The sequence below is a fragment of the Misgurnus anguillicaudatus genome, unplaced genomic scaffold, assembly GCF_027580225.2.
Source record: "Misgurnus anguillicaudatus unplaced genomic scaffold, ASM2758022v2 HiC_scaffold_33, whole genome shotgun sequence".
In the NCBI taxonomy this organism is placed as follows: domain Eukaryota; kingdom Metazoa; phylum Chordata; class Actinopteri; order Cypriniformes; family Cobitidae; genus Misgurnus; species Misgurnus anguillicaudatus.
The window spans coordinates 8241315-8313403 of NW_027395283.1; the positions used below are offsets into that span (position 1 = coordinate 8241315).

The following is a 72089-nucleotide window of genomic DNA, read 5'->3' on the forward strand; positions in this document are numbered from 1 at the left end:
CAATACAAACATTATTCACAGTTTCTTTATTTTCTCCACTGAAATCTAAAGTGTGTGTTGAATGTGCAGATGAATGAAATGTATAAGATAACTGATGGTGCTGTTCTCAGATCAGATGCAGGGACACTGAGAAACATCATCAGCAGCACATCCGGCCTGTATCAGTGCACTGCGTCAAACATCATAGGAAAGAGCACCTGTGTCCTTAACCTGCAGGTTGTAGCACGTAAGTGTGTAAGGAGAGACATTACAGACACAAAGACTGTCACATGATCAGATATGAGGTCTGATCACAGCTCTGTCTCGTATCACAGCTCAGACACAGAGTGTGGGTCTGATCACCGGCCGGCACCATCGACACGAGCGTTCTGGCTGTGATCATCTGATGTCTGCTGGTCCACATGTGGATTATACAGGACCCTTGAGAAAGATTTTGGTAGATTCTCATTCCAAATGGTTGGAAATTTATCCTGTAACAACTTCACAAACTACCATCATGAAAATGAAAATTCATTCAGTCACTGATTAGGTCACATGACATACACTCTGCAATGTGATTGGCTGGCTCACAAAAATAAAAGTTAAACAAATCAAATATAAATGAGAGAACAAAACTTATAAATCTTAACACCCACATTTCTATTTTATCATTTCAACAGAAGAAAATTCATACAGCAAACATAAATGAGTTAAATGTCATGATGTTTGTTGCTGGTTTTGTTAGTATATCTTCAATCATATCATCAGTTGGACAGTATCTCAGACTAATTCTGTCCTCCTTTATCACAGACCTCACAAAATGACATTTAATGTCCACATGTTTACAGGATTTTTTGCTGACGCTATGACACCCTGATTGTCTTCATAAACTCTAGATTGATATTTCAGTCCATCAATGTTTTCTAACACTCGTGTACAGTCACAGTTAATGTCATAAACTCAGCTTCACATGTGGACAGTGTAACAGTAGACTGTCTTTTAGTCTTCATGAGATTAATGGATCATCTTTGTTCATGTTAATGCAGTAACTTGTAGTACTTCTTCTATCAATTATATATTAAAACACGTCTGCAAGTCATAACATTTTTACATTGATCATCACATTCATTGTCTATTGTGTGCAAATAGTACAGTTTGTTATACACAGATTTTACCTCAAGATTGTACAAATTATAATAATGATCTAATGTACTGTTCACAGAGTATGAATTTACTGTTTTGTTTTTACATTTATTTTGAATTAGGCATAGAACGTGTTGTGTTTTATTGTAAATTTATTATAAAGTTTGTGTTTGTCCACTAGATGGCGCAGTTTGACTCTGCCGTTCAGAAAGCGTCTGACAGATAATCAACAGCGATTGAACAAAGCTGAAATGTCAAGTTTATCATTTTATTAAACTTTCTGATTTTATTTACATTTCATTCAGTGTCTGAACTTTCTTGTAATTGATCACATAATCATCAAAAAGTCCTGCAGTCAGATCCTGAAGAACACAAAAGCAAAGACGTCCAATATTTGGATTTAGAGATAAATGAGCTGCAAGTCTTCAATGTTGTGCTGAACTTGAACACATTTCAGTTTAAGATGAAGTTAAAAACCCCAACAGTGTAGAAGAAGAGGAATCTTGTCAGTTCAGTTTATGATCCTATGAGATTTCTTGCTCCTCTTACACTGACTGATAAATCGCTCTTATAGGAAATGTGTAGACAGAAGCTGAGTTAGGATGAAGATTTACCTCCAACACTTCAAAGTCAGATTTAAATAAAGTCACAGATCAGATCCTGTACTGAATAATCAACTCATAAGGTTAAGAGGAAGTGATGTCACTATTGTGTCTTCTTATTCACCATCAGATCATACTGAAGATCAGACGTCTTTACATCTTTAACGTCTCTGATGATCAGTCCTGAATAAAAATGAAAGAGAAAGTCAATCAGATATGAGATCATCATCAGTGTCAGATGAAGAGATAAAAAACAAACTATTAGTGCTGTCAGTCAGTGATAGAAATGAAATCTTCAACATAATAAACATGTCAACAATCTGTTTATCACATACACATGAGCTACAACAATACAAAAACACATTTCATCTATTTCCTCTGAATATTTGATGTCAATGTAAGAGATGAATGTATTGATATGTATGTAGTATAATATAATGACACACTGACAGTTTTATGAGTTCACACACAAACAGTAAGAAAATGAAGGTGATGCTTTATTTTAAAAGTCCTGGAGGTTGACAGTCGTGTAAATAAAGAGAAACAGCATCAATGTCAAAGCTCGACAGAGAGTTGTGTGAAGTGTCCATCAGATTTTAAGAGTTGACTTTCTCTTCTTTTTTCTAATCTTCATCTCTATCATTTATCATCTGTACTTTGTGTTCATCTGTTGTGTATATATTGTGTTTGTGTTGTTATTTCTGTCTGTATTCTGATGATTTGATAAATAATGTTTAAAAACATGAAATAAAAACCAAGTTGTTATCTAGTCAAGTGTTCATAACTATAGAGGTGTCGGCCTATCAAACAAACCCCATTAACAAACATCATATATAATGTGTAAGAAGAGTAGGATCACAGTATAAAATCCTGGAGTGAACAAACTCAAACTTACATTTAAAATCACAGTTAGTAAACAGACTCAGACATTGGATTGAATTCTTATTGTGTTGATCTGACAAAGCATCAAGTGTTGTTCATGTACACTTCATATTTTCTGTTTGTTGGGTTTAAAGGATACACAGCCTATAACAGCAGCAGATCAATTTAAATTTATTTCTAATATTTATATTCTAGGATTTAAATGACACTGCATGAGTTTACTTTAAACATTTATTTAAATGAGCTCTACTCACCATACTGTCTGTAGTTTATAATGTGGATCATCTTTTAGATCAGAGATCAGCTTCACTCCTGAATCTGTGAGTTTATTAACAGCCAGATTTAGTTCTCTCAGGTGTGATGGGTTTGATCTCAGAGCTGAAGTCAGAGCAACACAACCTTCATCTGTGATATCACAACTAAACAACCTGTAGAGAACAGAGACTTTATGTGAATTATGCAAAACTACAAAGTTTGTTCATGTCACGCCCACGGGGCTGGCGGCTAATAGGCTAAGCCACGCCCCTTTTTAACTTCCACCTCAAGGAGGTCCCCAAAGCCAACCCAATGACCAGACAACAACGAGAGCAGGTAAATATTAAAACAATCTTTATTTATTAAATATTTAAAAGGGTGGGGAAAGGGTAATTAAAACTAAATAGTCTCTGACTCCTCCCTCCAGGGAGACTGCTGCCACGGGCAGGCCGGGACAAGGGGCAACAGGGGTGCAGACCACCGTACACCGGGGGGAAAGGAACGTCAGGCTCCAACACCTGGTCCCTGCTATCCGTGGCGCCCTCCTTCTTCCTTCCTGGAGGCAGAGTAAATATCAATAGGACTGTTGAATGGACTTTTCGCTGTTTGCATACCTTTCTCTGTTCAGCTGGGGGTCTTCGCCCCACGTGCCTTCACGCTTCTCTGTCGTATGTTCACTCTCTTTCTCTCTCTCTCCACAGACAGCAGCTGGGACACAAGACACAATTAATTCACTTGGCTTTCTCACCTCTTCGCTGGTTACAGCCTACGGTAAGTATGAGGTTCGCACTGTTCGTCTCTCTGGTATTCACTCTCTTTCTCTATCTCTCCACAGACAGCAGCTGGGTGCGGTGCACTCCTGTTTCGGTAAATCATCAACTTGGGGGTTATTTAAGTTGGATAAGGTAAGTACAGCGGACTTACTAATCGTGGTTTCCTCTCAATAGGTCAGATCAACAGGTAGGTTTCTGGCGACGTCGGGGACAAACCCTCACGACGAGCTCGTTGGTCACAGGGGGGTGGACACGTCACGTCGTCTCACCAGGCCGAGCGCTGCCCTTCTCTGTCTGCCGTCTCGGCGATCGTATCCCGAGCAGGGGCGCCCCTTTGTAGAGACCCGGGACGGCGGAGTGCCTACACCTCACTCTCTGCAACAGTAAGTATTGGGTAGATCAACACATCAACAATAATGACCTTTAATTGTACTCACACATCCACCGATCATTCAGTCCTTCACCACCGTTTCTCCAGAAATACCCCAACGTCCGGACGGGAAATCGTTTCCGTAGCACCACTTCGCTATGTAGACCTAAAGCGTGTTTACAGCATAAATTCTGATATTCTCTGCTAAGACCGGCAACCTCTTCGTCTCCCTTTGACAAAGTGTACGAAGGCGGGGGTTTGTCTGACAAGACACAGCAATACACAGCAGTACACAGCACCACGTCAAAAGTGTAAGTTTCCACGACACAAAGACTCACCCACCACGCTCAAGTGTACATAAAGGACGCCCGTCTCTTTACACTTTGCCCAGGTCCGATGGTTGATGGGAATATTCGGTCTAGCTGATGGTCGTGTCGCTGTGTTTAGCTTCCGTCGGATGTTTCCTCGGCTCACCCACCACGCTATCTCAGGGGTAGGGCCGCCCTCCTTCTCCTGGAGGTATCCACTGAAAATACAGGTTAGTGTGCAAAGCGTCTTCACCAAATGTTATACTCACAGGCACCGTAAACGATAAATGTCACTGTCCTTTACTTCCGATCCACACAACAGGCAAACATCAATCCTGCAAAGCAGGGCGTCTCTCCAGCGTTTACACAAACCACTTGCAGGTCTGTACTCACATATACTCCGTTTTCTTCTTACGTTATGGCTGTGCTTATGACTTCATCCGTTCGTTTTCCAACCTTTAAGGTTCACAACATCTCTCCAACTACACTGCTTCAGTCTGGGAAAGAGAGCCGGACCGCTACCAGCAACGCATCCGATGAGTACACACAACACTGCAGTACAACGTCAACAACCAGCCCCCGGGGTGCTCCTTTAAAAGATCCACAGCTTGCCTTTCTTTCGCCTCCTGTGGCTCTGTCCTCTTTCCGCTTGCTTCCAGCGATCCCCGGATCAACAGAGCCTTCGGGCTCTTCAAAAGGCGCGTGTCTTCACTCTGCCCTTGGCAAAGGAGCTTTCCCCGTGTCAGTCGCTTGCTTACTTGTGTTCCTGTAGAGCTATTTATGTGTCTCATCAACCCCCAGCCTCCAATCATAATTTGCTTCATTTGTGCTTCGCACCTGTGGCTCGTAAAGCCCCGATTGTGTTGCCCTTGGGAACCAGGAAGAATTTGGCCCGTGTTAAAATTTGGTCCGGGCGGAAACCATCTTCGGGCGGAACCAAGTTTCGCCATTTTCGGTTCCGCCCTATAAAAGTCACCCTGTGACATCCACAAATCTCTAACCTCCATCTCTTCATGTAATGTTCCTCTTTCAATCCCTCAGTAACTGAGACACTGTGTGTTTAAATGTCAAATAAATCCATCACACAGCTGACTATTAGTGTTAGATGTCCTAAACCACATGAACATTTCTTCATAAATCTGTATTGAGTTCATGACTCACACTTGTAATTCTCATCAGGTATTTGATGTAAAAATCTTCCTCTATTACAGGAGGAATATCAGCTGGAGATAACATAACTCTGATCTTACATTTAAAGATGTTACAGTGTTTAAAGATCAATTTCACTCAATCTATAAAAACATTATTAATGTGTGTGTCAGTGTCAATGATGGATCAATGTTTTTAATCATCTTTATATAAACAACACAACGAGGAGAAAAACTCTTCATACACAATAATATCAGCAAAGATTTCATCAAAGAAACACCAAACTACATTTTCTGACATTTTAACAGAGGAGTTTTGTTGCACATTGTGAAGGAAATTGAAATGAATCATAACTAATTATAACTAACATGTCTTTTCCTTACAGGTTTGAACATTTGTACTGTATGCTTTTGACAATAAAATGTGTTGAAATAGATGAAGTATATGTGGTTAAATGATTTCAATTTGACTTGTTAAAGCTGAGGTCATCAAGAAAGTTAAATTTGGTTTTGTCTGCATGTTAACAGAGAGGAGTTTCTGAATTGCAGATATGAAGAATAAATCATATAAGAGATAAATGATGTGACTTTGTCATGTATCTATCCTATATAAACTCTTGTATTCTTTCTGATGAGGAGGATTCGTTCGTGATCAAATCATATTCAAAGACATTGACTGGAGTCTGTCAGCTTGAACACATGATCTTATTTCCTCAAGTGTTTGAGGAAGTTGAGTTCTGCCTTTTGGTTCTGATAACGTCACATTATTATTTTGTAAAATAACTTTTAAAAATAAATTCTTGACATTTGTGAATTGATTCAGAATCGTCCACATCATGATGCATCAAAGAATAAACATTTTTTCATAGTTTTTAATTTTTTGCATTTTTTATATAATGGACAAAATGTTGTGTGACTCTTCGGTGTTTGTCTTCTGTAGACACCCGCTGAGGATAAATGTCTTGTGTGTGTTGTCTACACGGTTATGTAACTTAAATCAGTCAGGTGTGTAGGGGAAATCTAACAACACAACATCATAATTATTCATGAGACTGCTGATGTATCTGCTTACTGATCAGGGCCCAGTTCCCCAAAGCATTCTTATCGCTAAGTAGTTCTTAAACTATTTCTTAACCTCTCTCTTAACTCTATGGCACAATTCCCAAAACGTTCGTACGCTAAGTATATCTTCTGTAAGTCACACTTTCGTAAGGTTGGTCTGGACCATTCGTAAGCTCTCTCTTAGCGTTGTTTGAGCACAAAACGCTATCGCCGCCACTGTGCAGCAGTCTTTAGAAATCAGCACAGCGCAGTACAAGTCAAACTATGATATGTTATCAATGATTTTATGTTATGGACATTTTAAGACTTAATAAAATATGTTTGCAATGAATACAGGGCTATTTATGCAGTTGACTTTATTTGGTATCAGAACTAATGAATCAAAGACGGCGCCGGTGTTTGTTCCTCATTGAAGTCCGTTCGATTAAAGATTTCAATTGGTTATACTAAAAAGCAATAATATCATGTATTCTATTATACAATTTTTTAAATATTTCATATATGACAGTTTTATGCCTTTTAACATATAGCTCTTTTTTCTCTACTGTTATGTTTCCATACATAATAAATATATATTATACATATAATATGATTCATACTGTAAAAATAATTGACTTACAATCAAGAACAGTCAAGATCCATTACATAAATGCACACATATACATCTCAGTAGCCATTAAAACTTTCAATGTATATAAAGAATAAACGTATAATGTGATAAAAACGCTATAAAAACACTACACTAAAGGGAAACATAGGGAACAGACTTCCACACAACACCGGTAACTCCGAATTTTTTTTTTATTCGGCAACCCTTAAACCTTTTGACATTTTGCCTGACGTGGCTAAATTAAAAAAAAAAAATTGCCTCCCAAGACAACTCATTATGGAGCTGCTGGATCTTCTCAGACCATATTCTCTATCTAACTAGGTTGCTTTTTATTGAAAACATTAATGGTAAGCAATACCGCATTAAACAGAAGTAACTGCAGCTGCTTGCCAATCAATTCTGATTGTTAAGTACCTTACCATTAGTATAAAAGTGTATATCATCATTTTTAAAAGTCGCTAAACCCATGTCAAGAAGCGGCACAAGTGGCACAACGGGATAATGAGGATGGATGATTAGCGAGGGATACCCGCTTCGTCTATATTACTGACAATTTGACAACTTAATTATTAGTCTATTTTACGGATAACTTAAACCATGTTAAAAAAAATATTACTGGAATAGTTTGAGTTATGTTCCATTTGTATATAACGTTTTGTCTTTCTTAACATTGTAATGCACCTTCACGTGAAATGGAAAATCGATCCCTGAGAGATCGATCGCAAATAATTCAGCACCTTCACTTGGGACAGCGACATTGTTATGCCGAACTTAGAGGCAGCGTGTTAAGAAGCTTCCTAAGAGACACTTCGGGGAACACACTTAGGAACACAAACAACTTTGGTAAGATATATCTTTTTGAGTCTTCTTAGCCCGCTAAGAGTGAACGTTATCGGGGGAACCGGGCTCAGATACTTTACAGTTTAGTGTGTTTTTTTCATACAGTTTATGTTTAACTAAACCTCAGTACATGTGTGACTATCAGAGAGATGATCTTACCACAGTATCTTCAGTTTACAGTCAGGATTCTTCAGTACATCAGAGATCAGCTTTACTCCTGAATCTCTTAGTTTATTATAAGACAGATCCAGATGTGTCAGGTGTGATGGGTTTGATCTCAGAGCTGAAGTCAGAGCAGCACAACCTTCATCTGTGATATCACAACACATCAACCTGTAGAGAACAGAGACACACAGTTTGTTCACACACAGATGAAATCTACAGTGAGTTGAATTTGTTTCTCTTCTGTCATCATTTAGTGTTTATGGACATTTTCATCTTAGTTTCATTCATGTGTGTTTGTATTTTACTGAAACACATCAGTGAGATTTACAAGGAAATTAACTTCATCAGTTTATGTTGTTTATATTAACTGTGTGATTTAGTTTTTTATACAGTAATAAAATCAGATTTCTCTCATCAGACATCACTAAATTTTCTCTTATGTTTTTATTTCTGAATGATTTTAGTTTTTTACTTTTGTTCATAATTCAATTTTAATGTTTTATGTTTGTGACTTTCAGTAAGAGTTAAAGTGTTGTGATGAATGTTGAATAAAATCAGCTTCAGTTATCAAATACATTACTGAGATTAAATAAACTATTCAACATTTAAAGTGGACCAAAACTTTTTATAAATGCTGTCTTTGGATTTTGAACAATACTTGTCTGAGGACATCTTAGGGTGTTTTCAGACCTGAGTCTGTTTCAGAACCTGCTGCTTTTTCTTCTTGGTTCAGTTTGTTTAGTCATATGTGAACACGGCAGGGACGGACGGCTTTAGTCTATGATCACAGCAGACACAACTACCAGATGAAGATCAATAAAACACTCGCAGGAGGTTCACAACAAGATTACAATTATTTATGTTGTGCTGTTGGCAGCAGGGGTGCCGCTAGCAATTTTGGGCCCTATGAAAGAATATGAGGTTGGGCCCCCACCATACCCATTTTGCACCAAACATACAATCCAACCTACTGTAGCTATTCAAAATCTTTGTCTGCAATTTAATAATACAGAACTATTTCTTTTGCTATTGTTTTGACCACAATTAACAGTATTTATAGATACTTACAATGTCTGCAGCTAAGATAATTTATTGTGCAATGTAAGTGTAATTGAAAAATACAGTACAGTAATCAAATAATCAGAGAAAATGCAACATTATTAAACATAGATTAAAGGTAAATGTGACCATGCCTGTGAAAATTCAGCTGAAGTATTTCTTTGTGATTTACTGTTTTCCACATAAAATCATCCTACATAATGTAAAGAACATTTTGTGAAAATATGAACTTGATATATTTAATGTTGACTGAGTAATGTCATGTCAGTGATTGAAATCATAGTGAAATTAATGCTTGAAATTAAACTGTGATGCTTTTATCTCACAATAAGATTTGAGGCTTTAGTCTGATTTTCAGAGACCGTCTCAGTGACATACTGTATACTTGAGCTGTTACACACACCAATAACATTATAACATTTAAAAATGGCGAACAACAACAATGCATCTTTTCTATACAGTTACCTTATGCCTCAAATAAGACTGGGTCAAAAATACTTGACCAAAGCCTGTTTTATAATTATTAGCATTATTTATAAGGTGAAGAACAGGTTTCACACACCAGCAGCTACACTAAAGCAAAAATAACGACAGATCATTAACGTGAACTCGAGAAAACAGCTATACTCTTAACGTAAATGATTCTTCAGACTGTTTATTAATCAACAGGACTCTAAAATGAAATGAAGGACAACTGTAGATAAACGTCTCCATCTCTCTAACAAACTACAACAACTATAACAGATTACGACAGATTGATTTCTTAAAGCTGTTGCAAGGTGAGAAGCTTTAATATACATAACTGGACTAGTTTAGCCTTTGTTGCATTTCTGTTTTATCACAATCAACTCGATTCTCAACTGCCTAAAAATCCTTCCTTGGCATATTGCGTTACAAAACATTGGAGTGTGTAACCGATCGCATTTCTAGTTTATGTTAATTAGGTTATACGGGCTCCGTTAATTAAAACAGCTTATAAGGGCTGACTTCGTGTTAGAATCATAACATAAAACAGGGAACGTAAATCACTTTGTGTTTTTTTAAAGTGAGGTGAACAGAGTGAAGACTTTACAGTGGAAAGAAAACTGCATTGTATTGCTCCAGCGGCACATTGTGTAAACTGCATTTATAGTAAGGAAGTGCACATATGCAGATATCATAGAAATTAGCATCAAATACACACACCTTGTTCTCTTGTGAAGTTCACTCCGCACTGTGAGACCGTGGATTAAAGAAGGTGCTAAAACACAGAGTTAAGACGGGGCAGAGCTAAGAGGGCTCAGCTTAAGGGGATTTTATGTGCGGCACAGTCCTTGGTTGAGGCCCCAAAAATTTCATGGGCCCTTAGAATCATCCCAACACCCCCCCCCCCCCTTATGGCGCCCCTGGTTGCCGGTAACAACAGTCGTTAGAGGAACCCCGAACTACACTTGTATTCAATTCCAAAGGAGTTAAATCAGCAGAATAAAGGATTGCCTTCAATCAGAAGTGACCACTAAGATAACATAAATGCTTGCCTAATATTAATGAATAGCAGAGGTGGAAAGTATCGAATTACATTTACTCACGTTACTGTAATTGAGTAATTTTTTTTGTGTATTTTTACTTTTTTGAGTAGTTATTAAAATCTGTACTTTTACTTTTACTTAAGTATGTTTTATTTAAAGTATTGTACTTCGCTACATTTTAAATCATATCCGTTACTGAGTAAAAAAATATTTTAAAAAGCAAGGTGATAAAGATGCACAACGGATGTAAATGGGCGGGGCCCGTGGGGGAACGCGCAAAAAGAACCATGGAGACGGACAAGACAGGCGCGCGCTAATGCAGACCCGCCTCAGTTCAAATCTTATGAAAGAAACCCCTGGTCATATTTAAGCGACCACTTTCCACTGACGTGAAGCGATTGTTTCATTCCTATGAAAGGTAGGATTCATGCTCTTAAGTACGAAATTGCACGACGCGTTTTTAATACCATGCGCATTATCTTCCAAGGTTTAGCAGCTTCGCGTCAAGTCAAACACAACTTCAAAACGTCATCGAGAATGCGCAGGTCATAAGACATTGCAGAGAGAGAGAGAGAGAGAGAGAGAGAGAGAGAGAGAGAGAGAGAGAGAGAGAGAGAGAGAGAGAGAGAGAGAGAGAGAGAGAGAGAGAGAGAGGAATAAAGGTCTGACATCAGGTCCCCAGGTCAGGGAAGTAAGAAGATAATAAACGTGTCAAATGTATATAGACATGGCACTCATCTCATTACATGCTCATTTAAACTATATATAGTTTAATAAAATAATGTATGTTACCAGCAATACATCAATTACAACCTTACTATAGTGATTTTATTTACTAGCTGCTGACCACCTTAAAAAGTGCATAACTCACATGTAAAAATCATTAAACAATTCCATAAATGTTTCTTAGTTTAAAAAAGCTTTTTATTTTATTAACTTTTTGTTATTGCACTTTAATTGTAAATATGTTCCTACATTTAAAAATAACTAGTTTGAGATTTATATTCCCTTGTCGTTTTGAACTATACTAGAATCCTCCACCTCTTCCCGCTGTAAAAAAGTAACTTTTACTCTGAGTACAGTTAAAATTACTTACTTTTTACTTTAGTAGATTTTTAGACCAGTAACTTTACTCTTACTTAAAATATTATAAAAGTAACTTTACTTTTACTTGAGTACAATATTTTAGTACTTTTTCCACCTCTGATGAATAGTAAAAAGTTCTCAAGTAATTAAATAATCAAGTAAACAGTAAGTGATCAAATAAGAACAGAGAAACAAATGAAAAAAAACAGACAAATAAATATAACATTAAGTAGCAGATTGTTTTTTGATTAACATATAAGTTACAGCTGTCACTTATACTTACAAGCCTATAGTAATGAATTCATACGTCCTAAAACACTTTTTTCCAAAACTTTTGACTTTACACAATCTTTTTATACACATTTATATACACCAATGGACATTTTGACTTAATTATGAGCGTATGTGACCGTCAAAGCCTGAAAGATCACAGTTCTGCATGTGCATGTTTGTTCCCGCTGAGATGTTATTGACAGCAGACTTTCTTTTGTGTCCCAGCAACTTATTTTCAGGAGCAGATTAACCATATGGGCAAACTGGGCGAGTACTCAGGGGCACCAAAGTCTTAGAGGCACCAACTGAAACCAGCATTATAAAAATTATTTTATAAAATTACAAAAGTACTTGCTCTTTAAGACGCAAGTTGCTCATCTAGTAAGCGTGACGTGCACAACAGCTTTTTGGAAAATGATTGGCAGCAGCTAAGTGGCATTAAGGCACTTAAATCCCAAAAATATGCATTTTTTCACGCTGGTGCCGAGCAGTCTGTTAGCAGCACTAAAGTTGATGTAAATTTATGCTCTGTTAAGCAATCAATTACTGACGGAGACACCACTGATCAAATAAACAGAAGTGCACCTGATGAGTCAAAGCCTCCAGAAACAATCAACCAACAACTGGACTGAAGCTCCTACACCCAGACTGAGATGGATGATGAAACGGACAATTGACGGTTTGCTGTTCCTGGTGATCTGGCCTTGTGGGGGTTCATCACAGAAAAAGTGAGAGAAGAGTATACAACGTGGAGCTGCAGTCTATCAGAATCAGGCTGCCAAATATCCAACATCTGTACGAGATTGTGGAATGGGGGAAGAACACGTTCTCTTACAAATTAATTATTACAGTCTCATTTCCAAAACAACAACATTGTTCCTAAGGAATGGCTACTGTACTCCCCGTCAACTGGATTGGTTTATTGTTATTCATGTAAACTTTTCTCCTCACAAAATCATACATTTATTACAGGCTTCTGTGACTGGAAACATCTTGAGAGGATATCTGACCATGAAAAGAGGGCAGATCACTGACGTAACATGCTTCCTTTAATAAACAGAGCAAAACAAATATAGAGGCCAAGACCAGACCTCTCCCATGTTGATCAGTTGACATTTATCTTTAGATTTGTTAATGTTGAGGGAAGAGTAGTTAAAAAGATTTGTTTGATTTGAGCCCATCCATAGCCACACAGGTGCAAGCCTTGCTGAGTGTGTACTAAAAATGGTGCAAGACTTGGGGTTGGACTTGTCAAATTGTCAACTACAATGCTATTAGAAAAACGCTTGCAAAAATTGCTGCAGATTGTAATGAAACAGCAGACACAAGACGTGATGCTGCTGCACTCGCTGGTAAGATAAATAATCTGGAAACGATGATAATGACTACACTGTGGAACCGGGTGCTAAGCAGATTTAAGGCAACAAGCGTTCATCTGCAAAAAGGCGACATGGACTTATCCACTGCTGTTGAACTATTGCAGTCATTACACTTTTATGTTGGCACTACGAGAGCAGGTTGTTGAGGTAGATGAATCTGATCGTGCTCTCTGTGTTACTCAGACTTATTAATATGATGTTTGCAGCAAACGAAAGAGAAAGCGGTTTGTGGACGAGTCATCTGATGAAGATGAAGTATTATTTACTGATGTAAGTCAGAGATTTAAGGTCGAGGCATATTATGTAATTTTGGACAGACTAAAATCATGCCTGGCCAAACGTATTGATGCTTACAAAGAGGTCTATGATCTTTTTGGTGTTCTCTTTTGCAAGGACTGTACAGAAAGTGAATTGCGTATAAGGGCTGATAAACTGTCTTCACTTATCCAGTGGACCTAAATAAAACTTTGACTGATGAACTGATTCAGTTCAGACATTTTATCAAAGACAAGACCTCACCTGCAGAGCTGCTGTAAATTGATGATCAGAATAGACTAAAGACAACATTTCCTAATGTTTTTGTTGCACTTATACTGTATTTAACTTTGGACTTAGGACAACAATGACACAGAAACGTCTTTCTGCACTTTCCCTGCTTGTCATTGAATCTGAACTGGTTAGGGACATAGATTAAGAAGACATCATATGCCAGTTTGCTTGATCAAAATCCAGAAAAGTGCAATTGTAAATTGTTTTGAGAATTTGTGCATAATATCACTGCAATTGTTTTGTTTGTGTTGTTCAGTACATCAATGTAGCATTACACCACTGAGTAGTTGCACATTAACTACAGATGTTGTTATATGTCAGATTAAAGAGTTGTTTTTTGTGTTCAATTTTACAAAAGTGACATGTTCATATTGATAGTTTCCTTGTGAAATGTAATAATTGCTAATTCTTACAAAATCTTGTAAATTATTAAATGGATTCTTGCATGATCATTTGTGAGGTGGGTCGAGGGCACCACAAGGTCTTAATACGCCAATGCTTATTTTAAGAACTACAAAACAATACATTGTAATACATTTTGATATTGCTTCACCAGATCCTTGCATATGAGACAGCAGGTGTGCCAAGCAGGTTTTACGAGGACTTTCATGTGTGTATCGTAATGAAAATAATGCATTATATCTTACCATTATACTTCATAAATATAGTAGAGATAATGGTTTTATGTGTACTCAGAAGATGTGATTCACTGTTAACTGTGGGGTGCAGGGCTGTTATGGTAACAGGATACAGCGTGCTATGAGAGGGATTGATTATTCACGTTAGTAAATTAAAGACAGAAATATTCACCAAGTTGTTTACTCTATTTATAATGACAAATATTATATTTTATTTATTTTTATCAGACATTTTTAATTTCTGGAAATATTTAATACAGAATATGACAAATAATGCAGAATCACAAAAATTCAACATTTTATTGATTTTGTGCTCTTCTGGAATTGCGAACAACTGTAGGGACTGACTGGCAGCCGACATCTAACTCCAGATTGTAAAATCATTATTTTGTTTCTAGTAAGTCCTCAATTAAACTAATAAATGTGACCATTTAGAGCATTAGATATGTGTTCACTGCCAAGACGGACACAAATATGGTGGCGGGCATGGCAGAAGTGACGTCTTTGGTACCCATGAATTGCTTAATTAACCATGAACATACCTGATAGCTTTTTGTAGATGAATTCTGGTGAGCACGTCAACACCATTTAACACAAAAGTGCACCTGTTCCTATTAAAAACAGCTTTTAATTGCTCTTCTCCACATAGATTCATGTTAAGAATGTTGTCCCATCTAAGTTTTGATTCCTACTTAAACAAATGAAGTAATATAACCACACTTACAAAAAAGCCACACAATAATCCCGTAAAGCTGCTCTCTGTCCATCCTGACTAGACCCCGAAGCCGCCGCCAGGTGCCGCCATTTACACAATTTAGAAGTTCAGCTGCCGCCAGCCAATAATTTCTTAAGCCAAATTGAGCTGATAAAGTTTGGCTGAGCCGGCTTGAATTATTTGCATCAAATAATAATTCTATCACATAGAGACATACACACACAAAATATATAAACCAATACACGAGATCTATTTTCCGACTGGTTTCATACCAGCACAGTCTTGTGCTCACTTGTTGCTATGATACACAGAAACCGTTTCTCAATCCAAAGGTTGCAGTCTGCGGAGGTCGCATATGCAGGCTGTATACGTCATTAAGTCTGGTTTATTTAAGTTAACTGAGCATTACATTCGCAAGCCATACGCATATTACAACAATTTACGATTAATTTAATTATATTTTGAAATAAGACAGTCTTGATGACGTATGCAGCGTAAAAATGTGACCTCCGGAGGCTGCAGTCTTCGGATTGGGAAAACGGCCAGAGACTCACACACTGTAAAATGTAATTAGTTGACCTTACTTAAAAAAAGTATGCAAACTCGTTGCCTCAAAAAAAGTAAGCAAAGTTAGATTAAGATTAGTGATTTAGAAAAGCTTGTTTATTTTAAGTGTGCAGTACTAATCTAGTAGTACCACTAACACACTTTTTTTAAGTTCATGTAACTTTTTTCATTTAAACCCCACTTAGAATTACTGAATACCTACAACTTAATATTTTTAGTTCTGCTTACTCAAAGAAACCAATTTCCTTTAATTCGTCCTTGTTTTGTTGTTACGATCTAGTAAACACATCACAAACATGTAATTTAAAAGAACACTCACTTGATTCAGCTACATTACATCATTTATTCAATGCACATTCACATACATAACAGCAGCTAAACAAAGTTGTGGTTTATTTAAATGTAGACAGTTAAAATTTAACTTTTTTACATTAAAAAAATGTATTCAGTTAAAAATTGCATTTTAAACTGAAAGTACAACAAATGCTTTTGTGTCCCAAAGTGAGCAGTGAAAGGATTAAAGCAACACAAACAAAAACATCACTCCTTGGGGTTTGTATTTGTACTACATTACAACTATAAAAAGCTTTCCTAAAACACAAATGTTAACAGGACAACCGTGGTAGGTTATTTTCTGACATTATTATCTAATACTAACATTTAATAAACAACTCTTAATAAAACACGGTGGCTCTGTTTCCAATATAAGCATACCTGCATAACATTACAGACTTTAATAGAATTTCTTTTTTTATTAAGATCAGAAGCAAATACAGTTGCATGACAGCATCAAACTGTCTCTAATAACAGGAGAACATTAATAGCTGCAAAGCTTACAAAGTGCTATCTGACAGCTCTTTATTGTTCTAACCCAGAAGACTGTTCTTCAGAGTTAACCGTTTTGGTGGGAGGTTTTTCTTTCCCAGTCCAAGCATCACAGTCTGAATGAAGTTGAGTGTATTTGCCATGCATTTTGGGTAATCCAAATGCAATGCATATGTAAGCCCAAACAAAAGACTTGAGGCAAGTTCTTAACATTATCCATAACAATACCTCCCTCCAGAATGATGGCAGTGGAGATGGGCTGGAGGACCACTAAGCTTCGTGAGGACTATCTTCACTGACAACCGTCAGGACACCAACAGTGATGCGTTCTAGAGCCTTGTCTCTCGCTGCATCCTACAAAGACACAAATTCTTTAGCATTGCAATTTATGCTAGTCTAAAAGATTCATTTTTATTTTTGTAATGTTATCAGAGAATATGGCTTTAAATACATTTTCACATTGGATTGTAACAATAAAGCAAACAAAATATATTTGATTTGGTTAAACTACAGCTATGAAGATCCAATAAGGTCTATACATTCTTGAACAGTAACACTGACTGTTCAACCTAGACTCCTAATCCTTAAATTTGAAATGAATGAATATGTATAACGTTTATTTGGAACATTTTATTTCTACTTACATCTCTCAAATTAGTTGTGTAGGTATTAGGGGTGTAACAATAAGCGTATTCATATTGAACCGTTCATTGGACCATTTTCCCTGCAACCAATATTTTGTTATTTGAAATATAGGCGCATCGCGAGTAGGGATGGACGATATGGCCAAAAATCCATATGGCAATATGCATTGTGGCCTCTTGCGGTATGTATTGCGATATGTTAATTTTAATAGACTCGTTTCAGAACAGGTTATATAGACCCTTAGGAAAGCCAAACTGCTAAATGTATTTTTTTATACAAGTAAATCGTTTATTTGGCTCTGGTAATTTCTACCTACCGCGGGCTCTTCTACTAGAAAATGACAACAGCATCAGAAGCATACAAATCAGCACTACGCTGCCCCTCTCTCTCTCGTTTGCTTACGCATGCACGCACACACACATACACACACACCGTGGATCAGCTCCTGCGTGAAGGCAAGAATGCACATCCTGTTGAATTTTGGAAGTTAGACGACTGAGCTGCAGTGGCCTGGCATAAGATTTATAAAAACACATTTGAGAAGAAAGGCACAACAACTCAAAAGACTTGCGTGTTTCACAATTAAAGACGATAATGCCAATTTCGCGCGTGGAGCAGCAGTTAACTTATGTGCGATCTACCGCTCTTGCGATCGACTGGTTTCAGCCACGTTTATTCAGAATGACAAATATGATGATGCGTTGCAGGTATAGTTTTATATTCATGCAGACCAAACTTTTTTTATGTGCAAGTACTTACAGAGTAGGTCTTGTAGAATTCACTGGAGTCGTCATGCCTTTGAGGACAAATGAGCGAAGTACTGTCACGTCTGGTGTCTAATGATACACAGAGAGAGAAAAGATAAGTTAACAGAGTAAATTGCAAGGCACAAGCAGACAGGAAATAAAATAGGTTGGTCTGGATTGTCTCATTTAGAACCTGATGAACTATCATACAGATCAAAAGCAAAATGAACCTACTTACCAGCCAGCTCATGTGCTGCATCAGCTCCTTGAGTTTCTGGCCAACTCAGTCCTTAAGTTTCCCTTTTGGTTTTGAAAAGTTTGATGAAACGTGGGGAATACTGGTCCAAAGCCTCAAGTCTCCCTCAAGATTCTTACTGGCGATTCTATTAAACTCAGCAAACACCTGAAAAAGTAGAGAGGGGTATTAACATTCCAACAAGTGTTTGGATTTCTAGCCACATTTTGAATTTGTTTTTGATTTGCATCATTTTATTGGTTGAAAACAAAAATAGGTTACCTGTCTCTCTGTGAAAAGTGCTGGCCATCGTTTAACCATGTTCTGTACAGCAGCCCCTTGTTTTTTAGAATTTCTTGTCTGCATAGTGGGAATGATTGGTCCATCTTTTGTGAAATGAGAGTGCCACATTTGGTTGTTTTTTCTTCATTTCTTCCACTAAAACACAAAGAAGTGAGATTATATGGGGATGATGGGAGACACCCACACAAATAAGCTCTGGTTAAAAAAATAATAATAATTTGGGTTAGTGTGTGAGGTAGATTTATAAAAATTCTCTCACATCTTCATGGACACAACAATGAATGTTTTAATATTTTTCCTTGTAATAATGTATTATTAGCAAAAATGAAAATGCATCCGTGTAGATGAGGTAATCAAAGTGTATGCTCGTTGTGCACACTCTACATTATGGCCAAGCATGCTCGCTTAAAATAACATCTGAATACCACAAGCAACGCTTAAAACAATTCCGCCATTGACTTTAGACATTGGGAACTGCAAAATAGCATCAGGGATTGTTTGCGCCAGAACACGCCTTATTTTTTTGCACTGAACAGCCCAGGGAGCACAAGTTCATTCCTAATTTACTAACACGCGTCTGTGGAGGGAAAGTCCGCTGTGCATCGGGTGCAAGATAGGGCCGGCTGCATTATCAGACTTTAAATACCAGAGCTATAGGAAAAACTAAATCCTTGCAAAAATCTAATTATCAAGCTTTTCAACATTGAACTTCAAGACAAGTGAACAGAGCAGTACAAAAGGTAAATGACTCACTTATGTGGTTGGCATCTAGGATACTGTAGTCCTGGGTATGATGGACTGTCCACATTATCTATAAAGACAGTTCAGAAATACCAATTACATCAAATATTTGAAATTCAAAATATGCACAAAATATTCTGAATGATGAAATATACTATAATGATAAATTCATTTAGACACACAAGATATTTACTTTGAATTTTTTTAATTGATTCGCTTTTGTTGTAATCCAATTGCTCTGATGAAAGCATAACTTTTACTTTAACATGCAATTATAACAGTTATTAGTTGAAAATACCTTTTATTGCTGGGATTATGGAATGTGAGGAGGATTGATTACCATTCTGCTTGAGCCTGAAAGAGGACAGTTTAAAAAAAATACAACAATTTAATACAAACAAAATTCACCACAACTCACAAACAAGTACGTTACATGTGAAAACTAACATAGGCATATAACCCACAGACAGTTCCCCTTATTAAAATGTGCACATTATATACAAGATGACCTTGAATAATAATGTTAGCAACGGAGTATGCCAGCAAATACGTTACCTACCATAACAGGCTATGATAAACGGTGTACAAAAATTCAGACAGGGAGACACTATTGTCTGTAACGTGTCTGATCTGGGTACTACACGTGGTAACCATGGAAACGGCAAAGCTACGAATATCGACCAGTGTTAAGTGCGAGTGTTAAATAAAATAACATTGTGGGGATATCCCCAATCATGTGTCGACACACGTGGTAATCTTGTTTTAGATAAGCACAGACTGTTATTATTGGTAGCTAAATTAGCATTAGTGCTAACTTTACAGCCTAGCTTAAAATAAAACGATACATACTTGTTCTGCCTAAACTTATAAAAATCAGTTATAAAGCTCTGGAAACTCACAAACCACCGGGATCAGTCTGTCATCATGCTAATCTGTACGTTACTCGAGAAAAGTTACCTTACTATGCTGCTTTGACTTCATGCGGCGCCGCAAGAACCGACAGCCGGATGACGTCAAAGTACCGCGAGAATGATTCAAGCAAATCTTATTTCGTCTCGCTCTCGCGAAACTTTGACGTCATCCCGGTGTCGATTCTTGAGGCGCCGCATAACACTGAAGTTATTCCTGAATTTTAACGTGTCAAAAGTCTTAAGTTACCAATTTTCAACACCGAGGAAGTTGTGGATTGAAAAAATAATAAAGTATTTACCAAGTTTCAGCAAAATATAGCCACGTTATGTCTATAATATATAGTTAGCTAGCGTAAGCAGACATTACTACACGCATATCAAGCACAAAACACTGGGGCTGACTTACAGAAACAAAACGATGTGCACACGGGTAAAATATTTACTCACCAAATGAGTGTTCCAAGCAAAATAATATCGGCTGAAGATAATCACAAGTGCCGTAGAAGCGATGTTTAGGTCCAGCTCCACCTGGTCAGTTGCAGCATGTGGTGAGGTGACATAACGACCGTCTGCAAAATTACGATTCCCGCAAATCCAAGACCCGCCCCACGAAGCACCTTGATTGGTTGGGTTTAGGCATGTCAGAGAGGACTGATCTGCGCATGTCCACATGTCATAAACTTACTTTTTCTATATTAATCCAGCTCACGTAGACTGAGCTGGTAAGATTTTTCAACCTCAAAGTACAAGTAACTCACTAAAAGCAAGTGTTAAAAGCAGGTTGATAAAAACTGATTAAGGTCAATTTACTATTTTTAAGTAAGTACCATGTTTGCATTTACAGTGCAGGGATGACGACCAATTAAAATTGCTACAGAAGAAGCGATGCATTTTTTTCTCGCACTGATCTAAATGGCGGAAAGAAGCAAGCAAGGTCATTTTGATCTCACTTCTCACATACTTTCCTAATTCCTATTTACTTTTTTTTTAACTTAGACCTACCCAGACTTTTGTTAAATCTTCATGGCACGGTTGCACAAACCTAAATCAAAGATTGATGTTATGAACCAAATATTCTGGTACGGAGAGATTTTTAGCACTGAACGTGATATAACTGCAGTAACAAACCATCGTTTCCACATTGCTAATTCACGACGCATGATTCAGTGTACATTGAAGTGAAATGTGCAAAACTTTGTCCAAAATAATACTGATAACAGTGTGTGTTTATATTACAGTTTTTCTCAGTCTCATTTTCTCATTACCTGGAAAGATTGAGATCTAGTTAATCAGTATAACATATACATCTGTAGACATGTAGTGGCAGCTTCATTCATTTGCAGCTATGAAAAGTTTGGCTGCAGCAGTCATTTAGGTTTTGGCTGAGCCGGCTAGCCAGCCAATAACTTCATCAGCCAGCCATTATTCTCAAAACAAATGGCTTCGGGCTCTAATCCTGACAGACAATTTAAGCAGAATCACAGAAAATAAACAGATGCACTCTGAGCAATTAAAGAAAAGTTTACACACACATGACTTGTATTAACAAAGTCTGCTTCATTTGGAAATATTGCCTTGTGTATGCGAACTGAACCAACATTGTATCCATGTAATCCCCGGTTTCAAAACAAAGCAATCGATCTACAGGTCTGAAAACACCCTAAGATTAACTTTTATGATCCACTTTCAATGTTGACTAGTGTCTATAAATCCATTACAGATGTTATGATCTCTATATAGTCTCACTATAATCTATATGTTATTTCTGTCTGAGCATCAGATCACAATCTTACTTCAGTATCTTCAGTTTACAGTCAGGATTCTTCAGTACATCAGAGATCAGCTTCACTCCTGAATCTGTGAGTTTATTATCAGACAGATCCAGATGTGTCAGGTGTGATGGGTTTGATCTCAGAGCTGAAGTCAGAGCAGCACAACCTTCATCTGTGATATCACACCACTCCAACCTGTAGAGAACAAAGACTTTATGTGAATTATCCAAAACTACAAACACAAATCTGTAACCTCCATCTCTTCATGTAATGTTCCTCTTTCAATCCCTCAGTAACTGAGACACTGTGTGTTTAAATGTCAAATAAATCCATCACACAGCTGACTATTAGTGTTAGATGTCCTAAACCACATGAACATTTCTTCATAAATCTGTATTGAGTTCATGACTCACACTGAATACTTGATCTTATTTCCTTAAGTGTTTGTGTTCATAATGGACAAGATATTGTTTGACCCTCAGCTAACAGAGAAAAGTTCTAAGAACGTTCCCTGAAAGTTACCAAAAACGTTCTGCCAACATAAAAAGTGTTCAGTTTTCTTGATGTTCTAAGAATGTTTCTGTGTTGTCTGAACGTTAGATGAATGTTAGATTCTACCATTTTCAAACGTTATGTCAATTCATGTTTTAATGTTCACACAATGTTTAAAACAACAAATGTTTTATAGACTTATTTGCTTGTTATGTAAATGATAGAGTAGGACTGGACAATAATTTAATATCAATATATCTCGCAGTATAATATTTTTCGATAACAGTGATATGGTTTCTAAACACATTTCTGATATTTCGATACATTACGGCGTCCTGTGGCCGTTCACATGTCACATGTAAAAACTAGGGGTGCACCGAAATTTCGGTCTGCGAAAATTTCGGCCGAAAATGGCATTATCGGTTTCGGGCCAAAATAAAAAATCCAGCCAAAAATGTCAACCGAAAATGATTGTCAACCGCGCCCCCCCCATCTGTGCGCTAGCGCTTGGGTTTCACTCACGGTGATCAGTCGTCACCCGCCCCTCCCCTTTGTGCTCAAGCAGGTTTCACTCACGGTCGAGCTGTTTGCACGCGTCTGCAAAGATTAAGCATGTCTTTATGTGTAAACTTTAGAGAGAGTCGCGCAAATGTGTCTAATACTGTAATCCATTAACATACATTTGGCGAATAAAGCAATGAAACACAACAAAACGTTTTTATGTGGAGTGACTGTTGCGCTGTTTGAGATTCACCCTCCTTCTCTGTGTGTGCGCGCGCGTTTAAGTGCCCTTAATAGTGTACATATGAGAGAGAGAGTGACAGGGCACATATAAACAAAATTATCTCCACAGTTTTCTTTTTCTAATAAAAACATTTGTTTATGTCTTAAGTGTATGTATAGATTACAGTCAGATTAACCTACTTAAATCTGTGTCATTAATGTTAATCAAACAACCCATGACAAAGAGACAAATAGCTCTAAAAATAATAAGATATTTAATTTATTGTGTTATAATTCATTTAATTTGATTTCTGTACCTAATGCTAATTTCAGACATTATTAATGTACAACTTTGTTCTTTTTTATAAATGTTTGCAATTTCTTTATTGTTTATTAGATTTTTCCCACCCGCTTTTTGCTGATCGGAAAAATAATCTGATCTGTGCCTCAAAAACTGTTATGTGATCCGAACTGTGAGTTTTTTGATCCGTCACACACCCCTAGTTAGTACACAATAATAGCCATAAATGCAATTGTACTAATAATTGGCATAATAATTTCTTTCGGTGTTTCAGTTTTTCTGCCTTGGTTTGCTTTTTCGGTTTTCGGTTTCGGCCAAGAATTTTCATTTCGGTGCATCCCTAGTAAAAACGCATGTTAAACACAGGTCACGGGGCTACTTCCCTCGTAGAAGTGTAGTGTCTTGTAGTTAAAGGACAAGTTCGGTATTTTACACTTAAAGGCCTGTTTTCAGATTGTTTATGATGAAATAGAACGGTTTTGACTGAAATTTGGACATATGATGCTGGCCCGAAAACTTTCGGGTGTTTATTGTATTACCCCCCCACCTCTACAATGGCTGTATAAGTGCAGTGGAACAATCCTTCCTAAAATGCATTAAATTTTCGTTTACAAAGACGTGAAACTCACCGAGTGGTCAGGGGTGTTCATTGATATGCTCCCACAAAAATCGCTGCAAAAGATGCTTTCCAACAGCTGTTTTAGCATTCGTTGTAAACTTGTGGACCTATTTTTCCAAACGCCTCACACCCGTATATTCTTCCGCTTAGAGCTTGAATAATAGACACTCCAGCCCAGGTGGTGGCACTAATCCGCCTTTGCCAATTGCAAGAATAGAAACAATGTTTCTGGCGGCGGAGTAATACCGTGCCTCACAGCACATCTAATACAAGTCAAGTTGGACAATAACTACGATAAAATTTTTGTGTGAGCATACCAGTAAACACCCCTGCCACTTGGTGAGTTTCACGTGTTTGTAAACGAAAGTTTAATGCATTTTAGGAAGGATTGTTTCAGTGCACCTATGCAGCCATTGTAGAGGTGGGAGGTGAAACAACAAACACCCGAAAATTCTCGGGCCAGCATCATATGTCCAAATTTCAGTCAAAACCGTTCTATTTCATCATAAACAATCTGAAAACAGGGCTTTAAGTGTAAAATACCCAACCTGTCCTTTAAGCAACCATGAGCCGCAATCTCCGGGACGACAAGCAAATGGAATGCGGATTTAAATTCGCTCATCTGTACCTTGCGTCAAATCATGTCATTGACACCACCATGTGATTGTAACATAGTTAAAAAGGTTCAGGTTAAATCCTACTAGATTGGATTATAGTGCCACCTGCTGTGGGTCTTAGACGCAAGAGAGAGACGCAAGAGAGAGACGCAAGAGAGTGGCAACACTGAGAGTGGCAACACTGTTATCGGAGCTCCGCCGAGTTCATCATCTAAATCTTATTTTCTTACTATCTTGTTCCTATCTATATAATATAACTTACTAGTTCATCTTAGGAATACCTTACCGTGACGATTATTCAACAGTTTCAATAAGTGAAACGATTTATCACTGGTAAACACCCAGTATTAGCATATAGCCCGGTAGCATCAGCCAACGAGGAAACGCTGCTCCGTGCATTGGAGCTCCGTCGAGTTCATTATCTAAATCCTATTTTCTTACTATCTCGTTCCTATCTATATAATATAACGTACTAGTTTATCTTAGGAATACTTTACCGTGACGATTATTGAACAGTATTAATAAGTAAAACGATCTATCACTAGTAAACACCTAGTGTTAGCATATAATCCACTAGCATAAACAAACGTGCCGGTTGAAGTTAGCACTTGCTCACTGTCTATTTACTGTAAATCTGCCTTCTTTTTCGATCTAATGGCGGACTCATCCGATGTATGTTTTTCAGACCTTTCCTCACCAGAGCGGGAAGCTGTGGAGGAGTTGTGTCCCGGCATTAGCACCAGGCGGTACAGCATGCCTCACATCACCCTGGCTCCAAGCACCCGGAGACGACCGAGGCACGCAACGAGCGAGCACCCATCTCGATGCAGCTTCACGGACCGCGGTCTGGGGAACGGAGACGCCATCGCCCAGCATGAAAACGGTAAGACTCCGCTTGTCATTGTAACCTGCACTACTTGCCACATGTACAGTTTAGCTTCTTCCGTCAGCATAGAGGGGTTTATATGTGCTAAGTGTATTGAAGTAGTAAGGCTGACGGAGAAGGTTGCAGAACTAGAAGCGCGCATCCGAACGCTAGTTGAGGACAGTAAGACCGCTAATGTTAATGTTACAAACACTGTTTCGGGTGCGCCTAGTGTTAAGCGTAATACACTTGGCTCGGTTCCGACTTCAGAGTCAAGGCGGCTGACTAACTGGGTGACTGTCAGGCGGCCTAGTCGCATTCGGCATCCAAATCACGTTCCTGTTTTAATATCAAACAGATTTTCTCCACTCAGCAATACACCGGCTGAGACATCTGTTAAAGGTGCCCTGGTTATTGGAGATTCTATACTCAGGAACGTTGGCATTGAGGCACCAGCCACCATAGTCGATTGTATACCGGGAGCCAGAGCGTCTGACATTAGATCCAAACTTAAAGTGCTGGCTAATGCTAACCGTAAGTTTTCTAAGATTGTTATTCACGCCGGCACGAATGACACCAGACTCCGCCAGTCGGAGATCACCAAAGATACTATTAAAGAGGTGTGTGAAATTGCAAAAACAATGTCAGACAATGTAATTTGCTCTGGTCCCCTCCCCGCCTACCGGGGGGATGAAACTTACAGTAGATTAGTGTCTCTTCATGGCTGGATGTCAAAGTGGTGCCCTCAGCATAACGTAGGGTTTATAGACAATTGGAAGCATTTCCGGGGAAGACCTGACCTGCTAAAGAGAGATGGCCTCCATCCGTCTCCGGAAGGAAGTGCTATACTCTCTAGAAATCTGACCAAAAGTCTTACTTTTGATATTGTCTGACTATCCAGGGCCCAGGTCAGGAAACAGACAGATCGGCTTACCCATCAGTCTGTTAGCTGCCTTGACATGTCAAGATCACATATATCCCAGCACATAGAGCCTTTTTTAACAGAGTACCAACACATCTCGACTGTGTCTGTTCCTCGAACAAATAAATACAGAGCACCGTTTACCTCGTCTCGTACAAATCTTATTAACATAAAACTAGAACACAATACATTAACAGATGAAACTCAAATGTTAAAATTCGGCCTTCTTAACATTAGATCGCTTACCAATAAAGAACCAATTATCAATGAAATAATTACTGACCAAAACTTAGATGCACTATGTTTAACAGAAACCTGGCTTAAAGCAGACGATTACACCAGTTTAAACGAATCCACCCCACAAGACTATTATTATAAACATGTTCCTCGTCTAAAAGGGAGAGGGGGTGGTGTAGCTACAATATACAATAAAATATTCAAAGTAAACCATAAATCCAACCTAAAATTTAATTCGTTTGAAATAATACTGTTAAATATGGAAATAACTGATCGCAACAACAAACGGCTTTCGTTCATTTTAGCTACCATATATAGGCCTCCGGGGCACCACACAGATTTTCTTAAAGAAATAGCAGACTTCCTATCTGAGCTTACAGTCACTGTAGATAAAGCTCTGACCGTTGGTGATTTTAATATCCACGTGGATAATCCAAAAGATGCATTAGGACGTGCGTTTATGGATGTTCTTAATTCTCTCGGTATTAAACAAAATGTGTCAGGGCCAACGCATACTCGTAATCACACACTAGACTTAATTCTGTCACTCGGACTCAATATTAATGACATCGAAATATCACCCCAGAGCGATGCCGTTTCAGACCACTGCCTTCTGTCATACACAATACTTCTAGATAGGACCGCTCAGTCTACAACATGCTACAGATTAGCCAGAACAATAATTTCCACCACTAAAGATAGCTTTATTAGCACTCTTCCAGACCTGTCTCAAATGAAACATGTAGCAGATAACTGTGAAGATCTAGATATTATAATAGAAAACATGAACAACGTCTGCTCTAGCACGTTGGATGCCGTTGCTCCGATTCGAAAAAAGAGAATCAAAGAAAAACCGCCAGCTCCATGGTATGACCATCATACTGCATCCCTTAAAAAAGTAGCTAGAAAAATGGAAAGAAACTACCGAAGCACAAAGTTAGAGGTATGGCGTTCAGCATGGAAAGAGAGTGTTCAACACTACAGACAGGCTATTAAAACTGCCAGATCTACCTATCTCAGTACGCTTATTAAAGAAAATCATAACAACCCTCGTTTTCTATTTAGCACAGTTGCGAAACTGACTAGAAACAAAGAACAAACAGAAACCAATAGTAAACTCCAACACAATAGTGATGACTTCATGAACTTCTTTACTAACAAAATTATGTTTATTAGGGAAAACATAGAAACTACGCAAGCAGCCACCACTCTACCCAATAGTACATTTTCCACTAGATTACCAAACGAACATCTTGAGTCATTTAATCCTACTACAATAGAAGAGCTCTCTAAACTAGTAACGTCATCCAAATCATCGTCCTGTATACTAGACCCCGTTCCCACAAAATTACTAAAAGAGGTATTTCATGTAGTGTCAGACACGGTACTTAATATCTTTAACTCATCTCTAGAATTAGGATACGTTCCAACAGCTTTCAAACTAGCAGTTATTAGACCGCTCATTAAAAAGCAAAACCTTGACCAGGGAGATCTTAATAACTTTAGACCAATCTCAAATCTACCTTTTCTTTCTAAAATATTAGAAAAAGTAGTGGCAAGCCAGCTACGCACATTCGTAGAAAATAATAATACATATGAAAAGTTCCAATCAGGATTCAGGCCCCACCATAGCACAGAGACAGCGCTGCTTAGAGTTACAAATGACCTCCTATTAACATCCGATTGTGGTGAAATCGCAATCCTTATATTACTAGACCTTAGTGCAGCCTTTGACACAATAGATCACACAATCTTACTCAATAGACTAGAAAACTATGTTGGCATCAGTGGTCAGGCGTTAGCCTGGTTCAGATCGTATCTAACCAATCGATATCACTTTGTTTATGTAAATAAGGAAGAGTCATATCACTCCCCCGTTAAATACGGCATACCTCAGGGATCAGTTCTAGGCCCTATCCTATTCTCGTTATATATGTTACCTCTAGGAGACATTATCAGGAAACATAACATAAGTTTTCACTGCTATGCGGATGATACCCAGCTTTACATCTCGTCACATCCTAGCGAAACCCATCAGTTTTCTAAGCTAACAGACTGCATTAGTGATATTAGGGACTGGATGGCACAAAACTTTCTTATGCTAAACTCCAATAAGACAGAGATACTTATTATTGAACCGAATCGCTACAAACATAATATGTCAGATTACAAGTTGCCCATAGATGGCTGCACGGTGGTGCCATCTTCCACGGTTAAGAATTTAGGCGTAATGTTCGACAGCAATCTATCTTTCGATAGTCATATCGCCAACATCTGCCGCACAGCATTCTTCCATCTTAGAAATATCTCAAAAATACGCCATATGCTGTCTGCATCAGACGCAGAAAAGCTTATACATGCTTTTATGACCTCTAGAATAGACTATTGTAACTCGTTACTCGGGGGATGCCATGCAAATCAGGTAAACAAGCTACAGCTGGTTCAAAACGCTGCTGCAAGAGTGCTTACTCGATCTAAAAAGTATGACCACATCAGTCCAATTCTGGCATCTTTACATTGGCTACCAGTTAAATATCGCATACAATTTAAAATATTACTAATCACCTACAAAGCCTTAAATGGCCTAGCGCCCTCGTATATTAAAGATCTACTATCAGAATGCAATCCATCACGTAAACTGCGCTCACAAAATTCTGGTCACTTAATTATCCCTAGAATATCAAAAGTGTCTAAAGGTGGTAGATCCTTTTCCTACTTAGCCCCTAAGCTCTGGAATGATTTACCAAATAATGTTCGAGTATCAGACACAGTCGATCAATTTAAATCTAAACTTAAGACATTCTTCTTTAACAAAGCATTCACATAACATGTCCAGCAAATGTACATTTCCCGCAGTAGTTAGTTTGTCTAGAACAAAGCACTCACATACCTCATATGGGTAATATACTATTGCCGCAATAGTTAGCCTGTCTGGAACCGAGCTGACTTGAACCACTATAATGTTTGACACTTGCATTGCATGCGAACGGCCCCTACGCTAATAGAATTCTGTTTTTCTCTCCCTGTCTCGTCCTCGACCACGAGGACCATAAGACAAACAGACCCAGTTCCGGTTGCTGTGAAGATCACTGATCCACTGGCTGTCCTTCAACGTGATGACCAGCGGATGCCCGACCAACGACCACCGGCTAAACCAGTTTAATTCGCTTACCCGCCTCCTATCCCTACCGTTTCTATAAATATATATATATAAATATATATTAATTCCTCCCTAGGGTTTTTGTCCTTCTAGGACTTTTTCCCACTGGGTTTTTTTTCCTAGAGGGTTTTTAGTCCCAGGGAGAGTCAGCCAACTTTGGCATAACTTAGCATTTTACTGTATACGTTACGTTATTAATATGCTCGCTTGTACGGTTTAACCGCTTTCTCTACTTCCTATATTATCTATTGATTATCTGTGTTCTCCTCTACATCTTCTCATGTAAAGCTGCTTTGCAACAATTAACACTTGTGAAAAGCGCTATATAAATAAAATTGAATTGAATTGAATTGCTGTCATAAAGTGTACCTGCAGTGAAGGCTAGTAATGATGAAGGATTGTGGGTAATTCTCAAAGCAATGGAGGATTTTCCCTAAAGCCCGGAATACACTGCACGATTTTTGTCCTCTTATAAGATCATTACCTTATCACACTGTGCGACATGTATCGTTTAAACTCGGGTACGAGAGGCATGTAGACTGTACGATGATGACACGGAAGCTTCGGCGGCTGCGTCACACGTTGCGCAACGTCACCAGCATGCGCTCGTGGTAAACAAATACCGGCGCGCAGGTCGTAGCAGCAAACACACTGTGCGGTGATCATGCCGAATTTCTGACACTGCCAGAGGCTATTTTTGGACGCAAGATCGGGAAAACTGCCGTCTTTGAACCTCTCTCACTGTACGACATAGGACTACCGATGGACAGCCACGATCACAGAAATCGCGACGATAGTTTCACGATGGCAATCTTTCGTCTGGGACAGCCAATTATCGTGCAGTGTATCCCGGGCTTTAGGTTATGTGTCTGTGAATGTCTGTGGACTAAACTCACTTAAAAAGCATGTAAAAGTTAAGATTGATTTCTTTGGTTGTACAACATGTGTTGTTGATTAATTTCACAATGTTTTTATAAAGTCAATTAATTGGTTAGCTGATAGAAAGTCTCTTTAGTATAGCTAGTTAACTTTAACATGATGCTGTCTTTCCAGACAGAGCATGCTGTTTGTCCACATGAGATGACTATTCTACTCTGTTGTCCTTTGTCATAAATGCAGGTATATTACCATATGTTGTTATAAAGTGTTGTAATGTTTGAACATAAGATTGAGGTATTTTCTGTTGTTTGTCTGTATGTTGTATGTTGAATTGTAATGAAGTTATATGATTGTTTACACATAACTGTTAACATAACATAAAATGGAAAGGTAACTGTAGGAAATCTGTGTAAATACAGTATTTTACGTTTTTCACTCCTTGTAAGATTAAGAGGGAAGATTTAGTGTGTTTTAATGTCATTTTGTTTATATAAGTTTAAATCCACAATACGATCAATGTGTCAAACTGTACTTTACTTTTGTTTAGAGCTTTAAGAGTTCTTATGGGTAATTCAAAAAGCAATGGAGGATTTTCCCTAAGACAGAGCATGCTGTTTGTCCACATGAGATGACTATTCTACTCTGTTTGTCATAAATGCAGATGTGGAATAAACCTGCTGTTACCACAATCCTGATGGTGTCCGGGAGGTTATATTAGGCAGAAGACATTACAAAGAGCTATGTATAATATAATTAAATGTCTAGTATCAAATCACTGATTCTTGAAACTTTGGCAAAAACATGTCCCACTAAGAAAAGTGCTAATTCTGTTGGAAATTAATAACATTTTCATGAAGAAAAAGAATCAATGTTATAATCAGGGGGTCCTTTGCACATATGTAAGGTTCTTTTATAGGTTTATTTTCATTTTTTATTAATTTAATGATTATATGCTGTCCCATTGCCTACAAAATCAGCTGTCCTCGGTTAAGAGATAATCATTTCAACTTGATTAAAAAAGCCAAAAGTAATAATTAAATTGAATAATATATTTACCACATGAAAGAGTACATCATAATATGTATTAAAACTACAAACAGTGAGTTTGAACAATATTTACTATTATTTTGTGTTGCTCAAAATGTGTCCCACATATTCTTCGCCACCGTCAGATATTTATAAAACCCAATAAAATCAGACAACTACAGGGTCAACTGCATTCCTGAGGACCCCATTTTCAAACCTTCAGCTCTACTGCATGCTTCAAGATCACTCAAGCTCCTGTATGTTTGATATTTTCTCTTAAACTTCTTCATATTTTTGGACACTGCTACTGTGACAACCATAACATGTCAACACCGTCATCTTTGTATAAAAAAATATTAGATTAGATCATGAAATAAATGTATAATTTTTCACTATCTAGCTTGCTAAGCAATTACAAGTAGATCAGTAATTTTTATTTTTCTTACAGTATGTAACATTAAATAATACAATTATTTTAGGGTCACGTTGACTTATATTTTCTCCACATAATACTATAATAGCAAATTGATCAAAACTATAGACTAACACAGATGGAACTATGAAAGTCAATACTATGACTGAATAAATCCATAATATATCAAAACAGAAACACAACCCGGTGGCAAAAAATACTTAATAGTTTATAAATGTAAAATGAATAATTGTGCTTTTTAATGTTAAATAGCTCTTCGTCCCTTCTATGAGATGTCGATCTCAGAAATGTCCCCAAGCGTGTTTGAGTTTGAGACCCCTGCATTATAGCATTTATTACTGACTGACATTCAGGGTGCACTTATAATATTATTAAACTGAGCCTGAAAGTCTGGTTTACTGGACAGTGATATCACTTTTTTGTATGAAGGATAAACACGAATTAAAGGTTTACATTAATATATTTATCCCTTTTTTATTTTAAATATGATATAGTTTTATAGGAGAAGGTTTCATTGGCCAATTTTTTTTCAGAGGTTTGTTTTTGGTTCAGACATCCATTGCAGGCATTCTTGGCAGTTTTTCCTGAGGCTTTTTTAATATGCATACCGTTATCGGATTTATACCGTATCGACCAAAATGGAGAAGTATACCGTGGTAAAATTTTTGACCATATCGTCCAGCCATATGATAGAGAAACATTGCATTTTATTCTTTTAAAATTTATAGAGGTGGTTTCCCAGACAGGGATTAGACTAGTCCTAGACTAAAGTAAATGTAATAGCTGTCCAAACTGAAAACAACTTGCACTGACATATTTTAAAATACATCAATGCCCTTTGTTTTGCCTTAAAATGCACACAAGTAATGTTTTAGTAAGGTGTGTTTGTTAAAACAATTTATATTTCATAATTAAACTAAGGCCTAGTCCTAGCTTAAGCTAATCCCTATCTGGGAAACCACCCCATAAAACATTATTTCTGAATGTTCTGTAAAAATATTGCTGTAGAAAACACAATTCACTTATTAGGTTTAGATGTTGATGATTTGTTTCATTTAAAGTCACCATGGTGTTGATTAGTTTGTTTGTTTGTTTTAGTTGGACTCTTGACCCTTGACTTTTTGTTTGCTAGTTATTCCCTGGTTGTGTTGACTTTGTGTATATAAAACACATTTGTTATGGTAATGTAAAGTTAGTGTAATTCTGTAGCAGTTGGTAGTAGGCTTGCCGCAATAGTCAGTGAAACGGTGATAACCGGTGCTTCAGCCTCTCACCGGTTATATCACTTGCCCACCGCGACACCGTCTTTCACCGTCGTTTTGATATTTTCTTGTAATTAAATCATTTAGTTTCGTTAGAGAGAGCAAACACTTACAACTGAATGTGTCTGTTGTCTGAATTCAGCGGAGCTGAAGGCGCGTCACGTCACAGAGCAGCAGGTGTCAGATTTCATTTATTTCTGTCAGAGTTTGCGAGGCGAGCTGACTGACCAGATGATGACAGAAGCTGCGTGCTTACTTGTTTTTGTTATAATATACATATATGATGTTTAATATAAGCGAGATCATTTTGTTGTTGTGTTTTTCATCAAGAAAAATATTAAACCCATCATTCAAGCAGCGCTTTTATGGAGAAGTAGCCGGTTGCTCTGCTTGGGACTGGCGGGTTCTTTGAGAATTACCTGCGCACATTGACTGAAGCACTTAAGTAAACCAGCTGTTGCACTTGCATTGCACGCAAATTCATATGCGATTTAACGCAGCTTATGCAAGCGCTGCATTTAAACAGTTGCGTAATTCAAAAGTGAAAGTAAAATGTGCACGTCTGCATGCGCATTTATAAGCCCCTCCCACTCGGTGATACCGGGATCACAGAGTTTGTGACGCGCCGATTAACCGGTGGGAAAATTACGTCACCGCGGCAACCCTAGTTGGTAGATAAGTTGTTGTTTTAAACATTGTGTGAAAATTAAAACATGAAATTGTCATAACGTTTGAAAATGGTAGAATGTAACATTCATCTAACGTTCAGACAACACAGAAACGTTCTTAGAACGTCAAGAAAACTGGACATTTCCACCATTTAGAAGTTCAGCTGCCACCAGCCAATAATTTCCTAAGCCAAATTGAGCTGATGAAGTTTGGCTGAGCCGGCTTGAATTATTTGCATCAAATAATAATTCTATCACATAGAGACATACACACACAAAATATATAAACCAATACACGAGATCTATTTTCCGACTGGTTTCATAACAGCACAGTCTTGTGCTCGCTCGTTGCTACGATACACAGTGGCCATTTCTCAATCCAAAGGTTGCAGCGTGCGGAGGTCGCATATGCAGGCTGCATACGTCATCAAGCCTGGTTTATTTAACTTAACTGAGCATTACATTCACAAGCCATACGCATATTACAACAATTTACGATTAACTAAGAATAAACTTTATAATTGTTAATATTTTGAAATAAGACAGTCTTGATGACGTATGCAGCGTAAAAATGCGACCTCCGGAGGCTGCAGTCTTCGGATTGAGAAACGGCCAGAGACTCACAGGGATGACGACCAATTAAAATTGCTACAGAAGAAGTGATGCATTTTTTTCTCGCACTGATCTAAATGGCGGAAAGAAGCAAGCAAGGTCATTTTGATCTCACTTCTCACATACTTTCCTAATTCCTACTTACTTTTTTTTACTTAGACCTACCCAGACTTTTGTTAAATCTTCAGGGCACGGTTGCACAAACCTGAATCAAAGATTGATGTTATGAACCAAATATTCTGGAACGGAGAGATTTTTAGCACTGATATAACTGCAGTAACAAACCATCGTTTCCACATTGCTAATTCACGACGCATGATTCAGTGTACATTGAAGTGAAATGTGCAAAACTTTGTCTAAAATACTACTGATAACAGTGTGTGTTTATATTACAGTTTTTCTCAGTCTCATTTTCTCATTACCTGGAAAGATTGAGATCTAGTTAATCAGTATAACATATACATCTGTAGACATGTAGTGGCAGCTTCAGTCATTTGCTGCTATGAAAAGTTTGGCTGCAGCAGTCATTTAGGTTTTGGCTGAGCCGGCTAGCCAGCCAATAACTTCATCAGCCAGCCATTATTCTCAAAACAAATGGCTTCGGGCTCTAATCCTGACAGACAATTTAAGCAGAATCACAGAAAATAAACAGATGCACTCTGAGCAATTAAAGGAAAGTTTACATACACATGACTTGTATTAACAAAGTCTGCTTCATTTGGAAATATTGCCTTGTGTATGCGAACTGAACCAACATTGTATCCATGTAATCCCCGGTTTCAAAACAAAGCAATTGATCTACAGGTCTGAAAACACCCTAAGATTAACTTTTATGATCCACTTTCAATGTTGACTAGTGTCTATAAATCCATGACAGATGTTGTGATCTCTATATAGTCTCACTATAATCTATATGTGATTTCTGTCTGAACATCAGATCACAATGTTACCTCAGTATCATCAGTTTACAGTCAAGATTCTTCAGTACATCAGAGATCAGCTTCACTCCTGAATCTGTGAATTTATTACCAGACAGATCCAGATCTCTCAGGTGTGATGAGGGGTTTGATCTCAGAGCTGAAGTCAGAGCAACACAACCTTCATCTGTGATATCACAACCATACAACCTGTAGAGAACAGAGACTTTATGTGAATTATACAAAACTACAAAGTTTGTTCACAAATCTCTAACCTCCATCTCTTCATGTAATGTTCCTCTTTCAATCCCTCAGTAACTGAGACACTGTGTGTTTAAATGTCAAATAAATCCATCACACAGCTGACTATTAGTGTCAGATGTCCTAAACCACATGAACATTTCTTCATAAATCTGTATTGAGTTCATTGCTCACACTGAATACTTGATCTTATTTCCTCAAGTGTTTGTGTTCATAATGGACAAGATGTTGTCTGACTCTCAGCTAACAGAGAAAAGTTCTAAGAACGTTCCCTGAAAGTGTTGAGAAAAAGTTGTTAGAGAACTATTTAAAATAATAGTTACAAAGGTTAAGATTGATAAGTTAAAATTTAGTAAATTAACATTTAGATTAACAACATTTAGATTAACAGTTCATGTTACAGATACATATGTGGTTAAAACATTGTGTCATTTTGATTTGTGAATGGACTTCATTACCCAGGATGCCTTGAGCAATGGTAAAGGTCACGTGATTCACGGGAAGGTTTGTGAATGGTTCTGGTAGATTCTAGAACCGCCATCTTGTGAACTATTTGCTGAACAAGCAAACCCTGTATTTACTTTCGCTTTCATTTTTTGTTTTCATTAAACGTCTGAAACGAAGCAACGTCTCCCTTCGTTATTCTTAGTTTTCTAAAACGATAAATGTACAACATTTTTTGGTGCCGAAACCCGGGAGGCAGAAGACTATGAGTGACGAAGAGCGACCGACCGGTGTGGAACAATATGAACGGTCTAAAAGAAAGCGTCGGACGATACGGAGTTCCACAACGAGACTGCTAAAACAGATCGACATTGAATTATTAAAGGAAGACAAGGATATCGATCGTGTGCGGGACATGTTGGCCGTGTTGTCAGCAAAGGAGGAAAGTTTGCGCGAGCTGGACAGCATAGTGGAGGAACACACTTTGCTGGAGGACGTGGAGGCGGAGATTGAACTCGCAGAGGAATACGGAGACCGCGTCATCGAGATGAAGGCGCGGGCACACCGAGTGATCCGAGAAAATGAAACTGTGAGTAACCCACGGCCTGTTCAGTCAAGTGATGGTAACGTTATCGCAAATAAACCGACAGTAAGACTGCCCAAGCTACAAATTGAGAAGTTTAGCGGAGATGTTAGTGTATGGCAGGAATTTTGGAGCCAGTTTGAGACTGCTATTCATAGCAACAGTGCACTTTGCAAAAAGGAAAAGTTTACTTACCTGAAAACTTATCTTACTGGAACAGCTGCAAAGGCAGTAGCAGGACTCACATTAACAGACAGTAACTATGATGCTGCAGTTGATATTCTCCAAAGCAGATTTGGAAGGAAAGATCTAATTGTAAATGCTCACATGTCAAAGCTTCTGAATCTCACTCCTGTAAAGAAATCCTCTGATGTCAGTGCATTAAGGCAGTTATATGATGACTGTGAAATTCAAATCAGAAGCCTGGAGTCATTGGGAGTGGTATCAGACACCTATGGTGGTATGTTGTGCCCAATATTACTCCAGATGATGCCAGACGACATGGCTCTTGAATACAGCCGTCACAGAGGGGATGATGATGAATGGAATGTGCCTAATGTGTTGAAGTTCCTGCAGAAAGAGGTTCAGAGCCGAGAGAGAACTTTACAAATGATGAAATCATACAACCAGAGAGAAAACCAGTCTGCTAACAAAACATGCAGCAAATAATATTCAGCCAATGATGTGAAATCAAAGAAACCAAGCATGTCATCTGCAGCTGCACTACACATTGCTGACCAGAAAATGCAAAACTGTCTGTTCTGTGATAGCACTGAACACACCCGGTATCAGCACGCAAGGAAAAACTGAAGAAGCTTGGCAGGTGCTTTGTGTGTCTGGGGACCAAACACATCGCCAGGTTTTGCAGGTCAAAGTGCAGGTCATGTGCCATATGTGGAGGCAGGCATCATGTAGCCATTTGTGAGAAAAATGAAGCATCTCCACCTGCTGCAGCTGCCAACATTGACACTGTTATTTCCTCAGTAATTCCCCAAGTAGAGAAATGTAAACCTGATATTGAGAACACTGTGCTGCTACAAACTGCCAAGGCATGGGTCGTAGGATCCTCCAGCAGGAAGATGGTCCGCTGCTTGCTAGATGGAGGCAGTCAGGGGAGTTTTGTGCATGAGAATGTAGTGAAGGCGCTGCAGCTTCCTGTAACCAAACAAGGGACACTTACTCTTCACACGTTTGGCTCCTCTGCTCCAACAACGGTGAGTCGCAACATAGCGAAGCTCAGTTTAGAGAATGTATGGGATAATCGGCAGGGAATTGAAATCGAGGCAGTTGTCACCCCCAAAGTGTGCACAGCGCTGATGAAAGTGCCAGGTGAACATATACAGATGGAAATGAAAAACCGAGGTCTTCAACTAGCAGACTGTGCTGGAGATGATAAACCTGAGCTTGCTGTGCTAATCGGCTCTGATTATTACTGGCAGATAGTATCAGGCAGAGTAGAGAGACTGACAAAGAGCCTAGTGGCATTGGAAAGCATTTTTGGATGGGCAGTTCAAGGTCCAGTTGCAGTGTCCAGCATGACAGAGACAACCTGCATGCATATTCAGCTTAGCGAGGATGCACAGATTGATAAACAGCTGCATGCATTCTGGGAGCTTGAGTCCCTGGGCATCACAAATGAGAAGCCTGAGAGCCCAGAGGATGTAGAAGCGTTGCAGCGGTTCGAGGAAACCTCCATCTTCAAGGATGGGCGTTACCAAGTGGAGTTGCCATGGCGACAACATCATCCTCCACTTCAAGACAATTACCGCATCGCAAAAAAAAGACTGGAGAGTTTAAAAAGGAAACTAAGCAAAGATGTCACACTTTACAGCAGATACAATGAAGTTGTGGAGGACTACTTAAAACAAGGAATGGCTGAGGATGTGCCAAGGGAGCATGCATCACCACCAGGCAGTCAGATATATTACTTACCTCATCACGCTGTATTGAGAGAGGATAAGGCAACAACGAAACTACGGGTTGTGTTTGATGCATCATCCCATGAAAATGGAAGTCCCTCCCTAAATGACTGTCTTTTAACAGGTCCCAATCCGAATCCAGATCTGATGAGTATTTTGATCAAATTCAGACTGCATGAAATTGCATATATGGCAGATATCAAGAAAGCATTTCTGCAGATATCACTCTCAGAAAGAGATCGGGACGCTGTAAGATTTCTGTGGTTCACTGGACCACCTACAGAGGAGAAGGATGTAACGCTGCGCTTGCTTAGAATGACGAGAGTGGTGTTTGGAGCTTCGTCAAGCACATTCTTACTTGCAGCCATCATAAGGAAGCATTTAAGACAGTACAAGCTTGAACACCCACAAGTGGTAGAAGCCATCAGCTCCTCACTCTATGTCGATGATTTCATTTCAAGTGCACGTGGGGTGACAGAAGCACATACAGTGACAACAACAGCCAGGAACATTATGTCTGCTGCAGGCATGGAGCTATGTAAATGGATGACAAACTCTCCTGAGCTCAAAGAAAGATGGCAGGAAAGCTTGATGGATTGTGCTGCGCATTCAGAGTCACATGTGTCTGTGCTGAAGGTGCTAGGTATGGTGTGGAGACCAGCCACTGATGATTTTGTGTTCGACCTCAGGGGGCTGCTTGATATTCTGAAAGAAAGAGAAAACACAAAACGAAGTGTTTTGGAGTCTTCTGCTCGCATTTTTGACCCTCTAGGATTCCTGACTCCTTTCACCATCAGGATTAAGTGCTTGTTTCAAGAGATGTGGGAGAGAGGGCTCAAGTGGGATGAGAAATTGCCACCTGATCTGACGAAGAAGTGGCAACAGTGGTGTTCCGAGCTCCCTCAACTGCATCAGCTCTCAATCCCACGATGGTACCAAACATACATACCACGGCAGGACAGTCGAGAGTTAAGGCTACATGTGTTCTGTGACTCGAGTGAAAGGGCGTACAGTGCAGTCGCTTATCTTCAAGGAGAAACAAAAGAAGGAGAAGTGACCGCAAGCCTGGTTGCATCCAAGTCTAGAGTGGCTCCACTCAAAAGGATGACACTGCCACGCCTAGAGCTAATGGGTGCTGTAATAGCAGCCAGGCTGGGGAACACCCTCATGAAAGCATTGCAACAAGACAAGACGCAACTCAGACTATGGACAGACTCAATGATAGTGCTGCATTGGATTTGTGGCTCTGCTCATAAGTGGAAACAGTTTGTAGCAAATAGAGTCATAGAAATCCAGTCTCTAACTGATCCACAGTCATGGTCTCACTGTAAAGGGAAAATTAATCAAGCTGATCTTCCCACTAGAGGTCTAACTGTGCAGGACCTGAAGCAGAGCACATTGTGGTGGGATGGTCCTTGTGTTCTAATGTCAACTGATCAGATAGAGAGCACTCAGGAAGATGTTCAAGAAGATGAGGTACAGTCTGAACTCAGATCCAAATACCAGATTGCTGTACAGCTTGTTAAGCAAGACCAAGACTTCTTAAGCCCTGTTTTATGTCTGGAGAAGTACAGCAAACTAAAAACTGTGCTCCGGGAAACAGCCTGGATAAAAAGGTTTATCACCAACACCCGTTCAAGCATAAAACTCAGTGGTGAACTGACGGCAGAAGAGCTGAATGAAGCAAATAAAAACTGGATAAAGCTGATTCAGAACCAGAGTTTCAGCTCTGAAATTGATCTGCTGAAAGCAGGGAAATTGGCCAACACCAACTCCAGAATCCGAGAGCTAAAACCATTTCTGGACGAGGATGAGCTGCTCAGTGTGGGAGGAAGGCTCCAGCATTCTGATCTCTCTTACAGAGAAAAGCACCCATGGATTTTGCCCAACAATCACCGATACACAGAAATGTTGGTGCAGTATGAACATGAGAAGATAATGCATGCAGGTGTATGAGACACTTTAGTGCAGACAAGAGAGAAGTATTGGATTTTGAGGGCACGACAGGTAGTGAAGAAGGTCGTGTCCAGATGTGTATTCTGCAAGAAATTCAAAGCAAAGGCTGGACAGCAGACTACCGCGCCACTGCCAAGAGATAGGATAACAGAGTCACCACCATTTGAGATCACTGGTGTGGACTTCGCAGGGCCACTCTATGTCAAGACACAGAACGCTATGACAAAGGCGTATATAGCACTGTTTACTTGCGCTGTAACCAGAGCAGTGCACTTAGAGCTGGTGTCAGATATGTCCACAGAGAACTTTCTGTTAGCATTAAAAAGATTCATCTCAAGAAGAGGATTATGCAAGGTGTTTTATTCAGATAACACCAAGACGTTCAAGAGAGCTGATCAAGATTTGAAGGAGCTCTGGAAAGGCATTAAAGATCCACGGCTACGGGAGTTCTTCTCAGAGAAAGGCATCACCTGGCGGTTCATCGCTGAAAGAGCAGCCTGGTGGGGCGGATTCTGGGAGCGGCTGGTTAGGTCAGTCAAGGTTATTCTCAGAAAGGTGCTAGGCAGAGCTAAACTCAACTTTGAAGAAATGTGCACCATTCTGGCTGAAGCTGAAGCCATAATAAACTCGAGGCCGCTCACTTATGTGCACAATGATGTGGATGAGCCAGAGCCACTCACACCTGCTCATTTCTTGGTGGGTCAGAGACTTACCTGCTTGCCTCCTAAGCCATGTGCAGCTGAGACTAACCATCCAACAGCGAACAAGGAGGAGATGAACAGAAGGTGGCGTTACAGACAAAGACTTATGAATAGCATCTGGAACCAATGGCGGAGAGAGTACTTGCTGAATTTGAAGTCGGCTCATCGCTGCGACATCCCACAATCTTCTTTGCTGAAAGTCAGAGATGTTGCACTAATCGGTGAAGATAACACCCCAAGACAGAGCTGGAAGCTAGGAAGAATTGAGGAACTGTTTCCAGGTCGTGATGGCCTTGTGAGGTCATGTGCAGTTTGCACAAGTTCAGGGACTGTTCTGCGGAGACCCATCCAGCTTTTGTATCCTTTGGAAATCATAAACTGTGGTTTATGGGGGGGAGGATGTTGAGAAAAAGTTGTTAGAGAACTATTTAAAATAATAGTTACAAAGGTTAAGATTGATAAGTTAAAATTTAGTAAGTTAACATTTAGATTAACAACATTTAGATTAACAGTTCATGTTACAGATACATATGTGGTTAAAACATTGTGTCATTTTGATTTGTGAATGGACTTCATTACCCAGGATGCCTTGAGCAATGGTAAAGGTCACGTGATTCACGGGAAGGTTTGTGAATGGTTCTGGTGGATTCTAGAACCGCCATCTTGTGAACTATTTGCTGAACAAGCACACGCTGTATTTACTTTCGCTTTCATTTTTTGTTTTCATTAAACGTCTGAAATAAAGCAACGTCTCCCTTTGTTATTCTTAGTTTTCTAAGACAATAAATGTACAACAGAAAGTTCCCAAAAACGTTCTGCCAACATAAAAAGTGTTCAGTTTTCTTGATGTTCTAAGAATGTTTCTGGGTTGTCTGAATGTTAGATGAATGTTACATTCTACCATTTTCAAACGTTATGTCAATGTCATGTTTTAATGTTCACACAATGTTTAAAACAACAAATGTTTTATAGACTTATTTGCTTGTAATGTAAATGATAGAGTAGGACTGGACAATAATTCAATATCAATATATCTGGCAGTATAATATTTTTCGATAACAGTGATATGGTTTCTAAACACATTTCCGATATTTGGATACATTACGGCGTCCTGTGGCCGTTCATATGTCACATGTAAAAACGCATGTTAAACACAGGTCAAGGGGCTACTTCCCTCTTAAACGTGTGGTGTCTTGTAGTTAAAGGACAAGTTCGGTATTTTACACTTAAAGGCCTGTTTTCAGATTGTTTATGATGAAATAGAACGGTTTTGACTGAAATTTGGACATATGATGCTGGCCCGAAAATTTTCGGGTGTTTATTGTATTACCCCCCCCCCCCCCACCCCTCTACAATGGCTGTATAAGTGCACTGGAACAATCCTTCCTAAAATGCATTAAACTTTCGTTTACAAAGACGTGAAACTCACCGAGTGTTCAGGGGTGTTCACTGATATGCTCACACAAAAATCGCTGCAAAAGATGCTTTCCAACAGGTGTTTTAGCATTCGTTGTAAACTTGTGGACCTATTTTTCCAAACGCCTCACACCCGTACATTATTCCGCTTAGAGCTTGAATAATAGACACTCCAGCCCAGTTGGTGACGATAATCCACCTTTACCAATTGCAAGAATAGAAACAACGTTTCCGGCGGCGGAGTAATACCTCACAGCACATCTAATACAAGTCAATGGAGTTGGACAATAACTACGATAAAACAGCTGTTGGAAAGCATCTTTTGTAGCCATTTTTGTGTGAGCATATCAGTGAACACCCCTGACCACTCGGTGAGTTTCACGTCTTTGTAAACGAAAGTTCAATGAATTTTAGGAAGGATAGTTCCTGTGCACCTATACACCCATTGTAGAGGTGGGAGGTGAAACAACAAACACCCGAAAATTCTCGGGCCAGCATCATATGTCGAAATTTCAGTCAAAACCGTTCTATTTCATCATAAACAATCTGAAAACAGCCACTTAAGTGTAAAATACCCAACTTGTCCTTTAAGCATCCATGAGCCGCAATCTCTGGGACGACAAGCAAATGGAATACGGATTTAAATTCGCTCATCTGTACCTTGCGTCAAATCATATCATTGACACCACCATGCGATCAATTAATATTTTCGGGACTTTGTAGTGTTTGTTCAGAGAAGAGCTGTCAGTCACTCAGAAGTATGAGGAGGTGTGGGGTCAGTTTGCATCAAGTCACAGCTTCCAATGACGATACCATATAGAGAGGGAGAACAGGAGATGTAATAAACACAAACTAAATTACTGGTGAGAAAAAATAGCCTTAAGCCATAAAGTGCCAAGGTTAGAAAAGAATAAAGATGAGAAGCAAAGATACAAGTATGTATGCTGCTGTGTCACCTATGAGTTATATGTATAATATAATTAAATGTCTAGTATCAAATCACTGATTCTTGAAACTTTGGCAAAAACATGTCCCACTAAGAAAAGTGCTAATTCTGTTGGAAATTAATAACATTTTCATGAAGAAAAAGAATCAATGTTATAATCAGGGGGTCCTTTGCACATATGTAAGGTTCTTTTATAGGTTTATTTTCATTTTTTATTAATTTAATGATTATATGCTGTCCCATTGCCTACAAAATCAGCTGTCCTCGGTTAAGAGATAATCATTTCAACTTGATTAAAAAAGCCAAAAGTAATAATTAAATTGAATAATATATTTACCACATGAAAGAGTACATCATAATATGTATTAAAACTACAAACAGTGAGTTTGAACAATATTTACTATTATTTTGTGTTGCTCAAAATGTGTCCCACATATTCTTCGCCACCGTCAGATATTTATAAAACCCAATAAAATCAGACAACTACAGGGTCAACTGCATTCCTGAGGACCCCATTTTCAAACCTTCAGCTCTACTGCATGCTTCAAGATCACTCAAGCTCCTGTATGTTTGATATTTTCTCTTAAACTTCTTCATATTTTTGGACACTGCTACTGTGACAACCATAACATGTCAACACCGTCATCTTTGTATAAAAAATATTAGATTAGATTATGAAATAAATGTATAATTTTTCACTATCTAGCTTGCTAAGCAATTACAAGTAGATAAGTAATTTTAATTTTTCTTACTTTATGTAACATTAAATACTACAATAATTTTAGGGTCACGTTGACTTATATTTTCTCCACATATTACTATAATAGCTAATTGAACAAAACTATAGACTAACACAGATGGAACTATGAAAGTCAATACTATGACTGAAGAAATCCATAATATATCAAAACAGAAACACAACCCGGTGGCCCAACTTTTTTTCAGAGGTTTGTTTTTGGTTCAGACATCCATTGCAGGCATTCTTGGCAGTTTTTCCTGAGGCTTTTTTAATATGCATACCGTTATCGGATTTATACCATACCGACCGAAATGAAGAAGTATACAGTGATAAAAATTTTGGCCATATCGTCCAGCCATATGATAGAGAAACATTGCATTTTATTATTTTAAAATTTATAGGGGTGGTTTCCCAGACAGGGATTAGACTAGTCCTAGACTAAAGTAAATGTAATAGCTGTCCAAACCGAAAACAACTTGCACTGACATATTTTAAAATACATCAATGCCATTTGTTTTGCCTTAAAATGCACACAAGTAATGTTTTTAGTAAGGTGTGTTTGTTAAAACAATTTATATTTCATAATTAAACTAAGACCTAGTCCTGGTTTAAGCTAATCCCTATCTGGGAAACCACCCCATAAAACATCATTTCTGAATGTTCTGTAAAAATATTGCTGTAGAAAACACAATTCACTTATTAGGTTTAGATGTTGATGATTTGTTTCATTTAAAGTCATCATTATTGTGATTAGTGTTTGTTTTAGTTGGACTCTTGACCCTTGACATTTTGTTTGCTAGTTCTTCCCTGGTTGTGTTAACGCTATGTATATAAAACACATTTGTTATGGTAATGTAAAGTTAGTGTAATTCTGTAGCAGTTGGTAGATAAGTTGTTGTTTTAAACATTGTGTGAAAATTAAAACATGAAATTGTCATAATGTTTAAAATGGTAGAATGTAACATTCATCTAACGTTCAGACAACACAGAAACGTTCTTAGAACGTCAAGAAAACTGGACACTTTTTATATTGGCAGAACATTGGGAACTTTTTTGAGATTGACTGCTGATTTATGTACAACATTAAGAAAATGACTTTTGTTAGAAAAGATTCTTCCAAAGTAAGAGTTCAAAATAAAATCATAAAATAATTAAATTAATTGTATTAAAGCAACACTATTGCACTGTTACGCTTTTCAACCTCATATGGGAGCCATAAGCCAATCTAACATGGAAAACTACATAGTGTTGCTTTAATATGTAAACAGTCATGTGATTGTTGTTAGTTTTACTTACTGGAGTGTTTTGGTTTCTTTAATCACAAGCTGCAGTCTCACAAGAACTTCATCTGCTGTATTTTTATCTCCAATAAATTTATTTAGATCAAGTTCATTCAAATGCTGCTCAGACATCAACAACACAAATACTAAAGCTGCCCACTGTGAAGAGGAGAGTTTGGTCTTTCCTACTGATGAAGATTTCACATAATGTTGAATATCCTGCAGCAGTGAATCATCACCCAGTTCATTCAGACAGTGAATCAGATTGATGGATTTCTCTGGAGACAGATTCTCATTCATCTTCTGTTTAATGTACTCAACAGTTTCCTCTTTCTTGTAGGAGCATCTTCTCATCTGTGTCAGTAGATCCTGTAAGAGAATCTGATTGGACTCCAGTGAAAGACCCAGAAGAAAACGCAGGAAAAGATCCAGATGTCCATTCTTACTCTGTAAAGATTCATCTACAGCTCGATGATGTAACACAGATAATGAAGGCTGTTTAAAAGTTATAGAAAACCAAGCTGGTTTAAACACATATCGTTTATTGTTTGTGATGGAGATGTGAGCATAAAGAGCTGCTAGATGTTCCTGGATGCTGAGATGAACAAAGCAGTAAACTTTCCCGTGATACAAACCAAACTCCTCTCTGAAGATCTGAGTACACAATCCTGAATACACTGATGCTTCTGCTACATCAATGTCACACTCTCTCAGGTCTTCATCATAGAAGATCAGATTACCTTTCACAAGCTGCTCAAAAGCCAGTTTCCCCAGTTTGAAGATCATGTCTTCATCTTTCTTCTCATAGTCCTTCTGATGTTTGATGTTTGTCTGAATGATCAGGAAGTGTGTGTACATTTGAGTGAGAGTCTTGGGGATCTCTCTTCTCTCTGCTTCACTCAACATTCTCTCTAGAACAGTAACTGAAATCCAGCAGAAGACTGGGATGTGACACATGATGTAGAGACTCCTGGATGACTTCAGGTGTGAGATGATTTGATCAGACAGACTCTCTTCACTGATTCTCTTCCTGAAGTATTCCTCCTTCTGTGGATCAGTGAATCCTCGTACCTCTGTGACTCGATCAACACACTCAGAGGGGATGAGATCAGCTGCTGCTGGTCTGGAGGTGATCCAGATGAGAGCAGAGGGAAACAGATTCCCCTTGATGAGGTTTGTCAGCATCACGTCCACTGAGGTTGATTCACTTACATCACACAACCTCACACTGCTGTGAAAATCCAGAGACAGACGACACTCATCCAAACCATCAAAGATGAACAACACTTTATATTCATCACTGAAGATTTCCATTTCTTTTGTTTGTGGGAAGAAAAGATGAAGAAGATGTAAAAGACTGAGTGTTTTGTTCTTCATCAAATTGATCTCTCTGAAAGGAAGTGGAAATATGAGGTGGACGTCCTGATTCTCTTTCTCTTCAGCCCAGTCCAGAATGAACTTCTGTACAGAGACTGTTTTTCCAATGCCAGCGACTCCCTTTGTCAGCACACTTCTGATGTGTTTGTCTTGTTCAGGTAAAGGTTTAAAGATGTCATTACATTTGATTGGTGTCTCCTCTGTTGTTGTTCTTCTGGATTGTGTCTCAATCTGTCTCACCTCATGTTCATTACTGATCTCTCCACTTTCACTCTCTGTGATGTAGAGCTCTGTGTAGATCTCATTCAGTAGTGTTGGGTTTCTCTTATTTAATGTTACCTCATACAAACACTCAAACTTCTTCCTCAGATTTGATCTGAATGTGTTCAGGACTTCAGCAGGATCAGAGTCATGACTGTAAATTAATAAATATTAACTCAGATTATTACACAAATACCTGTATGAGTAAAAATGTATGGAACAAAATGTTTGTATCATTAGACACAGGACTCTTAATGGTTTGTAAAATGTTACATTAATGCAAAACAGAAAAGATCAACATTTACTACTAAATAAAATAAAATCCTATAATTCACCTGAAATGAGGACTCATGTTTTCATTGAAGTCTTGTGGTTGATTCACAGATTGCTCAATCTTCCTCCTCTGACAGTCAGGTTCTGTTATTTGTCTGGATGGCAAGAATGAGAATCAAGAATTTCTTTACACTTTAATATTAGTGGAATTTTCACGTAACTATTACCTTTATAGTTTTTACACTGCTGTGAATTAGGGATATGCATGAATGGTTGAATATTTAATCTGCAATTATAATTTGAATAGAAGAAATGTGACTTGGATGTTTGTTTTTAACTCTTTCACCACCATTGGCAAGTTAACTCGTCAATAAAGAGAAATCGCGTCCCTGCCAATGGCGAGTTTTTCCGACAGTCCGCAATACCGCTATTATCCACCATATCTCTCCTACCCAACTTATGCAACCAGAAAGAACCCCTCCTCCCAAACAGTTCAGACGCAGCACTTTTTGATGATCGCTCTGAATCTGATCTATTGGAAAATGCAATTATCTCAACTTTTTGCTCAATTTTTTTATTTTTGATGAAACCCACACACACATATTTGAGAGGTGATATAAAGAGAACTAATGGAGGTAGGATGCAATGTTTTTTAAAGCAGAGGGTCTGTTCTTTCATTTGATATATTGTATGTTTATATGTTTAAAGAAGAACATTTTCTGGAAGGCATTAAACTTTTGTGAAAATCATTAAAAATGCTGGTGCTGTCTGGCAACTTTTAAAAATCGCTGGCGGGGAAAGGGTTAATGTGGCACCACTAGGCTTTTTCACTTCACCTTTACTGTCTTTTACAGAATTGATGTAAATTATACATGAAAATTAATTTGTATGTATTTGTGATTGTTTTGGCAATAAAGATCACAGACTAATTGAAGTATTTAGAGTTTTACACCAGGTTGTTTGTTTTTGTCAACCGGCTCCACCACATCACCAGATCATGAGAGATTTGTTAGCTTCCTGTTATATAGCCTAATTTATTTTGTTAATGCAAAGCTAACCAAGACAGACACGAAGAACGAAACGAAACAGAGAATATTTATTATATGTGGTGTTCTGTGGAAAATGAAGCAAATAACTGCAGATGACCGTTTAACAGCAAACACTAGCAATAGATATGTCTTTGTGAAGTGTTGTTAAATTAAGCTCACAACTTTGCACAGTCAGCAATAAGGTATCAAATCTAGTGTTCGACTGGTATATTGCTGTTTTTTTATTATCGGCCTCATTCAATAAATCTTTCTGTTCTTTCTTTTTTGTTCTAATATTATATTTTTAACTTTAAGAAAGCGAAACAACCTCTTACTGAGTGAAGTAATTTATTTGTTAAAGGATTAGTCCATTTTCTTAAAATCCAGATAATTTACTCACCACCATGTCATCCAAAATGTTGATGTCTTTCTTTGTTCAGTCAAGAAGAATTTTTTTTTTTTAGGAAAACATTCCAGGATTTTTCTCATTTTATTGGACTTCAATGGACCCCAACACTTAACAGTTTTAAAGGGATAGTTCACCCAAAAAAATGAAAACTCTGTCCTCATTTACTCACTCTCATGTTGTTACATACCCGCATAAATTTCTTTGTTCTGATAACCACAAAAGAATATATGTTGAGGAATGTTTGAAACCAAACCGATCATGAGCCCCATTCACTTCCATAGTAGGAAAAAAGAATATAATTGTTTACAAACATTTCTCAAAATATCTTCCTTTGTGTTCATCAGAACAAAGAAATTGATACAGGTTTGTAACAACATGAGAGTGAGTAAATCCCTTTAATACAGTTTAAAATTGCAGTTTCAAAGGACTTTAAACGATCTCAAACGAGGCATAAGGGTCTTATCTAGCGAAGCGATTGTCATTTTTGGCAAGAAAAATAAAAAATATTCACTTTTAAACCACAATTTCTCATCTTCCTCCGGCTGTGTGACACGCCAGCGCGACCTCACGTAATACGTCATCACGTCAAGAGGACACGGATGACGTATCGAAACACAAATGGTGCTTTTTGTGCATTTTGCGGTTCACGCGAATTTGCGGCTGACGCCCAAGTTGAAAAATTTGAACTTTGGCGGAATTCGCCCCGCTTTAACCAATCAGGAGCCTGCTTGGTGCTGTGGCACTTAAACGCGCGCACACACAGAAAGAGAGGGCGAATCCCAAACAGCGCAGCATATTAACGTTACGTTGTTTTTCATTGCTTTATTCGGCAAATGTATGTTAATGGACTACAGTATGAGACACATTTGCGCGACTCTCTCTTAAGTTCACACATGAAGAGTTCTGATCTTTGAAGGGCATACTGTGTGATGATCACATCTGGACCGGACACACTCAACCGCATGTGCCTCTGTGCATACAGACAACTGCTCACTTGAGCGCCTTTTTGCGGTTAAATACATCCACATCGCTTACATGTTGCTTCAGACAAGCACGTGCAGGTCGCGGTTTCTGTTTGCGTCATCACACAATATTCGGTGCATCCCTACTTGATATTGTCCGTAAGCAGTCACCTGGAGCTATATGACACAAATTCTTATTTCTATAGAGGAGACAGAAATAAAAAGGACCTTGTTTGGAAGAGTGTCAGTGAGGACTTTGGGCAACCTGGTAAGTTGTAATATACATTTCACTTTTGAGTCACGTGATGTTTATCGACCTACGCCGTTTATTTTCCCCCTATAGTAAGGTTACCAAATACAAACAGGTAACTCTCTTGATAAATGCACAATCAACATCAGTCATCTTGCAAACAGACAACCACATAGCACTTGCCCCTCCCACAAGAAGAGGATTTTGCCTCTGACGCGCATCAAATGCTTGCTTTTTCCGCGCGTCTACTCCGCTCTACACGTGCGAATGCATTCAAACTGTTCAAGCGGCAAACTAGGCGCGGTAGACGCGATTTTGACGCCTGAAACGCGGTTGGTGTAAACGCAGCATAAGAGTGCTCCAGACCAACCTTCCGAACGTATGACTTACAGAAGGGATAGTTGTAGTACAGCAGGTATATAATAAACTTTAAGTTTATTTATAAAGAGACACTGTAAAACAATTAAACCTTATGTGGTGTTGTTAACCCAAATTTGACCCTCAGGTTAAACTGGTTACAGACATGAAACTCTTTGTGCTCCTAATCTCTTCATCACAAAGGCTTTTGAACTGTTAGCCTTTAGGCTTATACTGTATCACTGGGTATCTGCAGAAATATATGATGTAGTGTATACTTATTATGTGGTTCTAAGATTGTAATTTTATATTCATGTTTAGTATTATTTTAAAGGTCATGTGTGATGAGTAAAAAGGTCTAATTTCTTTTCTAAGTATAAGATAAGATGGATCAAGGTTTTAGAACTTAATATAGAAAATGCATTTCTTGTGGAGGTGGCGTTTTGCCAGGATACTTCTGGCTAGTTTCATCAGGTGCCCCGAAGTATCACTTGCCACAGGTCAAACTGGATTTTGTAGTTTTACGATGTCTTTGTCTCAAGCTGTATATAAAAGGTGGCCTGACTAAATGTTCTGGGAGGCATTCTGTACCCAGAAGCTCCCACACTATGTGTGTATTGAGACATGGAAGAAATCTTTAACAAGAATCTTCCCACAGCATTTTGGGTGTATTATATCCACGATGGAAGTACTCTCCCAGCCAGAGTGTCTATTGCCAGGCATGACTTTGTAACTTTTGCAACTGTTTATCATTTTAATTAATTGGAATTGAATCATATTCTGTATGATATTCTTTAATTGATGTTCTTTAAGCTGGAACCTGCCTGGTATAATAAATTGTTACATTTGTTTCATCTAAATTATTCAGAAATTGTATTGATTTATTTTAATTCTTTCAGAAATGATTATTTCCAATAGATTAGGAGTCTGGTATTACCGCAAAATAAGTATGTCAGGATATGATCACACTGGTGTTTTGATGATGAATGGAGCACATCATCTGACTTAACAAGTTGCATGATCGTGACTAAAGTAACTATTTTTATGATCGGAGCAAGTATGGGGCGGCCAGACATAAAAATATTAGTTTACCTGGCAACTTCTGACTAGGATCAGAACGGGAAATTTTGTGTCCTTGAGATATACGCAACGGCCGACATATATCCTGTGCGATATCGGGTCCCTAATGAACAAATAACTAAGACTATGGGAATTTATAAATAATCAGATATCTAAATTATGATCAACAGATAATTGGAATAATGTACTAAATACTTACTTTATTAAATTGGAGTCAGATTATAATTTAAACACAGAGGTCAAAAAAATTAATTTAACCCTGATATGGAATTATTCTTCTAGAAGCGCTATGGACGGAAATAACACGTGATCCCTTCGCCACACCATTGGATTCCGTCATTGGGCCAGTGGGTGGGTCCTTACATGCGTAACTAAGAACGATTCGGGAAACACGTATTAATGATAAGGTACATCTTAAGTTACAACTTAAGAAAGACGTAGAGCTAAGAAGGTTTCGGGGAACCCAGCCCTGGTTATTTGTAAAATAATGTGAAATTCATTTATTCTAGTTAGAAATGTCTGTTGTTAGTTCTTGCTGAATAAGCGCAAAGCAGAGTTTTCCTTGCATTGTACAATGAAGAACTTTCACCGGAGCAGGTAGATTAAATATGGTTGTCTTTCTTCACAAAAACATGTCAAACTAAATAAAGAAGATATTCATATGCTGACTGTGCAGTCTGTTATGTTTTTTCATTCACCCCAGGCTCTTACTTTGTGTTTGGAGTCTGTTTAAATGATGATAGTGTACTTTATGTCAAGTTCTTAAACTTTGAACTTCGCTTGGGGTTTCTGTGAGATCAAACAGAACTGAATTTGTAATAACGACCGACTTGAAACACCAAGGATTTGACTCAGCATTCGCTTCGTGTGAGGTTTTAATGTTATTTTTATGCAGGCCATTTTTTAAAGAATGAAAACAATGTTTTCAACTTTAAAACACATATATTCAGAATATAAGCTTATCTTGTTGTGGATATTTCCTAATGATAAGCCTTCTATGAAATTGTGAAAAAAATATATAATTAAAGGGACACTTCACTGATTTGCATTAAGCTTTGTATCATTAGAACCACAGTCATGTTTTTATGGTCGTGCATCATTCCCTCAGTTTCCCCTGAGACGGGAGAAAAACTGATTTCAGTTTTGCACTTCCTTCTTTCAATGTTGTAAAATCGTAATATTCGCTACAGACCTATTACAGATCAGTGGGTGGGACTTACGAAAATACAGGAACATAACCAAAAAGAAACAATCAGCCGCTATCTTTATGCTAAGCTAAGCTAACAGACAATATGGAGCGAGCCAGACTTCAATACAATACAATACAGCGAAGACCTGCGGCCAGAAGCCCGGGAGGGGGGAGCAGCCTCGGCCTCTGCTGGGTAGAGGAGGCAGGACTGGCGCAAGCTTGGACGGACTAGTAGTGTCGGTACTCTCGCTGTGTGCCTTCTGTATGAAATATCTGCATCAGATCAGGATATGAACGTTTGTGTGGTGAATGGTCCCGGGGAAGAGAGGTACTTGTTTTGTTTGTTTCACAGGCGCGTTTCGGCTCACGGGCCAGCGCGTCTGTTGAGTAAAATTGTGCGATGGACGCGTTTGTGTGTAGCATTTTCTTCTTTGGGATTATTACAGGTTTGGCCAAGCACTCTCAAAAATAAATAAGAGACTGAGTGAAGCTCCTACAACACAATTACTTTATGTGGTAAACCAACCACCCAAGCTTTCTACCGTATATGGACAGCAGCATCCTGGATTCATATTTTAGAATCCTAAACTGGAAGCAACAGCCAAAGCATGCAGTGATAAACGGACGTCTGACTATAAAGTGAGTGTTTCTATTTTCTTTCTTATAGTAACATAGTGGTATTTATGTACACAATAGCACACAGTTGATCAGTGTTCTGTATTAGTGGGAGTGGCTTGCAGTGCTGTGCATTGTGGGAGTTGTAGTTTTTCATACAAATGCAAATACAAATCACATTCTGTCTTTTCTCGTTCATATAGGTACCAAATTCTAAATTTTTGTTGCATTTCAACTACAAATGAAAAATTTCAATAAAGATTAATGTTTCTGCTTGTGAAATGTCATAACCTCAAAATTTGAATTAAAAAAATTGAATCATCGATACAGCCACGCCCCAATGTCACAGCAGGTCGGCTTGCCAAGATGAAAAAGCACACGTGTTGAGTACTGCAAGTCAACCTCCTCTAACTTCGCTAGCTACAGCAAGTTAAAAGATAGCATAGCAGATGCAGGAGACACCACGCGAGCTGCTCTTTACATGAGAAACAAAAAAACAGCAAGCGCCTCACGCCTTCAGCTGAACTCAATCAGAAAGAGCACACACGCGTGCACAGCAGAACGGTGTCTGTGACAGGACCGGTCATTTCTCTGAACTGAAATCTGTTTAGGTTTCACAACAACTTATTTCAGTTGCTTAAGAGTTATGAAAACAGCATTTAAACATGACTTATTGGGGTATAGTCTCACGGTAATAAAAGCGCGTTTTTAAGGTGCAAAGCACTGACAGGAAGATTTATTTTATCAGGTTTGTGCGTGTACCGTTTTTTTACACTGGCAGCACGACTCTACGGGTTCAAGGTCAGATATTATATTTCATATAAATTTAGTCCAAAAATGGCATAGCAACATGTCGAATTGAACTGTGACCTTAGAATCAAAAATGTAATTGAATGGAGGATTTGGAGAATCATGACACCCCCCTTAACAATACATAAAAACGTCATTTAAACATACAAATATTCGATTATTATATTATTGTAAAATGCCCATCTCTACTGTGAATGTAACCTACTAATAAAACTTTCATATGACTTTTTCATTTACACTATTTTAATATAAAGACTGTAACAGAGTGTTTGTACAGATGTGTCTCTATGTGAACATGTGCTGTATAATAATGAAGATAACATTTATTAAACACAATCACAAGAATAATTTATCATCTCTTTAACAAAACACATCATCGTATAAAAGCTATAATCATGTTTCACAGTGTTTTATACCTGACAGCAGGAGATGTTGATTCATTCTTAAAGTTCAATGGGGGATTTATAGACACATCGCTCTTCATAGACACACAACTGAACTCTGCATCTGATCTCTTCTGATGATCTGGGGCCGTATTCACAAAGAATTTTATCTTACCACTAAGAGTACTCTTAAATCGCACTAAAAGATTTTAGCTAGGAGTTTTCTCTTAAAAGTTATTCACAACGCCTTTCAGACCTACTTTTAGTAAGGAAAAATGATAACTCCTAAACTAAGAGTGAGTCTCCGTTGCTACGGATGACGTCAATTCTCATGCACGAGCTGCCTCGCAATGACCACGGTGATTGGTTGTTAGATGACAGGCTGTCATGCGGAACATAACACAGACGCACCAAATCATGGAATTACAACATCAAGATATGTCTGTGTCCTACACAAAATAATAATAGTAATACCATCGAAATGCATATATAAAAGAAAAGTCGTGAATGAAATTAAATTAAATCAAGGTAGCTAATACCCAAATGAAAACCACCAATTGCCTAATAATAAAAAATGACATTGCATTAACACTTGCTTGATTAATTTACATCCTATTATTACATATTAGCCTAAAAAAACTACTTAAAGCAAGGAAATGTTGCCCATATTAAAGAAGCCTAATGTAATAAATAAATGACGGTGGATTATGAACTCGCCAAAAGCCCATAGACGCTGGATCATACATGATATATAGGCTACCCGACCCGCTCCCTGGCCCGCATTTTTTTTTAAATAATAATTGTTTAAAATAGTTTACTGGCATTTTTATTTCAAAGACCCGACCGACCGCGACCCGAATATCATAAAAAATATTTTTGGATGACTCGTAACCGCAGGCACACGCTCATTTCGGATCAACCCGCGCATGGGGAGAGGATTTGTTTGCAGATCAATGCAGCAGACTCGGACGACTGCGAGAGGCGGTGGTATGCATTACAATCGCAGTCAAGGGTTGAGATTGCAGCCTTTAAATGGGCAAGCATGGCGTTGGTATACAATATTAAATATATAATATCATAATATCATTATTGTTTCATGTAATTCTAAAAACTTCCTGCTTTTCATGAATGTAATGAATTGTAAAAAACAAATGTCATAAACAATATGCTTACATTAAAGTGTGCTTTTAAGTCTAGGCAAACCCAGCGGGCATTTGATGTCAATTTAACATCAATTTGACATCAAACATCGACGTCAAAATTACGTCACAGAATAGGTCAAAAATGAAAGTCATTTTGACGTCAAAGTGTTGATGTCAATTTGATGTCAAGATTTTGACCTCTGCTGATGTCATTTTGATGTCAATTCTACATCTATTTGACATCAGGATGTTATGATGTTGATGTCATTTTAATGCTATTTTGATATCCCAGCCGGCATTTCAACGTTGATTCACCGTTGAAATTTATCTTTTATGGATAAAAACACACTCTTTCAAACAGTTTCCACTTAGTAGTACAAAAGTGGAATATTCCAAATCTAGAATAAAATCATAAAATAAGAAAACAAAAACATGTTTAAAAGTCATTTTATTTATTACTGCAAATATGAATTTTGTTGTTGGTTTAGTTGACAGTCTTCTTATGGCCACCACCATCCATCCATTCTGGCTCATGCACTAACAATATGATGACAGCATCTAAAGAGGAAAAACAAACCACATGTTGTTATGTCATTGTCAAAAATGCTGTTTTTTTAGCCCATGTATAAAAAAGTTATTGCATATTAAGGCCAGATATGTGTTCTTTAATGGTCTGACTAGAAACATAGCATAGCTGTCTGATGAAGGAAGAAAGCTGTTGTGTTTACAAATGTGACAATGAGCTTTAATTAAGATAATCTACGGTGCATTCAGAAAGTATTAAGACCCCTTCACTTTTCAATTTTGCTATGTTGTTGCATGATACTGCAATTGTTTACATTTTTCCTCATAAATTGATTTTTTGAAACGTTTGCAAACATCATTTTTACATTATACATATTTCAGACCCTTTGCAACAATACCTGAAATTTAGCTCAGGTGTCTCCTATTGGTCTTGATGTTTCTACACCTTAAAGGACAAGTTTGGTATTTTACACTTAAAGTCCTGTTTTCAGATTGTTTATGATAAAATAGAACGGTTTTGACTGAATTTGGACATATGATGCTGGCTCGTGAATTTTCGGGTGTTTCTTGTATCACCTCCCACCTCTATAATGTGTATATAGGTGCACAGGAACAATCCTTCCTAAAATGCATTAAACTTTTGTTTACAAAGACGTGAAACTCACCGAGTGGTCAGGGTGTTCACTGATATGCTCACACAAAAATCGCTGCAAAATTCCAACAGGTTTTATCGTAGTTTTTGTCCAACTCCATTGACTTGTATTAGATGTGCTGTGAGTTACAGTATTACTCCGCGGCGGGAACTTTGTTTATATTCTTGCAATTGGCAAAGGTGGATTATCGCCACCAACTGGAAGAATATACGGGTGTGAGGCGTTTGGAAAAATAGGTCCACAAGTTTACAACGAATGCTAAAACACCTGTTGGAAAGCATCTTTCGCAGCGATTTTTGTGTGAGCATATCAGTGAACACCCCTGACCACTCGCTGAGTTTCACGTCTTTGTAAACGAAAGTTTAATGCATTTTAGGAAGGATTGTTCCAGTGCACCTACATACACATTGTAGAGGTGGGAGGTGAAACAACAAACACCTGAAAATTCTCGGGGCAGCCGCATATGTTGAAATTTCAGTCAAAACTGTTCCATTTCATCATAAACAATCTGAAAACAGGGCTTTAAGTGTAAAATACCGAACTTGTCCTTTAAAGGGTTCTGATGAACACAAAGATATTTTGAGTAATGTCTGTAACCAAACTGACAAGAAGCACCATTGACTTCCATAGCAGGATAAAAGAATACTATGGAATGGAATGGTGCTTCTGAACGGGTTGGTTCCAAACAAATCCAGGTGTTGCAAAGTTTGCTGCATCCTACCCAAAAAGACCTGAGGCTGTAACTGCTGCTTCAAAAGGTGCGTTAACTAAGTACAGAGTAAAGGGTCTGAATACTTGGGTGATATTGACTTTATATTTTTACCGCCCCAAATTTAGATGCTAAACAAAGCAAACATTGACTGTTTGCCTTATGTGTGGGTCAAACAGCCTCTTGTGCAGTCATGCAGTCACTTACCAATGAAAGCTAAGATGGACTCCAGACCTTCTGGACTGTCTGTGAGAGACTTCAAACTCAAACCAGACCAGCAAGGCATCACGTTGGCAGACACCCCTACCTGATCAAAAATTTTTGATTAGGAGATGTTCTTGTCCTATTTTTAATACACATTTTACAAACTTACCACAGATAATCTGGCAAAGCAAAGACTTATGAAACAGCATCTTCCCAAATCTCCTCTTCAGGCTCATCTTGGCTATCATGGCATTTAATAAAGTCCTTAAAAAAACATATTTCATTAGTACAGAAACATACAAAAAACTGGCCCAAGTACAACTATTAAAAATAAAGAATGTTTCCATTTTTTGTCACGGGACACCATTATTATTTACTTACTTTTTGAGGGGTACAGATTTTGGCATCTGGAAAGACACATGACTTCACCAAGTTGCTCGGTGATCTGCCTACAATAAAACACATAATAAAATAAAAAACAAGTCATAGCCCCTTTTAACATAAATTGTGAAATACAAAACACTGCATCTTAATTATTAGGATAACTAGAATTTGATCTGAATACAATCCAAAACAAGTACAAAATATATTGTTAGGTTCCATTACAACATGGTAGCTTGGTGGTGGATTACAGTGGTTGGTGGTAACTTTAATTTGATAACTCATGGACATAGCCATCATTTTAAAAGTGATGATTAGAGCCATAATACATATGGTAAAGTGCGGCCTGCGGTTGGCTTGAACTGATTTTGCCAAGTGGTTGATGTCCTCAGGGCAACATATTGGCCCTCATTTATCAAAAGTGCGTACACCAAAATTCCAGCGTACACCTGGCGTACACCCAAAACCACGGTGACTTTGAGATTTATCAATATGGACGTTGGCGTACGGTACGCTCAAATCCTACGCCTGCTCGGGAGGTGGTGTACGCACATTTTGAGTTAGTGCAGAAATGCGCAAACACTTCCTAACACCACAAAACGCACTGACAAACTAAAATATATGATATATTATGACCCACTGTAAAAAAAAACATAATAATTACAAACTTCAGTGTTTATTTTATGCAACATGGACTTCAATGTTTAATTTGAAAGACTTTACCAAAGCATTTGATTTGTATGCATATGTATTCCTTCAGTTGAGAGCCTGGGCGCTTTACCTGACGTTTCAGGGCAAAGCATGTTAGCGGAGCGGAGCGGAGCCTTGAGCGGTGCGGTAATATTACCATCAAAGCGCCTTTCTAAAAAGTCCGCTCGCTCAGCACCGCTCGTTGAACCCAGAACGCCCTTTGATGTAAAGTAAAAATCAAAGTTAAGATTGGACAGGAAGAAAACATTAAAAGGAAGTGCGGAGAGACTGTAAAAGTTAGCAAATATTCATCCTGGAATCTGAAGCGGCTCATTGCAAGAAAGCACAAGGATGTGCTAAGAAAACATGGTAATAATGCATCAAAAGGTAAGCTAGTTACATACCATTCGATGATAAATAAATAGCTACACATGAATAGGTAAAGTAAAATGTTTGTGTTGAATGGAGCCATAAATCCGATCATGCAATACATGATGACATGCGGACAAAATTATGGCCACGAATTATCTTTTATGCTACATTATGGACACTTCTTTTTATGATTTAGTCTAAAGTATGGCCATAAATATAAAATTCGTTCCCAATATTCAACAGTTTGTTCCTTGGGATGAATTATTATAATATTTCGTCATTACTATTACAATTATTATTACTTCAAATTATGAATTAGCCCAGTAAAACATGTAGATGTCGTGGAAACAAATTGTTAGTTTGAATTATATCCGGAGCTCCGTATCAAACTGGATCTTAGCTAACAAACAACTGTATGTAAATACAGAAAAACACACTATAAAAGTTACTACATCATTTTAAAATATTATTTTAAAAAAACTTAACCGAACCATTAAGCAGACATATAATTTAGATGTAGGCAACAGTAAATAATAATAATAATAATAAATAATTATTATTCTAAATATCAATTAAGCGTCATTAATAATAAAAATAATAATACAAATATTACAAAATGTCATGCAATTATTAATGTGTCTTTAATCCCGCTCTTTAAACTCCCAAATAAAACAATTTTGTTTCTTTCCACTTCCCCGGTTTGTCTTCTTTGCCGTCTTCCATGTGTCAATGTCGTAAAATGAGGGCGCGGGGGAGGTGGAGACTTGAATTTATATGGGCGTGTTATTCTAATGACGATCGTTTTCAGCCGCAGCATTTATGAAGGGCAGATATTGCTTACACCTGAATATCAACGGTACGCAGAGTTTCATAAATCAGGCGGTGAGAGGAGTGTAAGCATAATCTTACGCCAACATATACGCCCGTTTCTACGCAAGAATGATAAATGAGGGCCATTGTGTTGACCCAAGGACAACAATTTTCTAAATAAAACCTAAACCCACCTCAAACCCCAACCCTAACCAAACCCTAAAATCAGATGGACATGATAAGTGAAAAACAATGGTCTAGAAACAGCTAATCCTGGTTGTAAGCTTAAACTTAAAACAAACTTTAAACTTATTTCTGAAATCTGATTGGTTGATTGAAATGTTGTCCCAAGGTCAACATAATGTTGCCCTGAGGACATCAACCACTTGGCAAAATCAGGAGAGCCCTGCGGTTGCGTGCACTTCACAAACTATGAAAAAATATAAAGTACAATCTCCCCCAGCGAGATATCTTCAAGTTTGTGTGAACGCAAACAGCCAGGAGATTCAGAGTTAGAGCGCTATTTGCAACTGATATCAGTGATGACCCGCTAGCTTTCGAGCAGAACAAAGGCAAAATATTCTTTCTTGGTCACTCAAGGTTGTGAAAAAGTATCAATCTGCGCTACCCGTACACCATCAGAACATGTTTTTAGTGCTGCTGGAAACATTATAACCCCAATAAGGTTTCTCACTTTTTGTTTCATGGTTTGAAGTGCTACAATAAACACACACATAGGCGCCAATCCCGTGGGTGCTCAGAAGCTCGGCTCTAGCACCCAGCAAAATGGCAAAGCACATATGCTCAGTTTATTCACATTAAAGGTACGGTTTTCCCTGATCGCAACTTTAGTTAGTGTGTAATCTTGCTGTTTGAGCTAAGGTATTATTTATGCTTTAAGTTCACTGCCAAGCAATATATTCCCCTTTCAAACTGTCATGGAGTGACTTTTATCGGCGGAACGAAAAGGGCGAAGATCCTTCCGCCCGCATGAATTTTAATGAAACACCAGGTCGGTTCCGGCCAACTCCGGGCAAACAAATCGAGGATTAGAAGGATCAGGTGTGTTAAGCAAGTGTGGCGATCGATGATTGGGCTTTGAAGAGGAGAGGAGGCCCATAAAAAGGGCGTGAAAGAAACTGAAGGAGAGCAGTTGTTCCATGAGTTTGCTTTGGGAGCCCGCTGGATTGTTGTGAAAGGGGGCGGGTGAGGGCAAGCCGGAAAAACGAAACGAAGAGTAAAGACGAGCATCTGGATGAAGGAAGCCAATGGCAGATGAAAAGTAGCCTTCAACGAAGGAGTGAAAAGCCACGTTTGTTCCGGCGTTCGCGGAAGAGCAAAGCGGGTGCTCGTTTTCTGTCGATCGCTGTGTGTGAAGCGGAGGTCTATGGTGTGTTTGGAGAGACATCTTTTGTGTGGATTTGTAGGCTGGGCGAAATCAAGATGGGAGAATTGGGCTGAAATAAAGACGGAGATAAGTGCTGAACTCATTTATACTGCAGTGATGCGCTGTTGATTCTACTGTGTATGTTGAAGGAATCTTATATGTCGAAAGGATGGAGGAGTCTGCATAAACAAGGCCCTGAATGGTTGGGACATCTGTAAGGAAAAAGGGAAGAAGGAGTTAAAGGAACAGTGTGATACGTTGGAGTTTGTCTTGTTATCACTCTGTCACTTGCAATATTAACCATACTGTCCTCTTAGTTTGTCTTTGTTCCCTGATTGAGTGTGTTAGCCCCCAACGGGTGACCCTGACCTTCATCACCGTGAGTGCGTGGAGTGCGGTGGGTGATTATTTTGTGAGAGTGTACACTTGGATTTTTGGAGTGCTGTGTATTGTCAGTGTTGTCAGCGATCACTTCCCAGGCTGAAGAAAGAGACCTGTTTCCGAAGAGCAGAGTGGTGGCACTGGACAGCTGTCTTTTATTCCTATACGACTGGGACCGATTCAACTCCCCCCCGCCTGTTGTGGCGCCTCGACTGTAGCAAGTAAGGCTGGGCTGTGAACATTGTGTTCGACATCTGCAGAGGGAGAGCTTGTATCTATCTATTTGTGGTGGGGAAAAAGTGTACTTACTGTTGTTGTGTATAACTATACACGTGTCGAGTGTTTCCAGATGTCAATTTATGTCCATATCTTCTGCCTGGTTGTCTGAAAGAAAGTTGAGGTGAAGTGGCTGGCCCCGCTCTTGTAGCACGCTGTACCGTACGACCCCCCACCTCCATCTACCTACCTCTGTGACCCCATCTAGTGGGTGCGTTTGTCTAAACAACAATCCGCCTCACCCGGTGCCTCCATCTGCCCCTTTCCTGCCTGAAGCTAAGAGGTGGTGTAATCCTCCTTGCATGTTCCTTGAAGTATTGTTATTGTCGAAGAGATTGTGTGTCTTTGCTGCCAGCCTGCAGGTCCAAGCCAAGGGCTCTGTGTCGTCGTGGGATTGTGTTATCCTATGCCCTGAAGTCGGCGCCTAAGTGGTCGTCGTAAGTCTGTTCGAGAGAGGAAGACTAGAAGTCGTTGTGTGCCTATACGTCTGCTCCAACCACCAGAGTGTCAAGAAGGATAAGCCTTGTACATCCGCCCATTCCCTTGCCAGTAAGTTCAAGTTGCAAAGCTACTTACCAGTGTACCCACCTGTATACCTCCCTGTATGCCTAAAAGCTAAAAGCCCAGTGTACTTACCTGTATACTCCCCTGTGTACGCCCAAAGCTACTTACCAGTGTACCCACCCGTATACCTCCCTGTACGCCTAAAGCCCAGTGTACTTACCTGTATACTCCCCTGTGTACGCCCAAAGCTACCTAACAGTGTACTTAACTGTATACCTCCTTGCACGCCCAAAGCTACTCACCAGTGTACACACCTGTATACCTCCCTCTACGCCTAGAGCTACTCACCAGTGTACTCACCTGTAGACCTCCTTGTACGCCCGAAGCTACTTACCAGTGTACTCACCTGTAGACCTCCTTGTACGCCCGAAGCTACTTACCAGTGTACTCACCTGCATACCTCCCTATACGCCCAAAGCTACTTACCAGTGTACTCACCTGCATACCTCCCTGTACGCCCAAAGCCACTTACCAGTGTACTCACCTGTATACCTCCCTGTACGCCCGAAGCTGCAAGCCCATAGTACTTACCTACTTACTTACCATTGTACTTACCTGTATCTATCCTTCTGAGGTCAGGAAAAGAGGCTAGAAACGTTCACTTGTAGTTCACCTGTGAGACGCAAAGAGAGGAAGCCGGGAAGACTTACCTGTAGTTCACGTGGAGACGAATAGAGAGGGAAAGTCAGGAAGACTTACCTGCAGTCCACGTGAAGAGTCAGAAGTGACTCGGATCACTGTTCCCTCAGTTCCAGAAAGCTCACCATTTTTAGAACCCTTCCCCTTTTCCCTGTTTTTAATTAAATAAAGACTGTTACATTTTATTCCTCTTGTCTGTTTGGTCATTGGGGCATTTTGGGACGTCCTCGGGGTGGAAACAGAAGGAGGAGCATGACCCGCGACAGGGGCGGTCCGCTCCGCTCCCACCTGTGACAAAATCCTACAGCGAATGGCCAGTTTGTACTACAGCCCTCTACTTCAAAGTTGAATGATGAGCTTTGACTAACCTCTGCCCACAGGAACATGTCAGGCGTCAGCTAAGCTCAAATGGCCCTGGCTGCACAATTAATTACACACGATTGTCACGCGCATTTCGTCAGTAAAGCCAGTTCCTTGATAAGTAATAAATCACCATCAGCTACTTTCATATGAAGCGCCATTTACTACACAGACCCGTAGTTTACTGACAAAAGGGGAAATCATTGCCGATTATGAATGCGATATTTATTTCCCCTTTTGTCAGTGAACTATGGCTCTGTGTAGTAAATGGCGCTCCATCTGAAAGCAGCTGATGGCGATTTATTACTTATCAAGAAACCAGCTTTACTGACGAGATGCGCGTGACAATCACGTGCCATTAATCGTGCAGCCCTAGCTCTGGCTAAGCTAAGCTGCTGTCGAAACACACTAAACAAACTACACAAGCAGAACTCGTTACATAATTCTGAAGGAGGGACTTCATAGAACAAGGAAGACATCAGCCCGTTTTGAGGACAGTGAAAACAGCGCTATACAGTAAATTGTGTGAAAAATATTGTTTTTTACACACAAAACATGAACACAATCAAAAACACAGAAAAAACATTACCTTTAACTTTACAATTCGCATCTAAAATCACACGAAAACATGACTGCACTGCTTTCCACCTCTTCAAAGCTTTTGAGCGCTCCAGAGCACCTGGCGTCCAGTAAAGCTGGAGGTTGTGATGAGCACCCACCGGTGGAAAAAGAAACTGCCGCCTATGAACACACACGTTTGTTAAGAAACATCATATATGATCTTTGTTTACATTTTTTATTTTCAATATATATATAAAAAAGATATATACCTCCCCCCTCACACAAACACATTATATAAACCACCGCACTACAGTGGTGAATTGGTGCATTACCATGGCGGTGGTAAAATACCGTCACAGCCATAATAAAGATAAGACAGAAAGAAATGCTGTTATGTACACAACCACAAAGATCCATTTTGTCTGTCAATATGAAGCCTCTTTAAAACTTGCATCAACATCCAACTCTGAACTATGAATTAACTTCTGTGTCTGTCTATTGAAAACGAAGGGTCTGAAACATGTACTAAAGAGGGAATAGTGACATACAGAAGAAATTTAGTGCTGTGCTGAACAGTGACCATTGCATACTGAATTATTTTCTTATATTTTCCTAATAACAATGATAAGCCAGTACTGAGAAACAAGTAGCAGGTGTTTTTAAAAAGCTCACCTGTGAAGTTTCTTATGTTTGTGTGTCATCACGTTTCTGACCTGACAACCCTTGCTGTCTGTTTCTTGTTCAATCCTGACAACATATAAAAAAGTAAAATTAGTGCAATAGTAAAAGATAATTCTATAAATGATGACCTTTATCAGAATGTAATGCATACACTTGCATAATGCATTTAAGTATATACTGTAAAATATCAGGGTTAACATGTCACAACATTACCTGATCCAGACAGATGTAATGGCTGTTGATGCATTAAAATCTCAGCATTGACAAGATCACCATCACTATGTTTAATTTGAAGGGTTCTGATAACAAAGACATTACAAAAGATTTATACAAATACACTGAAAACAAGAGCACATTTATATATAACTAATATTTTCAAGTTCCATTAAACGTGCTAATTATTCATCAAGAGAAGTAAGCAAAATAACACCATTACACTTCATTTCAATTCAAATAGCACATGCCAAAAACTTACACTGCTTGACTTTTTCTTACAAAGGAGTTAAGAGTCTATTCTCTGCTTTAAATCATGGATACAGCGCGAGCGACCGCAGGTACAAGCATAAGCGTGTGACGTAACGTGTGATTGCCTGATAAATGCAGTTATTGCAAATCCGCGAGCCATAAAACATCAACATATCATCTAACTTTAAGTATAAACACTTAATCAGTAACACGAAATTAAGCAAGCAGCATTAATTAACTGACCGCACTCATCCAGCTGCCGTGCTGCTCCTCTTTATAAATGACTCTGGTTCTGTGGCGCCTGTAAGACCTCTCGGATAAACTGACTGAACTACGATATCAACGCTTTTCTACCGAACAGTTGTCCAAAAAGCCCTTACATTTATGAGCTTTTCTGAAGCAATAAACAACAATGTGGTTAAGTTGATAACACCCGATATAATATTAATTGATTAATATTCATATTACAATCATATTCATGTAACCGTAGTCCAATTTCGGCGGGAACATCCCGTGGAATAGCGAATCAACCATTATAACGGATACGTTCACAACTTACAGAAAAACACAATTAATTGACATCGTGCTTTTTGTCATACAACATTTTATGTGTGAATAAAATTATGTTACGCGTTTTAAACATTGACTTATTGACTTGATATTTCCTTACCTCGATGCACTTCTCGATGATCACGCAGACAGCCGTTAAACGCTCCAGTATCGTGTAATCTCGCGAGATTACCTCGCTTCTTTTTTGTCAGGATCAAACATTCCAAACTGACTTGTATGAATGAAAAATATAAACGTCTTGATGTTATTTTATTATTAATGGTATTCTTCAAATTTATATTTAAAATGTTATATTTTAGACACTGTGATGAAAATATAATAATAATAAAAAACAATAATAGTTTATTTGCACGTGTTTATTACATTTTTAACTCTCCCCATTACAACTTTCAAGATGTTAAACATGAGTCGCATTGATTTACAATGAATAATAAATATACTTTTTCAGACATTGTTTTGACATAAATTTAACGTCAATTTGACATCTTATTTCCTGACATCAAATCAACATCAATTTAATGTCAATGATATTGACCTGAGATATAGGGACCACAAAAAACATGTCAGTTTGATACCTTTGTTGGGCCTCTTTACAACCACAAGGAAATAATTACAAAATATAATGAAAATATGCATATTCATGCACGTCATACATGGTGGTCAAAATCTTGACTATTTGTTGATGTCAAATTGACGTCAAGGTGCCCGCTGGGAAGCTTTTGAGTTGGTGAAACTGTCCGTGTTAAGGAGGATCAGACAGCACCTAAGCCTTTAGGATTCTTTGTGAATAGGTCTTAGTGAGTTAGGAGTCCTCTCGATTTCTTTTAAGCTGTCCCAGACTTAGGTGCTACTTTTAGGGCTAAAATGCTTCGTGAATTACTTTTAGTGAAAAAAATTAGGAGTCCTAAAGTTAGGAGTGACACGCCCTTTATTTTTAGGAGTTGCTCCTAAATTTGCCAGTTAGGAGCTACTTTTAGCCTTAAAATTCTTTGTGAATACGGCCCCTGAACTATAACACACAACAATAATCCAGTTGAACAATTTAACTGAGTGTTTGTACAGATGTGTCTCTCTATGTGAACATGTGCTGTATAATAATGAAGATAAAATTTACTAAACACAATCACAAGAATCTTTTATAATCTCTTCAGTAAGGGCTGGCGCAAAATGCGGCAGCGGCATCTCGCAACGGCACTTCCGGCGGCATCTCCAGCAGCCAGGGACTTTTTTCCGGCACCAGCCAGTACAGCGTCATCTCGTGTCATCTTGTAGCGGCATCTTGAGCAGCCAGAGGCTTTTTTGTAGCAGCCGTGTCTGTTTGTAGCAACTTTTGCTCGCCAGTTACATAAATCAATGTAATATTTCACTTTAAAACTACATTTAAAAACAAAATAATATTATATACTGCCATTTGTAAGCATTTATCATGAAATTGTTAATATATTGTAGGATTTTGTAGCGGCATCTCGGGCATTCAGGGACTTTATCCGGCTGGCTGCTATAGGGGCATTTCGAGCAGCCAGTGACTTTAACCAGCCGCTTCTCTCGGGCAGTCAATGACTTTAACCGGCCGCTTACTCCAGAGGCGATTCTAGGGTTAGAGCTTTAGGGGTGCTGAGCACCCAATGAGCTCCGCTGCCACCACCCGCTCTTTTTTCCTACAGAAACCAATAATATGTATATTGTAAAATAGCTTTCATTTTAACATTGGTTCAACTAACCCCAAAATAAAGATTTTTTGGAGACCTTTCAGGCATGAAAATGGGTCAGGGGTGAAAAAGATGAGAAAATTATTACCCCTAGGGTCCGGGAGCATGCTCCCCGTTAGAATTTTTTTAAAATTACATATTTTAAAGCATCAATCTGGTGAGTTTTCAGATGCATTTTTTGCCAACCTTTTTATTTCTAATTAATGGTGAGCTAGCACATTTTTGCCATTAATGCCATATTAAAGTCTCAGGACAAAAGGTGGGCTACACCAGCAGTGTGGGTATGGCTTTATGTGAATATACAGTGTATCGTTTGCTTTTGTCAAAATGACAAATCTCCTAATTTATAACTTTTATGCCTACAACATATGGTAGGTTTATTAATAGTTTGTTAATTTGCAGCTTTCCTTTTAACAGTCCTTTAATTGAACCATTACTATATGTCTAAAACAAAACACTTGTGACTCCTGCACTAAGGGTTAAAGACGTTATCACCTTCATATTAGTCTACATGTGACAAACTAAAATAATATTTATTGTCTAGTTTGATAGTCAGACAGTTAGTGATTTCACACATAACTTACCGGTAGCCTACTGGTGGTATACAGTGATATGTAGTTTGTTTTCACTCTGTTCCAAACGCCATGTTTTCATGACGACTGACCAGAAAAGACGCCCGTGATGTCATGTTTACATGACTCCCGATTGTTAAAATAAGTCTCAAATTAACGATAAATCATACAATAAACTTTAACAACGGAGACACACGTATGCAACTACCCACTGAGACGCACTGCATGCGTCTTGCGGAAGAACATTGTAACCGGCGCTACTTCTCTCCGTTTAAGTCTATGGACGAGTCACCCAGGTACTGTGCTACTCCGCAGCGCGCGGGTACCCGCCGGACTTAAATAATCCGAAAATAAACACTTATTATACGTGTACCATGGTGATTCATTATAAGACAAAAACACGACTTGAAAGATTGATTCGTGATGTACTCGCTCATTATAAACATAACGTAAACATTTTGTAAGATTTGAACAAAAAAGTTGCATCACAACACTATCTGATTCTCACTCTGCGCGTGTTTCACGCTGAATGACGGACGGGCTAGATGCAGGTACAGAGTAGAAGAGGATGACACCATTTGCTAAGCGGGGAAGTTTTCATTTTCTACCTTATTATATATTTTAAACCACAAACTACGGAGTATGTTTTGGACATTATTTAACCTGGTCAAAGACGAACGAACATTTTAGAATAATTAAATTTCTTGCCCCAAGTTTTAGGGGTGCTGAGCTCCTTTTTAGGGGTGCTGAAGCACCCCTAAAAAGGGGCTAGCCTCGCCCATGGCTTACTCTACAGGGGCATCTCGGGCAGTCAGTGACTTTAAGCAGCCGCTTACTCTACAGGGGCATCTCAGAGCGGCATCACGGGCAGTCAGTGACTTTAACCGGCCGCTTACTCTACAAGCGCAAAATGCGGCAGCGGCATCTCGTAGCGGCACTTCCGGCGTCAACTCCAGCAGCCAGTGACGTTCTCCGGCATTTCGTAGTGGCATCTCGCGCAGCCAGAGAATTTCTTTCGCAGTGTGGCTGTTGGTAGCAACTTCCACGGGCCAATTACATAATTTCACTTTAAAACTACATTTGAACTTTCATTTTATCATGAAATTTGTTAATATAGTAGTATTAATCTCCAGCAGCCATGGACTTTTATCCGGCAGTCCGTGACTTTTTCCAGCAGATGTCGCTCTCTCTGTCTGTGTGTGGATATATATATATATATATATATAAATATGGATATGCAACATAATGAAACGTTTTTATAGTAAAAATTAAAGGATTGCAGTAACGAAGACACCCTTCAGCTCTTGCTGTTGTTCACTGTTTATTAAATAAGGTTTAATTTGTAGCCTAATTGTGTACAAAATATAAAGCATGAATCGCTGCTCATCAATTCTGGCAAAAATATGTAGTTCCTTTAATCTACAAGTTCACAGCATAACTCTTCAAAGTCCTTTCATTTTCTTAAAGACAAACGTAAAAAGTTTGGCTGGAGAACTTTTATTCATCCTTCCAGCTGAGCAGCTTGGGTGATCGAAAGGATGTCTGCCAGCCAGGGATCGGGTAGAAAAGAATATCGGTGGGTAGGGGAGATGATGAGAGGAGCATTGGCCAAATAGGGAGACAGTTGATAGACACTTATAAAAGGAAATGTTTTAATGCGAAAGGCAAATGAACCTGACATTCTAATGTAATGTAAATGCAATGTTACACTGTTTAATTATAAATAATAAAATATAACAAATAAATATAATTAAATGTGTTTTATTAAAAATGTCTCTATTTCACTTTGCGGTTGTAGCCTACTGGGCCTGGCCCATTTTAACTTAAAAACAATGTTTAAAAAAATGGGTCAGCTAAACTTTCAAAACCTGTAGGCCGAACAATTATATTTTATTACATCAAATCAACATATAATTATTAAAAATATAAGAAAACAGTTAAATGCGTACATTATTTTGTGTCCCAAGCGAATAACCAAAAAGTGGGCCAATTTATGCCAAATTGCATAATTTATGTGTGTTATGTGTGGTCGCATTTGCTCCTAAAATCGAATTGGCGCGAGCTCAAAAGTATATTTGGAAGCCAGGGGCATCTCGTGCGGCTTCTCGAGTAGCCAGTGACTTTAGCAACCGGCCGCTTGACTCTATAGGGGCATCTCGGAGCGGCATCTCGGGCAGTCAGTGACTTTAACTAGCCGCTTACTCTATAGGGGCATGTCGGGCAGTCAATGACTTTAACCGGCCGCTACAGCGGCATCTTAAGCAGCCAGGGACTTTAACCGGCCGCTTTAACTCTACAGGGGCATCTCGCAGCGGCATCTCGAGCAGCCAGGGATATCAGCCGTTACTGTTAGCAATATACAATATTATATATTGTCATTTGTAAGCATTCATTATGAAATTTGTAAGTGAGTTTCTGTTGCCTGTACATCAGAGAAAGTTAGCGCTGCAGGTATATGCGCTACGCGCGTGTGTGCTGAATTACTACACTTTCTGATTCAATCAATCACAGTTAGTTGCAGACTAAATCAAACTTATAAATCACATGCTTTAATAAATGCTATAACATATGAATATAAGCTGTTATTCGGTTAATATGAGTAGCAGGCCTAAGTTAATATGAATCCGAGCTGTATATCCAGCAGCCAGATAACTTCGTAGCCGTGGCTGTTTAGCAACTGTCGCCGCTCGCCGGCCTAAAACATTCTGTTGCTGCACTACATCAGAGAAAGTTATTCTGTTTTGTGTATTGATATACAGGCTGCTGCACTATCATGCCTCGAGATTTACTGTTTAGTATATTGGTGCTGCTCCCAAATGTAAATGTTAGGAGCATCAGCAAAATTTTGGATCATCCATTGAAAATTATAAGAGCACGCTAACTTCATCATCCTGAAGATTAAAAGCTTGAACATTCAAATTTGATCTTAAATTATTTTTATGTACTTAAAATGTGTAGATTCATGGGGCCCTAAAAATGTTTTAACTTTTATTTTAAATGATGATTTAAATCATTGTTTTAAATTCAGTTTTTATTTTCACAAATTCCATTTTTCTGTTTTAGTTTGTTTTTTTAATTTCTAGATTCAGAATTTTAACTTTTAATTTTACTTATTGGTTAATTACATTTCACGTCTCAAACGGCATGTTTAATAAACTGAATTCATAATAATATTTTTTTAAAATAATCAAATAAAAAATATATTATACAAAAACATTATTTTTTAAGTGTTGCATAACAAAACTAAATTAAAAATGAAAGTACAAATCTTTTGAGGGTTATGAAATAAATGAATATAATTTAATATCACTATTTTTAATATTTTAAAAGTACATTTTACTAATATATATATATATATATATATATATATATATATA

General features: G+C 38.4%; 2 protein-coding genes and 1 long non-coding RNA gene across 4 annotated transcripts; 1 reads left to right on the forward strand and 2 right to left on the reverse strand.

The window, feature by feature from the left end:
- Positions 1 to 514: 514 nt before the first annotated feature.
- Positions 515 to 55200, reverse strand: LOC141363220 (protein NLRC3-like). The gene is made up of 8 exons (XM_073865810.1): positions 55095 to 55200; positions 48041 to 48133; positions 46084 to 47859; positions 35856 to 36032; positions 22111 to 22284; positions 8132 to 8305; positions 2861 to 3034; positions 515 to 1907 (listed from the first exon to the last, which is right to left on the reverse strand). The coding sequence occupies exons 1-8, from the start codon at positions 55160 to 55162 to the stop codon at positions 1886 to 1888; spliced, it is 2658 nt and encodes an 885-aa protein (XP_073721911.1). The 5' UTR covers positions 55163 to 55200; the 3' UTR covers positions 515 to 1885.
- LOC129415686 (uncharacterized) lies at positions 16132 to 21159 on the reverse strand. Of its 2 annotated transcripts, XR_012368770.1 has the most exons (7): positions 20765 to 21159; positions 19705 to 19760; positions 19419 to 19476; positions 18645 to 18800; positions 18366 to 18530; positions 18141 to 18217; positions 16132 to 17090 (listed from the first exon to the last, which is right to left on the reverse strand). It is a non-coding gene; the product is annotated as an uncharacterized lncRNA (long non-coding RNA). The 2 variants fall into 2 exon arrangements; XR_012368769.1 differs by having other exon boundaries at positions 16137 to 17090; positions 19705 to 21159.
- LOC141363194 (uncharacterized) lies at positions 25016 to 27268 on the forward strand. Its single transcript, XM_073865797.1, has 2 exons — positions 25016 to 25174; positions 25527 to 27268. The coding sequence occupies exon 2, from the start codon at positions 25595 to 25597 to the stop codon at positions 26597 to 26599; it is 1005 nt and encodes a 334-aa protein (XP_073721898.1). The 5' UTR covers positions 25016 to 25174; positions 25527 to 25594; the 3' UTR covers positions 26600 to 27268.
- Positions 55201 to 72089: the final 16889 nt, after the last annotated feature.

Bases quoted from the DNA above. Each gene is read 5' to 3' on its own strand.
- LOC141363194 (XM_073865797.1), top strand. From the start codon at position 25,595: ATGCCTCACATCACCCTGGCTCCAAGCACCCGGAGACGACCGAGGCAC.
- LOC141363220 (XM_073865810.1), bottom strand. From the start codon at position 55,162: ATGAAGAGCGATGTGTCTATAAATCCCCCATTGAACTTTAAGAATGAA. The intron at 48,134-55,094 runs GTATAAAACACT...CTTGCCATCCAG, and splicing joins TCAACATCTCCTGCTGTCAG to ACAAATAACAGAACCTGACT. The intron at 3,035-8,131 runs GTAAGATCATCT...TGTTCTCTACAG, and splicing joins TGTAAACTGAAGATACTGTG to GTTGTTTAGTTGTGATATCA.